This window comes from Equus przewalskii, chromosome 2, assembly GCF_037783145.1.
Source record: "Equus przewalskii isolate Varuska chromosome 2, EquPr2, whole genome shotgun sequence".
NCBI lineage: Eukaryota > Metazoa > Chordata > Mammalia > Perissodactyla > Equidae > Equus > Equus przewalskii.
Window position 1 is genome coordinate 70,467,817 of NC_091832.1, and position 72,089 is coordinate 70,539,905.

The 72,089-nt window shown below is 35.7% G+C and overlaps 1 long non-coding RNA gene across 1 annotated transcript; it reads right to left on the reverse strand.

Moving 5' to 3' along the window:
• Positions 1 to 4,931: 4,931 nt before the first annotated feature.
• Positions 4,932 to 24,075, reverse strand: LOC139078828 (uncharacterized). Its single transcript, XR_011531964.1, has 4 exons — positions 23,938 to 24,075; positions 16,055 to 16,224; positions 14,952 to 15,077; positions 4,932 to 5,185 (listed from the first exon to the last, which is right to left on the reverse strand). It is a non-coding gene; the product is annotated as an uncharacterized lncRNA (long non-coding RNA).
• Between the last annotated feature and the right edge of the window lie 48,014 nt (positions 24,076 to 72,089).

Below are 72,089 nucleotides of genomic sequence, written 5' to 3' on the forward strand. Positions count from 1 at the left end.
CAGTGCATGGAATATTCTCAAAAACAGATCATAAGTTGGGAAACAAGGCAGGCCTCAGAAAATTTAAGAAGATTGAAATCACATCAAGCATATTTTCCAGTCACAATGCTATGAAACTAGAAATCAACTACAAGAAAAAAGCTGGGAAAGGCACAAATGTGTGGAGATTAAACAACATGCTACTGAATGACCATTGGATCAATGAATAAATCAAAGGAGCAACAAAAAAAAAGTCTAGAGACAAATGAAAATGAAAACGCAACATACCAACTCTTATGGGATGCAGCAAAAATGTGCTAAGAGAGAAATTTATAGCAATACAGGTCTACCTCAACAAACAAGAAAAATCTCAAATAATCTTAAACTGCACCTAACAGAACTAGAAAAAGAAGAACAAACAAGGCCCAAGGTCAGCAGAAGCAGGGAAATAAGAAAAATTAGAGCAGAAATAAATGAAATAGAGACTAAAAAAACACTAGAAAGGATCAAAGAAACTAAGAGCTGGTTCTTTGAAAAATAAACGAAATTGACACACCTTTAGTCAGACCCACTAAGAAAAGAAGAGAGAAGGTGCAAATAAAACTAAAATTGAAAGAGGAGGAATTACAAAGTGTACTGCAGAAATACAAAGGATTATAAGAGAACACTATGAAAACTTATATGACAACAAATTGAATAATCTAGAAGAAAAGGATAAATTTATTAGACCCATCCAACCTCCCAAGCCTGAATAAAGAAGAAATAGAGAATCTGAGTAGACCAATCCCAAGTAGAGAGATAGAAACAGCAATCAAAAACCTCCTCAAAGCCGAAAGTCCAGGACCAAATGGCTTCTCTGGAGAGTTCTACCAAACAGTCAGAGAAGAGTTAGTACTAATCCTTCTCAAACTCTTCTGAAAAATTGAAGAAGACAGAATATTTCCTAATTAATTCTTTGAGGCCAACATCACCCTGATACTAAGACCAGACAAGGACAAAACAAAGAAGGAAAATTACAGGCCAATTTGGCTGATGCATATCGATGCAAAAATCCTCAACAAAATATTGGCATATCAAATGCAACAATACATTAAAAGGATCATATTCCATGATCAAGGGGGATTTATGCCAGGAACTCAGGGATGGTTTGACATCCACAAATCAATCAATGTAATACACTGAATTAACAAAATGATGAACAAAAATCACATGATCATTTCAGTAGATGCAGAGAAAGCATTTGACAAGATACAGCATTCATTTATGATAAAAATCCTCAATAAAATGGGCATAGAAGGAAAGTACCTGAACATAATAAAGGCCATATATGAAAAACCCATAGCCAACATCATACTTAATGATGAGAAACTGAAAGCTATCCCTCTGAGAACATGAACAAGACAAAGTTTCCCACAACTCTTTCCACACCTATTCAACATAGTACTGGAGATTTTGGCCAGAGTAATCAGGCAAGAAAAAGAAATAAAATTACCCAAATTGGAAAGGAAAAAGTAGAATTCTTGCTGTTTGTGGATGATGTTATTATATATATAGGAAACCCTAAAGAATACACCAGAAAGCTATCAGAAATAATCAACAGCTACAGCAAAGTTGTGAGGTACAAAGTAAACCTACAAAAATCAGTTGCATTTCTATACACTAATAATGAACTAGCAGAAAGAGAAGTCAAGAATACAATCCTATTTACAATCTCAAAAAAAATAATAAAATATCTACGAATGAATTTAACCAAGGACCTAAAAGACCTATACACTGAAAACTATAAGATATTATTGAAAGAAATCAAAGAAGACACAAAGAAATGGAAAGCTGTTCCACGCTCATGGATTGGAAGAATAAACACAATGAAAATGTCCATATTACCTAAAGTAATTTACAGATTCAATGCAATCCCTATCAGAATCCCAATGACACTCTTCGCAGAAATAGAACAAAGAATTGTAAAATTTATATGGAACAACAAAAGATCCTGCATAGCCAAAGAAATCCTGAGAAAAAAGAACAAAGCAGGAGACATCACAATCCCTGACTTAAAAATATACTACAAAGCTATGATAATCAAAGCAGCATGATACTGGCATAAAAACAGACACACAGATTGATGGAACAGAATTGAAAGCCCAGAAATAAAACCACACATCTATGGACAGTTAATCTTTGGCAAATGAGCCAAAAACATACAATGGAGGAAGGAAAGTCTCTTTGATAGATGGTGTTGGGAAAACTGGACAGCTACATGCAAAAGAATGGAAGTAGACCATTATCTTATACCACACACAAAAATTAACTCAAAATGGATTAAAAACTTGAATGTAAGACTTGAAACCATAAAACTTTTGAGGGAAAATATAGGCAGTATGCTCTTTGACACTGGTCTTAGCAGCATCTTTTAGAATACATGTCTACTAAGGCAAAGGAAACAAACGAAAAAATAAACAAATGAGACTACATCAGACTAACATCTTCTGTAAGGCCAAGGAAATGATGAAAAAAATGAGAAGACAACAAACCAACTGGGAGAAAATATTTGCAAATCATGTATCTGACAAGGGGTTAATTTCCAAAATATACAAAGAACTCCTACAATTTAACAACAGAAAAGCGAACAACCTGATCAAAAAAATGGGAAGAACATATGAATAGATATTTTTCCAAAGAAGATACACAGAGGCATGTGAAAAGATGTTCAACATCGCTAATTATTAGGGAAATGCAAATCAAAACTACAATGAGATATCACCTTACACCTGTCAGAATGGCTATCATTAACAAGACAAAAATAACAAATGTTAGATAGGATGTGGAGAAAAGGGAGCCTTCATACACTGCTGGTAGGAATGCAAACTGGTGCAGCCACTATAGAAGACAATATGAAGATTTCTCAAAAAATTAAAAATAGGAGTACCGTATGTTCCAGCTATCCCACTACTGGGTATTTATCCAAATAACATGAAGTCAACAATGGAAAGAGATTTATGCACCGCTATGTTCATTGTTGCCTTAGTCACAATAGCCAAGATGTGGAAGCAACCTGAGTGCCCTTCAACTGATAAATGGATAAAGAAAATGTGGTGTGTGTATATATACATATATATATGTATATATACAATGTAATACTACTCAGACATAAAAAAAGACAAAATCATCCCATTTGCAACAACATGGATGGACCTTGAGAGTATTATGTTAAGCATAATAAGCTAGATAGAGAAAAACAAATACTGTATGATTTCACTTACATGTGGAAAACAAACAAACATGGGGATAAAGAGAATGGATTAGTTGTTACCAGAGGGGAAAGGAGTGGGGGGTGGGCAAAGGGGGTAAAGGGGCACATATGTATGCTGACAGATGAAAACTAGACCATTGGTGGTGAGCACAATGCAGTCTACAGAAACTGATATATAATAATGTACACCTGAAATTACACAATGTTATAAACCATTATGACCTCAATAAAATAATTTTTTTAAAACGAAAGTAATTTCAGACTTATAGGAAAGTTGCAAAAATGTCCAAAGAATTTCTGTGGTGGTTTATACAGATTCCCCAAATATTAATATTTTACCAATTTGCTTCATCATTCTTTTTCTCTCACTTTCTCTTTTTATATTATTTTTTTATTACTATTATTATTATTTTCTGAGACATTTGAGAATAACTTGCAGACAAAATATTTTACCCCAAGTGTTTTGGTGTAAATTTCCTAAGAACAAGACATTTTCTTACATAACCACAGTATTCAAAAACAGGAAAATAACGTTACAGTACAATAACAGAACAGTACTAAATTCTGCTTAGACCTTGTTGCTATTGACAACTATTCCGCAAATTATAACAAAGAAAAATAATTCAAAGTCCATCTAGGATCATGCATTACATTTATTCGTCATGTCTCTTTAGTGTCCCTTAATCTGGAATAGTTTCATAGTCTGTCTTTCACGATCTTGATATTTTTGAAGAGGACAAGTTATTTATTTTGTAGAATATCCCTCAACTTGAATTTGTCTGATGTTTTTTCATGATTAGATTCAGGTTATGCATTTTTGGCTAGAATACCACGGAAGTGATACTGTGTCTTTATCGGTGCCTCATATGGAGGCACATGATATTTATTGCTCTTTACTTGTAATGTTAACTTTGATCGCTTGGTTGAAGTGGCATCTGCTAAGTTTTTTTAGTGCATATTTACTATTTTTATCTTTGAAATTAGTAAGCATCTTGTGTAAGAGATACTTTAAGGTTATGTAAATGTCCTATGAGTAATAGAAAAACAGCTTCTGACCCAGGAGTTGGCCTGGTATTACCACATAGACCTTGATTTTGTTATGAACTGTCTGGGTTAGGGTTTGAACACAGATAAAACCATGGATATTGCCCAAACTGCAAAATGAGCAAACATCCCTATATCCTGACTATTATGAATGACTATTGCTTCTTTATCAATTACGGCTCTTCTTTTCTCCTTCTAGATAAGATTTATTAAGATAACCAATCATAGAATTACCCTAATCCAAAACTAATCCCCTTCTTTAAACTCTCTCTAAAATCACCTAAGTATAAATCCTATAATTTATTATATCTTATAATTTATTACATAATTTGTTATATCCTTTCTAACACCTTCTCACTGAGATGGCCCACGGTTCCTCATAGTGTGCATCCTCCTTTGTTGCAACAAGCAATAAATCTAACTTCTTCAGCTACTAATGTGTTCCTGGTGGTCTCTGGCTGGAGGATATTGTCAGATGCTTTAAAATTATGTAAATGTCCTTTTTCACATTAAAATTTTACCCATTGGTTTTAGCATCCATTGATGCTAATGGTCTGAAATGAGTATTACTATAATTGCCAAATGAATATTTTCTGATTCTATCAATGCTTATACATTATTAGTTCACATTCTAGTATAGGGAGAAGCTTTGCTTCTCCTTATTTATTTATTTATTTATTTATTTATTTACATTAGTATAGGTTGAGAGATTCTTATTTCATTCAACACTTTATAGTCTCTTAGCCTCAGTATTTATTTTGATGCTCAAATTATTGCAGGTTTGGTCAGTGGGATCTCCTTCAAGCTGGCTCTTGTGTCCTTTTGTGTGACCACATCATGTTTAAACTTCTTCTTACTTTCCACAATGGCAAAATGTTCTCAGTCCATCTTCTATTCATTGTATTGGAGTTCCTAGTCAGGGTGCAAAAAAAGAAAAATAAATAAGTAAAATTAAATAAAGAAAAGAATTAGAAAGAAACAAAATGATCTGTATTTATAGATGATATAATTATACACATAGAAACTCAAAAGAAACTGAAGATAAATTTTGGAAATAGCAAGAGAGGTTAGAAAAAAATGTCTAGCTATAAAGTACCACAGAAAAACTAAATGTAATTCTTATTTCTGAAAAGCAATTTGAAAATGCCTTTTAAAAACATCGTTTTTAGGATTGCTGGGAAGATGGTGGTGTAGGAGGACTCTGAACTCACCTCCTCCATGGACACAACAAATTTACAACTACTCTTGGACCAATTACGTCTGAGAGAGAGAACTGAAAACTGGATAAAAAGAACCTCAACAAAGAGGGACAGTGCTGACTGAGGTGGAAGTAGCAGAAATTCCTTTTTGGAGAGGAAAAAGCCATATTCTATCCATGGCACTTCACAGCCACGAGTAATCTTGAGGTATGAAGCTTTTCCCAGAGGAGTGGGGGATCTGAGAAGGAGAGCTTTGCCACAATAAGCAGCTTTTGGACACAGCACAACCAAGATAAGTGTTATAATATCTGGCTGTGCTGTCTGTTGACAACAATGGGGACTATGCCTAGAAAAGCTATCCAACATAAGGGAAAGAACAGCTGGCTCTTAAAGGGACATGCACAAATTTACTTGTTTTGGAAAGCAACCAAAAATCACCAGAAAGAAATGTGCACAGTGCTTTGGTGAATAGAGACTCATTTGATAGGCTCTGGGCGTATCTTGGTGAGAGGAGAAACCTCCCCAGGCTGGGACCTTCTCCCCAAAGACTGAGACATTTGCAGCAGCCATAGCTGTGACCTAGTACAGGCATACTGACACAGACATTGGCAGACGCCATTGGAGTTCTTCCCCTGGACTGTTAGGGGAGGGATCTGTCCCACCCACTAGAGCACCAATTTAATCCAGCTGAGCTGGGGCAGGCAGTCCTAAGGAAGGCAGTCCTGGCGTAAGGAAGGAAACAGAGATCCAGGTACAGGAAGTACAGAGGCCAGCAAACAAGGTAAACTGAAAGAGGCCTACATGAAGACACATTACAATTAAAGGCTCAAGAATTAAAGAGAGAATCTCAAACGCTGCCAAGAGAAAGGCAACAAGTTACATACAAAGGAAACCCCATAAGCCTATCAGTTGATGTCTTAGTAGAAATATTACAAGCTAGAAGGAAGTGGCACAATATATTTAAAGTGCTGAAAGGAAAAAATCTACAGCCAAGAATACTCTATTTGGCAAGGTTATCATTCAGAATGGATGGAGAGATAAAGAGTTTTCTAGACAAACAAAAACTAAAGGAGTTTCTCACCAATAGCCAGCCTTATAACAAATGCTAAAGGGATTTGTTTAAGCAGAAAAGAAAAGACCACAAACAGGAATAAGAAAATTATCCAAAAAAAAAAAGCGACAAAATCACTGGTAAAGGCAAAAATATAGTAGAGGTAGCAGATCAATCACCTATTAAGATAATATGAAGGTCAAAAGACAATAGTATTGAAAGTACCTATTTCCATGATAAGAGGGTAATGGATACACACGCACAAAATAAGAGGTTAGACATGATATTAAAAACATAAAATTTGGGAAGAGAAGAGTAAAAGTAGAGCTTTTAGCAAGAGGTCAAACTAAAGCCATCATCAACTTAACATAGATTTCTATATACATAGGTTATTATATTTGAACCTCATGGTAATCACAAACCAGAAACCTATAATAAATGCACAAAAAATTAAGAGAAAGGAACTCAAACATAATACTAAAGAAAACCATCAAACCTCAAGGGAAAAGAGCGAGAGAAGAAGAAAAAACAGAGAACTATGAAACACTCAGAACAAAGGAACAAAATGGCAATAAGTACATATTTATCAATAGCTACTTTAAATGTCAATGGATTAAATGCTCCAATCAAAAGGCATAGGGTAGCTGATTGGATAAAAAATAGACCCAAATATATGCTGTATACAAGAGATACACTTGAGACCTAAAGACATGCACAAACTGAAAGTGAAGGGATGGATAAAGATACTCCATGCAAATGGCAAAGAAAAGAAAACAGGGGTAGCAATACTTACATCACACAAAATAGACTTTAAAACAAAAACTATGAAGAGACAAAGAAGGGCACTACATGATGATAAAGGGAACAATCAAACAAGAGAATATAACACTTCTAAATAGCTAAGCACCAAACATAGGAGCACCTAAATATATAAAGCAATTATTAACAGAGATAAAAGGAGAAATAGACACAGACACAATAACAGTAGGGGAATTTACCACTCCACTTACACCAAAGGATAGATCATCCAAACAGAAGATAAATAAGAAAACATTGGCCCTAAAGGACACATTAGACCTGATGGACTTGGCAGATACATACAGAACATTCCATCCAAAAACTACAGAATACACATTCTTTTCAAATGCACATGGAACATTCTCCAGGATAGATCATATATTAGGTCACAAAACTACTCTCAATAAATTTAAGAAGATTGAAATAATACCAAGCATTTTTTCTGACCACAGTGGTATAAAACTAGAAATCAACTACAGGAAGAAAATTGGAAAAGGCAAAAATATGTGGGGGTTAAACAAAATGTTATTGAATAACAATTGATCAATGAAGAAACCAAAGGAGAAATAAAAAATATTGGGAGACAAATGAAAATGAAAATATGACATGCCAAAATCTATGGGATACAGCAATAGCAGTTATAAGAGGGAAGTTTATAACAATACAGGTCTATTTCAACAAACAAGAAAAGTCTCAAATAAACAATCTAACAGTGCACTTGAAGGAACTAGAAAAAGAAGAAGAAACAAAGACCAAATTCAGTAGAAGGAAGGAAGTAATAAAAATAACAGCAGAAATAAATGAAATAGAGACTCAAAAACAATAGAAAAAAATCAATGAAACCAAGAGCTGGTTCTTTGAAAAAATAAAATTGACACTCCTTTAGCTAGACTCACCAAGAAAAACAGAGAGAAAGCTCAAATAAATAAAATCAGAAATAAAAGAGGACAAATTATAACAGACAGCTCAGAAAGACAACAGATTATGAGAGAATACAAATTGGATAATCTAGAAGAAATGGAAAAATTCTTAGAATCACATAACCTTCCAAAACTGAATCAAGAAGAAATAGAGAATTTGAATAGACCAATCACCAGTAAGGAGATCTAAACAGTAATAAAAAATCTTCCCAAAAATAATAGTCCAGGACCAGATGTCTTCCCTGGTGAGTTCTACCAAACATTCTAAGAACACCTAATACCTGTCCTTCTCAAACTCTTCCAAAACATTGAAGAGGAGGGGAAGCTTCCTAACTCATTCTAAGAAGCCAACATTACCCTGATACCAAAACCAGGCAAGGATAACACAAACAAAGAAAATTACAGGCCAATATCACAGATGAACATCGATGCAAAAATCCTCAACAAAATACTAGCAAATAGAACACAACAATACATTAAAAAGATCATATATCATGATCAAGAGGGATTTCTTCCAGGGATGCAGGGATGGTTCAACATCCACAAATCAATCAATGTGATACACCACATTAACAAAATGAAGAATAAAAATCACATGATCATCTCAATAGATGCAGAGGGAGCATTTGATAAGATACAGCATCCATTTATGATAAAAACTCTGAATAAAATAAGTATAGAAGGAAAGTACTTCATCATAATAAAGGCCATATATGACAAACCCATAGCCAATATCATACACAGTGGAGAAAAACTGAAAGCTATCCCTCTAAGAACATAAAGCAGACAAGGATGCCCACTTTTGCCACTCTTATTTAATATAGTTTTGGAAGTTCTAGCCAGAAAAATCAGGCAAGAAAAAGAAATAAAAGGGATCCAAATTGGAAAAGAAGAAGTGAAACTATCACTATTTGCAGACGACATGAGGTTATGTATACAAAACCCTAAAGAACCCGAGAAAAATCTTTTAGAAATAATAAATGACCCTGGTAAAGGTGAAGGATACAAAATCAAAATACGAAAATCAGTTGTATTGCTATACACTAATAACGAGGTAGCAGAAAGAGAAATTAAGAATATAATCCTATTTACAATTGCAACAAAAAGAATAAAATACCTAGGAATAAACTTAACCAAAGAGGTGAAAGACCTGTACACTGAAAACTATAAAATATTGTTGAAAGAAAGAAATTGAAGACATGAAAGAATGGAAAGATATTCCGTGTTCTTGGATTGGAAGAATTAACATCGTTAAAATGTCCATACTTCCTAAAGCGATCTACAGTCAATGCAAACCCTATCAAAGGTCCAATGACATTTTAGACAGAAATAGGACAAAAAGTCCTAAAATTTATATGGAACAACAAAAGACCCTGAATAACCAAAGGATTCCTGAGAAAAAGCAACAAATTTGGAGGTATCACACTCCTTGATTTCAAAATATACTACAAAGCTATAATAATCAAAATAGCATGGTACTGGCACAAAAACAGACAAACAGACCAATGGAACAGAATCAAGAGCCCAGAAAAAAACCCACTCATCTATGGACAGCTAATTTTCAACAAGGGAGCCCAGAACATACAATAGAGAAAGCAAATTCTCTTCAATAAATAGTGTTGGTAAAACTGGACAGCCACACGCAAAAGAATGAAACTATACCCCAAAATTAACTCAAAATGGATTAAAGACTTGAACGTAAGACCTGAAACCATAAAACTTCTAGAAGAAAACATAAGCAGTACACTCTTCGACATCAGTCTTAGCAACATATTTTCAAGTACCGTGTCTGATTGGGCAAGAGAAACAATAGAAAAAACAAACAAATGGGACTACATCAAACTAAAAATCCTGTGCACAGCAAAGGAAACCATCAACAAAATGAAAAAACAACATAACAACTTGGAAAAGATATTTGCGAACCATGTATCTGACAAAGGGTTAATGTCCAAAATACATTCAAAATACATCCAAAATACATATCCAAAATTAATAAAGAATTCATACACCTCAACACCAAAAATCCCTAGCAACTCAATTAAAAAATGGGCAAAAGAGCTGAACAGACATTTCTGCAAAGAAGATATACAGATGGCTATAGACACATGAAAATATGTTCAACATCACTAATTATTAAGGAAATACTAATCAAATCTACAATGAGATATCACCTCACACCCATCAGAATGGCTATAATTAACAAGACAGAAATAACAAGTGTTGGAGATGATGTGGAGAAAAGGGAACTCTCATACATTGCTGGTGGGAGTGCAAACTGGTGCAGCCACTATGGAAAACAGCATGGAGATTCCTCAGAAAGTTAAGAATAGAAGTGCTGTACGATCCAGCTGTTCCACTGCTGGGTATTTATCCAAAGAACATGATAACATGAATGACTAAAGGTACATGAACCCCTATGTTCATTGTATATTATTTACAATAGCCAAGACTTGGAAGCAACCTAGGTGCCCATCAAGGGACAAATGGGTAAAGAAGATGTGGTATATATACACAATGGAATACTACTCAGCCATAAAAAGATGAAATCTTGCCATTTGCAACAACATGGATGGACCTTGAGGGTATTATGCTAAGTGAAATAAGTCAGATAGAGAAAGTCAAGTACTGTATGATCTCACCATAAATAGAAAATAACAACAACAACAAACAAACACATAGAGACAGAGATTGGATTGGTGGTACCAGAGAGAAACGGGGGAGGGAATAGTGTGAAAGGGGTGATTAGCCACATGTGTATGGTGATGGATGGTAATGAGTCCTTGTGTGGTGAACATGAAGTAATCTACATAGAAATCAAAATATAATGATGTACTCCTGAACTCTGTATAATGTTATAAACCAATGTTACCTCAATAAAAAAATCATTTTAATAGCAACAAACACTATAAGATATCAGCAATAAAATATAAAAAAAGTTGTACAAAAAATCTAATTTTAACAACTTCATTGATAAAGCATAAAGAAAGACTTAAGTAGATGGGAAGATAAACCATATCCATGAACAGGAAAACTTAGTATCATAGAGATGTAAGTTCTCTTCATAGCGATCTATAGATTCAATTCAATTCAAAACAGTATTTCAACATGGTTTGGGAGTAACTTGACGAACAGATTCTAAAATTTATGTGAAAAGCAAAGAGACAATGATAGACAATCTTGGTGAAGAAAAATAGAGTGAGCTACTTAGTAATAAGACAGTGTGGTGCTGGTGTGAAGATAAATAAAAATAAAACAAAATAGGGAACTTAGAAACGGACCTAAATGTTATATGTGATAGGGATAGCATTTGCAGATCATTGGAAGAAAGAAGGGACTATTCAGTAAAATACCTGGCATTATCACATACCCTATGTCACACATTCCTTCCTGGGTATACTTTATAGATAAATTCCTGCACAAGAGATGTACAAAATATTCATATTAGCACTATGATAGAAGAAGATAGAAGATATTTATGATACATACAACTGCCAAAGAATTCCAATAAATCCATAAGAAAATAGATACAAAATCAAATGGAATAATGGACAAAATATGTGAACAAGCCTTTCACAGGAAAATATGAATGACAAATACTATTTGAAAATGAATTCAATCTTATTAATAGAGAAATGAAATGTAACATCATTTACAGCTACAAGATTTACAAAACTTGAACTCTGTTAATACCAAGTGTTGCGGAGAATGTGACTCAATGGGACATCTTATATACTGTTGCTGAGAGGATAAATTAGTGCTACCAAATTGGAAAAATATTTGGCATTATCATATACTCTATGCCACAGACATTCCTGTTTTAAGTGAATTTTCTGGATAAACTTCTATGCAAGAAATTTAAAAAATGTCCCTACCAGCACTATTCATCATCATCATCATCATAATTGAGAACAACTCAAATGTCAATCAAAAGCAGATGTGGAAAAACACACATACAGATTGATGGGGGTATGTCAAAGGGACACAGAAGCCAACCGAAAGAGCTCCCAGTGGCCAAAGTTGGAACAGTTAGAGCAACAAAATAATAAAGTATTATTCAGTTATAACCCAAAGTTAGAATTAGATAGAGATAAAGGTTGCACAAGGTTGTGAATGCACTAAATGCTAGTTAATAGTTCACTTTAAAGTGGTTAATTTTATGTTTATGTGAATATCGCCACACACACAAAAAGAGGCAATTATCAGCAGGGTTAGCAGCAATCTCCGAGAGCAAAATAATAGTACAGTCAACAGAGTAGCAGTAGAAAGCAACATTCTTCCCTAACAGTCTGTATTTTCTTGGATTTCTAAAAAAAAAAAATTTTATGGTGGAAAATATTGGATTTCCATGGTAAAGAAACAAGAGCACAGAGCATGGTATTTAGAGATGTGCTCTATATGGTGTATACTCACCAGAAAGTGTAGCCTGGGTCACATCAGTTCAAAGTATTAACCATTGCTGTTAATGAATAAAAGGATCCCATGTTTATTGAATTCTTTTTAAAAAGTGGGACTCAGCTAATTGGAAGCTCTTTGCATGTAGATGGAGCTTTTTAAATGTAGGCTGTTGAGGGGGACACCAAATGTCAGTATGTTTAGCTCTTTTCTCATGGGTTGGTCAGATTCTTCAAATAAGTAGATTGCCAGATTTAGAAAAAAAATACAGCTGCTCAATTAAATTTTACTTTATTTAAGCAAAGAGTAATTTTTTAGTATAAATACGACCTAATTATGATGTGGGGATATGGTTACTTTGCAAAATTATTCATTCTTTATTTGAAATTCAAATCTAACTGAGCATCCTGTATTTAATCTGGCAACCCTATGGACAAGCCTCTTATAATCTCCTGCCTGGGGTGTAGAATCCTTGCTGCCAGCGTTCTTAGACCTAGGTGCAAGCAGAAGACTGGGGCTACCATGTTTCCTGTATAAATTTTCAATTAAATGCCTCAGTTTTTAGTACAGTTCCCCACCATCTGTTTTACTACCTCCAAAGAAGAAACTTCCAGTCTTCTGCTGAGATGGAGGTGGCCTTTTGACAATTTCAATTTTCTTAATCAACTTTTAAATTTTACATCTATTTTTAGTTCCATGTTTACACCTACCTTCATTTCTATCTTCATCCTTACTTCTAGATGTACTTGTTACCACGAGTTCCTGACAGTTTTGCCATCTGTGGTGGCAATTGTCTTTCTTCTTGGCTTTCTTTGCAGCCAGTTAAGGAATACGTTTACTCCATCTTCTAAGACAGTTATCATTTATCCATCTATTTTTCAGCTTTATAAGTCCCTCCATTTGGGGAGGGAGCAGAGGCAAATATACATCTTCACATCTTCTTTAACCAGAAGTCAAACTGTCCTAGTCTGTTCAGGCTGCTAGAATACCATAGGCTGTTACCCAATATTGGTTATAACAACAGAGACTTATTTCTCACAGTTCTGCAGGCAGGGAATTTCAAGATCAAGGTGCCAGTAGATTTGGTGTTGCGAAGTTCTGCTTCCTGGTTCATATACTTGTCCTCACTGGGTGGAAGGGGCAAGGGAACTCTCCAGGATCTCTTTTATAAGGATACTAATCCCATTTGTGAGGGCCTCACTCCCATTACTTACTCACCTCCCCAAGATCTCACCTTCAAATACCACCATGTTGGGGATTAGGTTTCAACATATGAATTTTGGGGGCACATAAACATTCAGTCTATAACACAGATCTAGATGTTTTAGTAGATGATAGTCAAAAAACAGATAATCTTAAGTAGACTTTTCCTGGGAATAAAAAGTGAGAGAATAATTCCCAACTAATTTTATGAGGGAATATAATTTTGATACAAAAAAAAATCAGAAAAATATTTATAAGAAAATACATTTCATTTTTCTCACAGATATTAAGACACCGTATCAAGAAATTTGTTACATTTGAGTATTTCTTTTAAATTATCTATATTAAAATAATTGGAAATAAACATTGTAAGCAAGTTGAATTATACCAGGAGTGTAAGGATTTTTAACATTAGAAAAACCTGTTAATGTAATCAACCAAAAGATACAAAGAAAAATATATAATTGTATCAAATAGAAGAGGCATCTGATAAAATTCCCCACCCCAATTCAAGAGAAAAACTCATGGCACACTAGAAATAGAAAAATAGAGATAACCTATATTCCTACCAAATATCAAGACTAAATACCATAATTATCTACAAAATATCAAGATTAAACTTCATATGTATCATTAGGAGCATTCCAGTTCATGTCAAGAACAATGAAAGCATGCTCACTATCTATGCTCCTAATCAGATTGGACTGGAAACTTTAAATCAGCTCAGTTGATTGGGAATAGGAAATAAAAGATATGATGATATTAAGAAAAATAAATACAACTCTCACTCTACAGATAAAAGGATGGCCTACATAGACAATCCAAGACAATCTATAGGGAAATTATTAAAACTAAGAGCAGCCAGCACAACTACTGATTGCACAGTAAGTTACCAAAGCTAATTGCAATTTTATACATCAGCAAAAATTTTTAAAAAATTAAAAATGTAGTTTTTAAGAGCCAGAAAATATAAGTACCCAGATAAAATCTAACAAATGATGTTTTAGACTTTTATAAAGAAAACTATAAAACTCTATCAAAAGATATATTTAAATCCCTAAGTAAAAGGAAGTTTTACAGTTTGGAAAATTCAAGAGAACAAATATATCACTTACCTCCTAATTCACTTTAATTTTTATTACAATTCCACTTAAAGTTCCAGTAGAGTTTTTGCGATTTTGTATGGAAATATAAAAGCTGATTCAAAACTTCTCACGCATCAGTAGAGGGTCAAGAATAATCTTAAAAATTTAAGGAATACAGAGTATAGATTCACTTTAGCAGATATGAAGATTTGTGATGAAAGCTATACAAATATAAAAAACAGGGCTGGCCCAGTGGTACAGCAGTTAAGTTCGTACATTCCACTTTGGTAGCTTGGGGTTAACTGGTTCGGATCCCGGGTGCGGACCTAAGCACTGCTTGTCAAGCCATGCTGTGGCAGGCATCCCGCGTATAAAGTAGAGGAAGATGGGCACGGATGTGAGCTCAGGGCCAGTCTTCCTCAGCAAAAAGAGGAGGATTGGCAGCAGATGTTTGCTCAGGGCTAATGTTCCTCAAAAAAAAAAGTCTTTTAAAAAAATAAAAAATAAAAATATACATGAAAATGATAAATACTAAATTCAGGATAGAGGTTATATCTGGGGAAAAAAAGAAAAATGGAAACCAGAAGAGGTACGTGAGGCTTTAACTGTATCTGAAATGTCTAATTTCCAAAAAAAACTCTAAGGCAAATATGGTAAAATATTAAGGTTGACAAAACTGGTGTTAAGTATATTATTCTACAGTTTTCCCATATGAAATATTTCATAATACAAAGTCAAGATAAAAGATTTATGCATAAAAATAAGAAACTTTGGGGATAAATTAAAATATCTGACGTACCATGCCACGAGTCACTCCAAAAATGTTTAAGCTGCTTTCTTCACTTTTTTCAGTGAGTGATTATTTTCTGGCCCACATCCTAATGAAGAAAATCTGGTAGCAGAAGTTCCCATTGTATTTTATAAATATAGACCTAAGTCCAGTTACAACAAGTCAATGGGCCCATCTAAATATTTTTATTGGCAGTTTACTTGGCAACCCTCTCTCTCATCTCCAATTGTGGTCATTGCATATCTTCACCACCTTTTTCCTGGATTTCCCCCAGCCCCACTCTTTCTCATTCTTGTCCAATGACCTGCCCCTGAGAGGACACCAGATGGGAGTTAAAACCTACATTTGCTCCCGTCCTTTCCTTTTCCTCCTTAGGCTCAGAGGATGACAAGTCTCTCCTTTTATGAACTTGAAGCTGCACCATTAGGCATCTCTCTGGCAGTTTTCCTCTTTGACTGTATCCTCAACCTCTTTTCTCTGTCTTATTTACCTTCCCAGGATCTGCTCTCTTATCTGTAAAATGGGGACAATAAATACTAATTTCCAACAGTGTTACAAGCATCAAATGAGATCAAACAGAGAATCTATGTAAATGTTAATTTTTACTGTAAAAACCATATGTCTTCAAGAAATTATCATTTGCAATCTAGGTTTTTAAGTGTAGAAAGATTTTATTGACTTCCTTAGAAGGTTCTATTTATATCATATTGGTCTCTAAAACACCTTCAGAACTCACCTGCAAAAGTAAATTCATAAACAGAAACCAGAGAAGAAAAAGAAAATGAAATGTGTGCCAAGTGTTAAAAGTGAACCACAGGGAAGATACTTAAGTTAGTAGAGAAGTATTTATTTGATAGTCATCCTGGATTCTCTTCATTCTGCTTTTTTTCCCATAAGGTGATATTTTCTTCTCCAGAACTAATCAGAAGAAGGTTTGGGTATTGAAAGTGCATGTTTTAAAATTGTTAAAAACTGATGTATTTTCTTATGTTCAAATTGGTAATTGATAGAGAACTCTGAATGAACAGCAGGACATAAAAATACTTTTGAACAGTATTATGAACCATTACAGATGCTTTTTTTGGACTAGCTAATCACTTCCTAAATAGATGTATTTGATAGCTTTTCTCATCTAATAAAAGGATGAATTGGAAAAATATGAACAGATTGTAATAACCAAAAATAAATGAACTTGACAAGCTGGAAGAGCAGCAATTGCCAATGGACTGAATAATAATGTAGGAGCACTTTGGCACGCGCGATTTATGTATGAATAAGAAAAACTTTTGACATTTTAGTTTAGAACAGACTGCCTAGAAGTGGATTTTGGAAAACATAACATTTTTAATATTCTAAAAAAATATTTTTCTGAAATGCACAGTCAACTATATTTTACCTAATAATTTTAAATATCCTGTTTTTCTCCCTCTGTCTTTCTTTCTTTCTTCATTTCAAAAAGGTAAAAATAAAATTCTAGGAATGACTACAACGAAGACTAAGTTCTTCCTGTTTTAATTCCATATTACCCATAAAAAGTGAAAAATTTAACCTTTTGCTTAAATATCTTGATTACAGTTGATATCTCTGAAAATAGGATAATCATCTTCTTAGAAAACTGGCATTTTCATTCCAGTGGTTTCTTGCTACCTACGTAATCTTGAGCAAGTCACTTAACATCTCTAAGCCTCGGATTCGTCATATGTAAGAAAATAGCAATTCAAGAATGTCGTGATAATCAAACTGCAGTAATGCATCTGATAGCATGTTAAAAACTATAAAGTTTTTAAACTATGCCAAAAGAAGACATTTTACACATACATTTCACACATTATCATTTCCCCATTGGCATTGTCTGGTACCATGTATTAGAGCATCCAGATGATTGAGCTTTTATTTTTCAATCATATATTTGGCATTGTGTAGAAACATCCAAGCAGCCATAAACCAATTAAGCATGAATGTATTTAAGCATTTAAGAAAGGAACCTGGCAGAGGTGGTCTACTCTCTTTGTGTTATAGCTAAAGAAACAAAGCCACAGAGAAGTAAAGGGAGAACCCAGGGGCAAACCAATAGCTCGATAATAATAAGGGCAGGACTTGGGGCTCAGGGGTTCTGGATCCCTCCTAGTGGTATACTCTTTACTATCCCATACTACCTTCCTTTTCATAAGATAGGGAAATAAACCATTGCTTATTGTCTTTGCGAGTCCTGTTTAGGTATTTTTATGAATTCTTCCAAACAAGAAACATTTTTTGAACACTTCATGTGATGGGCAATGGGAATTTAAAGATAAAGCACAACTGTTGCCCGCAAGCAATCACAATGTAATAGAGGAACAAGTGTGTGTGAAAAGAGCAGCAATAAACCAGGATATGTACTTTAATAGGAATACATAAAAAAATGTTCAGAGATGGTACTAAATAAGGGAACAGAGAGGTTATGGTCAGGGTAGATTTCTGAAAAAAGAGGCACCTGATTGATTTGAATGAGAAAGAATTTGCCAATTGTGTGTGTGTAGATGTAGGGGTGGAGGGACCTGATGGATATGGCTGAAAAAGAACATTCCATATGAAAAAGGACAACATGTGCAAAAGTACAGAAGAATCAAGAAAACTTGTGTTTGTAAAACAGCAGGCTGTGTTGGGATGTAGACTGTGAGGGAGGGAGAAGCAGAGGAAGGGTTTAGAGAGAGAGAAGAGGGAGAGAGAGGCCAAGGCAGGTGAGCAGACCTGAGTTGAGATGTGAGAATCAAAGAAAGCAAATACTATAGTGTAGAGTTCTTACAATCAAAACCAGTGGAAAGCTATTAACGGGTTTAATGTAGGCAGACTAGTCTCCCTTAAGTTAGTTTTTTTGTTGCTGTTTTCAATTAGAAAAATTATCTCCCTGGAGCAAAATGGAGGAAGAATTATAGTGGTAAAAAGTGGAGAGGGAAGGCAAGTTAGGAGACTATTGAGAGAAATGATGGGGTTTGATCTGAAGCAGTGGCAGAAGAGATAGGAGAATGGATAACAAAGACGATGAGGCAGGTATTGATATCCCCATGCTGCAGGTGAACAAATCGAAGCTCAGACAAGCTAAGTAATCAGCTCAAGCTCCCATGAGCCAGGAAGGAGAAGAATCCAGATTGAAACACTGGTCTCTGTTAACTCTAATGCCAGGGCCATCTTCCAAGCTGCATTCCCCTCCGTAAGTCACATCTACCTAAGGAGGCCACTGTCTTAATCATCCAAAGCCACTTAATGAGCCCAAAAGGCATGCTCAAACACAATGCTCTTTCTACTGTGGCACCATATGTCCTGGATCAGACATTTTACTTTAACAGTTTCATTTTTTCTTTAGACAAAACTGCTGTAAGAGTACAGTTTACCTTCCTTTTGGAAATGCTATTATTAATGATCAAATAATACCTCTGAGCCAATCTGAGTCTCTACAGGTGGAAAAGAAACTGTACTTAAAAAAAAATTGTTAATACAACCTGTCTTTTTTTTTTTTTAACAGGCTCATGGATCCCAAGTATTTAATTTGTCTAGGCTTCCTTCTTTCCTTCCCTCCTTCTTTCTTTCTTTCTTTCTTTCTCTCTTTCTTTCCTTCCCTCTCCCCCCAACCTCTGTTTTACTTATAGAATGGTGGGGAATAATCTGTAAAAATTATGCAGGTAGAAAAAAGTTAGTAGAAATTTTAATAAAAGCAAAGACTTTGTTAGTACTTGGACTCATTTAAAAATTTTTCATGTGTATCAAACTTAATATACTGTTTAATATAACTATTCCCCAATAAAAAGTAAGATGAAGATTATTGAGTTTTTCTGCCTTTTACCTGGAGACTAATCTATAAATAAGAAGATCACACTTAGATTTCTCATAGAAGTCTTTCACTTAACTAAAGGAAGCTTTGTTAGGGAACAATAAAGTAAAAAGAAAAACCCAGCTATTTATTTTCAAAATTATTTAATTTGGAATTGTATAATTCAAATACTTAGTGGGAGGTTTTAATCTTGGAAGACTTGAGAGGGGACCATTTTAGGGAATACAACTTTGGCAAAAGAAGTGAAAGGAATTGCAGAATCTAGGTTTTCATGAGGACACACAATCAAACTGACATCTCCTTTAGTGTACAATTGCTTTTAGTAAATTTTAGACTAAACATACAACTCTGGAATAAACAAACTTCTCATGGAGTAAACCAGGTCTTAGTAAATTTCTTGTCCATGGAATAAAACTCACGTTTTATGAGGGCTCTTGTTACCGAGCAAAAGTTGGCTTGCCTCCTGGAGAGCTAAAATCAGCCTCTCCACTAGAAGTAGTTATCGCACCAAGTAGAGCTTACCTGCAGCAACTAGGAGGACAGGTGGAATCATTTACAAAGTCGTGGCTGTCCCAGAGCACAAGGAGAGCAGGGGCCTTTTATTTCAGATCGGGAATGAATATTCAAAAGGGAGAGGTGGCATTTACTTGGGCAGGCTCAGTTGGCATCTCTCAGTTCATCTGCACAGGTGCTGCTCCTGTGGTGGGGCTCAGTCTGGTTCAGGGGGTTGGTGATTGCATCTCTTAACATGACAACAAAAAAACCCAATTTGGAGAAACAGTTAAATACTTCCAAAACCTCCCTTGAGTTTCTCAGGGTAATTAGTCAGTGACACTCTCAACTCTCTGATGTGTCCGATTTTTTAAGTGCCTTGTGATTCAATCGCTTTGAACAGTAGAATTAAAAATGAGCTTAAGAAATTGTGAAAACTGAGTCAGGAGTTTCAAGTTGATTCAAGACAAATTTGAATAAAAATTCTGTTTCTCATTTAAGAATAAATAATAATAGCACCCATTGGTATTAGTCAGTGTTCTCCAGAGAAACAGACCTAACAGGATGTGTTGAAGGCAGAGTTGCAGTTTGAGTCCAAAGGCAGCCTGCTGACAGAAGCCGTCTTGCAAGAGGAGGTCAGTCTTGGTTTTATTAAGGCCTTCAACTGATTGGAAGAGGCCCACCCATTTTATGGAGACCAATCTGCTTTACTCAAAGTCTACTGACTTAAACATTAATCTCATCCAGAAAACCCCCTTCACAGAAGCATCCAGAATAATGTTTGACCAAATATCTGAGCATGATGCTTAAAATTAATTAACTACATTAACCTTATGTGGTTAACTTTGTCATCATATCATCTCAAAAGAACATTCTGAGTATTAAATGATTTAACAAATTTAAAACACTTAGGACATTTTCTGGCACACAACATTAATTGAATGTTAACTCTTATTGTTATTGTTATTGATAATCAAGCAGTTACTTTGTTAAGACATATTGAAAAAAAATGACTACTGTTTTATAGCTTGTATAAGAAATACTTCTGTTTGAATGATGAGACATTTTAAGTGATCATGAAAAACATCCAACATGATGTAGATAAGAGCTTCCCAGTAAGTTGCTGGATGTTCTCATTCAAACTGAACTTTTGCGAAGAGGCATACATTTATGTATCTATCCCAAGGTAAATACACCAGAAAAATTTCTTTTATATTGCTTGCCCTGGCAGTTTTAGAGATACAACTCTTTCCTTTCCAGGGGCTAGAAAAAGCTCAGTTCCTCAAATCTGATCAGGAAAAGTGGCTTGCTTCCTTTTAAATTTAAAGTTTGTTCTTTATCTTCCACTTTCCCTTTTGCTACTGCTGGGGCATCAGTATAAAATAAAGGCTCATAAAATCTTAGGCAGCAGCATAGTTACATTACTCACACTTAGTTCAAACGGAGAAGTTCGTTACAACCAGAAAAGTTACGAAAGATGTGCAGTTCCCAAGAGGATTGGCCTTCCACCCAATAAATCATTGATGAATGCACAAGGTTGTAGCCTGGGCTTCCCTCTTTGCACCTATTTCATTGTAGGATTCTCTTCTGCCCGGCGTCTGCTGCCCGCATGCTGATCTAACAACTGAAGCTCAAAGTTCAGAGATGAGCAATGTCTTGCTCTGACAGCAATGATCTTCTCCCTTTGTTCATTAATTGTGAATTCTGTCAAAGCATATTTTTTTAAAAACAATCATAATTTGTTAGGAACTCTATACTCAGATTCCTTAATAAATCGTCTCTTTTCTCAGACAATGTTCTGACTTCCCATTTATTTTGAGATGGTTTGAAATTACCATCTTTTATTACAAACGCCCTTGGCTCCTTTTCCTTTTTTTTCCACAGGCTTTGAATTGCTTTCCTTCTCCTCTTGTGTCATATGGGAGTTCGTTCCCTGGGCAGACAATTTTGCTGCTTCTGGTAGGAAAAAGTGTTATTCAGCTGCTTCTCTTTTGTCCCATGTTCTTTGTTTCTCAGCCTTATTAATAGTTAATTGTATAAAGGCCTCTGTTCGCTGCAATTGCAGGCATCCTGGATGGGCATTGGCGTAGTCAGCCTGCCAGGGTTGAGGGTGGGGCAGCCGGGGTAGCTGCTCAATTGGGCAAATTGGGAAAATGAGGTGAGGGTGTTTGGGGTGCCCTTTGTCCCTCCTCTTGGGTGCCCACCCCTCCGACTCTTGCAGCTGTGCCCCTCCCTTTCCATTTTCTCAGCCAATGCTCTTCCTCTGTCTTCAGAACCTTTTATCCCCGAGAAGTTAATTCAGGAGTTAAGGATCTCATGTTACCTCTTAATTTCCATTATACATGATGGCAACATGAAAACAGCAATATTCAACCCAAAGGAAATGAGTTGAATATCTAGGCTCCTGGGATGGATAGTGTGTCCCTTCAACCACATTATATAGGTGATTACATACTCTATTTGTCCGGGGTCATTAAAGAAGTTCTCACTGTGAAGTCGATCCTGCTGGTTTCCTGATAAGCACACAATGTATTCGAAGCTCCTGGTTTCCCACTCTGATCCCGAAACAGTGCTGGTGTCATCATCTCCCAGTTGTTGACAGCTCACAGCTGTAAACTTTCTTAGTAGACTTCCCATCCACCGGTTGAAGCCATCTAACTGGAAAACTTCTGGGCCATTATTCTTGCCCTGAGGGCAGCCCACAGACATGGCCAATGGCTGACTGATATGCAGGACAAAATCCCAGCCACCTCACCTAAAGCTGAAACTACTGTGGGTTACCATTCAGGCTCCTGAACTCATTGGCTCAGCCAGAAGCTGGTTTCAGTTGAACCCACATCTTTGCCTAGCTTCTACCTTATCCCTACTCTGCTCCCTTCACTTACTTTTAGGCTTCTCCTGAGAACACTATCTTAAAATCACTTGCACAAAAATGCACCCTGAGGCTCTGCTTCTAGAGGACATGACCGAAGGCCCTGAGCATAAGGTTAGGGAACCAGCAAAGCATGGAACCTAAAAGAGAGAAGGAACATTTTTTGCAGAAAGAATTTGGTATTTCAAATTTTAAAAAATAACATCGAAGCACTCAGCATGGAGTAAATCAGAATTTTGACTTCTTTTTTAGAGTTTCATATTGTTTTCATTTTGAGTTACATCAGACAGGTCACCTAATCTCTTGAGTGCTTAGTTACTCTACATGTCCTAATCAAGCATTGGTAGTAGGAAAGGGAATCTGTTGCACGCTCCTGTTCGTTTTCCATTCATTGAAAACTGCTGCCTCTGTGGATTCATGAAAGGAGAAATGCACATAAATTGTAGAATTCACAAATTTAACCATGTGCAAATCTCATAACTACAAATGAATCTTCCAAAAGAAGTGCAGTGGTGAGTTGCTAGGTGGTAATGCCTGCTAGAGGAATTTGCACTTGGCCACTCTAGGAACAAATTCTGGTCCAGGGAGGTGTGGGACGCTCTGGTATTTTCTGTATATTAAAGGCGGTCACATCACTTCCAGGATCCAGTTAAGAACTGTGAGCTTGTTTTGCTGGGCATCCTGTCTAGAAAACGACCTCAAAGACGGAGAAAGTCCCGAAGAGTTTATCCTTCAATGGCAGCAGGCTTCTGCCTGATCATGGAACTGTTCAAATTTAGGCGATCCTCTTATTGGATGGGCCATATCTCTTCAATTTTCCACAACCCAGAGCCATGTCTGTTTATGTTCACATATCACATTTAAGGAAGCTAGATTTACCCATGTAAGGCACACTCTCTATTCACAAAATTAACGTCTTGTTCTCATACTGCATCTACGGTTCTTCACTGATTGAAGGGTTTTACATCCCATCTCTGATCTGCCTCTGGACCTTCTCATTTGACCTTGGTATTTGGATTCACTTGGTTTGGTTCCCTCCTCCTCCTTTACTTACCCTTCTTCCCTGTTTCCTCACAGGAGCTCCTGCAGATGGACAAACCATTTGAGCATCTTCCAGGATAAGTGCACCAGCACTGGCTCATTCTTCAGCCATATCACTGCCTCATCTTCTTAGACACCATCCTCAATGTAGCCCTCACAATAGAACAAGACAAATAGAACACAAGGGAAGCCACCAAACAAGTGGGAGGCTTCCAACTGCCAAGCTTCCTAATAGATTAAGTCTTTAAGTTCTACCACCTTTGCTCCAAGGACTGTGAGATCCCCATGGGATGAAAGGTAGGCTGATTTCTTGAATCTCTATGTTGACCTCATCCTGTCAACCAAGGTTTCTCACTAGGGGGAACACTAGCTTACAAAATGCCTCCTGTCCATGTTGCAATTACTAGAGCTCCAGGAACAGGGTCAAAATATTTTTTCTACTATGACTATATCTACTGCTGCCTATCTTTTATTGCATACCTACTATGTGACAGGCACTGTGCCAGATACTTTTAGAGTCGTTATTTTTAACATCTTATTGCTGCGTGCGGGGGTAGGTATTATCTCCATTCTGCAAATGAAATTGTGGTTAAGAGAGGGCTAAGCTCAGACATTAAGTGACAGGAAGGTCTGACTTCCAAGCCTATATCTTATTACCTCCCTTTTTATTGTTCTCCAACCACTCATCTCAACCTAGCAACTATCCATTTGCAGAGTCCCCTGTATTAGTTACGTATTGCTGCAATACAAGCTTAGTGGCTTAAAACAACACACATTTGTTATCTCACAGTTTATGGGTCAGGAGTCTGGCCATGACTTAGTTGGCTTCTTTGCTCAAGGTCTGGAAAACACAATCAAGGTGTCAGCTAGGCTTCCTTCCTTTCTGGAGCTTGACATACTCTTCCAAACTGTTAGCAAAATTCATTTCCTTACAGCTGTATGGCCAAGAGCCCTGGCTTCTTACTGGCTGTTGGCTGGGGGTCACTTTCATTGCCTAAAGGACCCCCACTTTCCATTGGCAGTTCACAATATGGTTGGTTGCTTCTTGAAAGGCAGCAAGAAAGTCTCCCTCTCCAGCGTGCTATGATGTAGTAATATATGCTTAACCTAATCAAAGGAGTGATATCGCCAAACCTTAACCATATTCTATTGATTAGAAGCAAGTCGCAACTCCTGCCCACACTCAAGGGGAGGGATCCTACAGGGAGTAGATTATTGGGGGTCACATCAGAGTGTTTCTACCACAATTCCTTACCAAATTCTCACAGGGCTGCCGATGAAGGTTAGAAAAGAATAGCTCAGAGCATGAGGGATGAAGTTCCTGCTGCTTCTGCTGGTTCCAGCTGCCATTTTCCTCCCCAATTTAAGTGGAGGGAATATTATTTGTCTACTTTGCTGGGGCAGGGTGACAATTTGGCCATAGAATGCTTTGATATCCATGATGAAAGACTCTTTATAAAGCCAAAATACATTTTTTTCCCCAAAAAAGAAAAATAGAAAGAAGTCATCTGTTGCTAAGGAAACCACAACCTTTCACTGTGCTTATTTACAAAAGAGACATATTCAAGAGTCTTCACTGTAGGAATAGAGATTGTGCTGTATGTTGGTGAGAATAAACAAAAAATATCATTCCTCTCAAATAGAAAAAAAATCCATTATTTTGCGTCGCTGAAAATATTTTATTCTCGGAAGTTCAATTCAAAATTCATCCCTTTTCCCCCCTGCTATTTTTGCCTTGTTCACATATGAAACTTCTTTGAAATTGGCAAAATCTTTGAGGCTGGGCAAAACATAAGAAGCTGGATGGAGATTGGGCAAGCTATCAAAAACCAATTCAAGAATGGCCTGGCTAAAAGGTTATGGGCTCTCCCACTCCCGTCCAGATTGCGCCTGCGCGCTGTCAACAAAGAGTCAGCATTTTTTAATACTTACTCTTGGCATATCATCAGACTCCTTGTGTGATTGCTGAAAGGATCACATTCTCAAAAAGATACTGTGGTTCAAGTCATGCTTTTTAAAAAGGCAGTTCTATTTTCAGGTGTCTGGAATGTTAGCTAAAATGATTTAATGCAGTTTGACTCTATGCACCGCCTTCACAGACACTTCAAATCCAAGTCTTCTCCTTTGTGTCTTTGTAGGTGGCCTCCTCTTCCAGGGTCGTGGTGAACAGGCTTGCTGAGCACAGGCCTCCAATCTGAGGTCCGATGGGACTGCTAGTTAGAATCTCTTCAGGGATTTTCCAGGGATATTTTACTTGTGAAAGTGTGGAGGAGAGACAGGATGGGGCAAGGAGGAGATAACTAGTGTTCTGATCTACAGAAATGTCGTCACATAACAATGGTGTGTGTCTGGTAACATGATCCTGGTTAGCCTCACTTTAAATCTAAAAGAAGAGAAAAGACATCTGGAAATTGAGGAGAATATTATTTTGGATTGGCCTTGTGTGCAGTCTGTATGCCACTAATTCTTCTGCTGTTTGTTACTGGAGGAAAAATATTTCCAAGTGGATTTTATGTCTTGTCTTCCTTGGTAGGGAGCTGTGTGCTCTTGAAGATTGTTCTCACCTACTCCTGCCCTTGATCATTAACGGGATGAGGAGAGGGGTGCGGACTTAAGAACCCTAGTTATCCGAAACCCATATGCTAGGCAAGAAGAGCATTGCAGGGGTTTAGCTGCACTTTGGACTGTAGATGGTTGACTAATAAAGGGAATAATTATTTTATATCTTCTATTTGTCTCAGATGTCCCTTTCATAACTCTCATTGCTCTATGAGTCCAGGCCTGTGCTGATGGAACAATATCTTATTCATTATTGTAATGACTACATTCAAGTTTGTTAATTCAAGCTGTTAAGTTCTCTCTAGGAAAAATTCTCAAATGGTTGCAGCCATCGTTTAAACAGATCTTATACTGACGATCATAAATACAATACAAATAAATATGGAATAAAGTTCATTCTTTAGTTCAACACAAAAGGGTTAAAACGTAATATTTAAAACAATGCTTTGAATCACTATTTTGCCATTGTCATTTGTATCATACTAAGAAAGAACAATGTGAAATAGATTTCTAATTATCATTCAGTCTCAACAGGGTATAAATTTATAACTTTCTACAGGAAAATATAGCCATTTTAAACTCCGCATCTGCCCACAAAAGAAACTTTACGTGAGGCCAGATGTGTGAATTACCGGAAATTATACGGAAAATTTTATCTAGGGAATATAAGATGGATCTGGGTTTCAAAGAGAGAATGTGTCATTGTATTCCACAATTTTCAATATTATTATACTAATAATTGAGGAATCAAATATCTGGTTAGAAGCTAGGAGTAAAATGCTAACACTCTTCTAATTTTAAGTTATGAGTAGCACCATATGTTTCTAATAGCACCAAACACAATGTTCGTATTTGGTAGTAAAAGAAAAAAAAAATAAAACCACTCAGTTTGTATGGTTGCATAGCAATAAGGCACAGCTGATTTTTTTCTTTGTGAGGAAGATTGGCCCTGAGCTAACATCTGTTGCCAATCTTCCTCTCTTTGCTTGAGGAAGATTGTTGCTGCTCTGGCATCTGTGCCAATCTTCCTCTATTTTATGTGGGGTGCTGCCACAGTGTGACTTGATGAGCCATCCTAGGTTTGTGCCCAGGATCCAAACCTGTGAAACACGGGCCGTTAAAGTGGAGCAGTGCGTAAACTTAACCACTAAGCCACCAGGCTGGCTCCAAGGCACAGCCATTTTGAACCTGACAGGCTATTCAAAAATATCTACCCACATTGGGGCTGGCCCCGTGGCTGAGTGGTTAAGGTCGCGCGCTCCGCTGCAGGCGGCCCAGTGTTTCGTTGGTTCGAATCCTGGGCGTGGACATGGCACTGCTCATCAAACCACGCTGAGGCAGCGTCCCACATACCACAACTAGAAGGACCCACAACGAAGAATACACAACTATGTACCGGGGGGGCTTTGGGGAGAAAAAGGAAAAAAATAAAATCTTTAAAAAAAAAAAAATATCTACCCACATTGTCTGCCTCATATATTTCTTTGTTGCTGGGAGATTAAAAGCATCAAGAAGGTAAATGAAATGGGCAGGAAGACTAAGTGGAAACACTTACCTTTGGTCAGCCTGTTCTGCCTGAAAATAGCAGAACATAATGACTTACAGTGGTAAACTGACTCACCGAGTTTATTTACTCATAGTCTGCTTGCTATTTTAGATCAATTCACAGCCTATGTAACACTCACAGAGAAGCAATTTTGTAAATTGGAAAAAAGAATTAAAGATTAGATATAATTCTAGAAAACTATTTGAGAAAAAATTTGCTGACTTTGAGAAAAACCTATCTTTCAACATCAAATTAAGCTTAATTCTAGCCCGCACACAAATATTTTTCTTCCTTTTAAAAACTTTTGGAAATTGAAAAATCAACAGATTATTTGGAAATCATTTCATTACCTTGGATCAGGTATGAAGCCATGGACGTGATCTACATATTTAGTAGTTATAGGACTTAGAAATAAGATTTGTCAATGAAGGTTCTTAGCCAGCCTATTTTAAAAGTTAGTAATTACGTCCTTTTCCAACTTTCTCCACATACTCTGCAGCCTGTGAAGTAAAATATTTTCAATAGAAATTGACGATTAAAAGGTGGAGAAGTTTCCAATATGTGATTAGAGAATCTCCTAATCTTTTTTCATTGGTCAGACAATTTCATGCAACTTGTCACTAACAGTGGAGAGATATAACTACAGATTCGCTGTCTCTACCTTGTTTTGCTCTGTGGAAGATGAGCAGAGATGACCCTAGATTTGTATTTTTCAAATCCCACACTTACCTCATATAAATACAAGTGCAGATATAACATTTTATATTTAAAAGGCATCTTAGCAATCAATAAATGATGGATCAGAGAGCCAGAAAGGTACAGTGATTTGCCTGGAGTCATGAAGACTGATAATGTCAGAGCTGAGACAAAAGAGAAGGTTTCCTGGTTCTTAGCCCACTACATTCACAGCACCCCATTGAGGCCTCAGAATTTGTTTTAATTGTGTAAAGTAAATACAAAAGTGTTACATTGTGATTTTCAGAACTCCTTGTGGACTTCCATAGGACATGTTTTCTAAATGATTATGGAAGCTTAAGTTAACACATGCTGCTTTTGAATAAAGAAGACATTTTTTTCCTTTATAAATTTCTCCTTGCTTTTACTGTAAGTGCCAACAACAGAACCCAAGCTGTCAGTATCTTCATTTTTAAAAAGCATACAACAGAAAGTGGTTTAAAAGGTCTTATGAGGGGACTGGCCCCGTGAGATAGTGGTTAAGTCTGATGCACTCTGCTTTGGTGACCTGGATTTGTGGGCTCGGATCCCAGCTGTGGACCTACGCCACTCGTCAATTATGCTGTGGCAGTGACTCCCATACTAAATAGAGGAAAGATTGTCACAGATGTTAGCTCAGGGCAAATCTTCCTCACCAAAAAAAAAAAAAAGTCTTATTAGGGAAGTGATGAGCTACACTACAGCCCAGATTGTGCCTCTTTCTCTACTTAGATGTGATTGATAAGTAATTTCCGTAGTCTGACCATCTTTTACATTCCTACAGATGCTACACTACACAGAAACATCAAGCAGATTAAGCAGAGATTTAGACATTTTTTTATTAAAGTTAACATATTTAAAATGAAACAAGAAATGTGTTTGGTTAGAATTCAGTGTCTCCTCGGTGAATTGTTCTAATAACAATGCTGATGCCAGTGGGTTTTAAATGTAGTTAAAAGAGTTTACAAATACACACTAAAATTATATAATAGCCCGTGGTCACTTGGAGCTACGTGGACGAGTGCTAATGGCAGGGGTTCCAGCCTGTATTTTCCCTGAAATCACAAGCTTATTTGATAGGAATTGAGTTCAAGTTTGCCTTGTCAGGTGGACTAAGACAAATTTGGCACATGAAAGTTGGCTAGCAAGAAGCGATACTGAGTAGAATCACTAGGTGCCGCAGAAGAGTGGTTAGGCTAACTTAGACTTTGCCTTCTGAGGAAAGAGCAGTTCTCATGGGAACTACTGGTTGGGAACAGAGTTTGACCTAGACATCCTGTCAAGTCAAGCTGCAAATCTCAGCTGCTTTCTGACTAAAACTTTCCATTTTCAGTGGCTTACATGCCCAGTAACTATGAATCTATACTTACTATTTAATGTGATTCTGATTGCAGTTGGGTGCATGTTGACTGAAGAAATATATTATCAAGGAAGTTGACTTGCAAAGTCAGTGGTTTGGAAATCTTTAAAGCTCCAAATAATCTGTTCAAATGTCAATTTAAAATTCTTTGTCCTGTCACCTTCTGATCATTTCTACGATGCAATATTTATGTGGGTTTTAAATCTGGAAAAATTTTTTTAACGAGTGAGCTTTGGTGGGACATTTTACTCTTAATTCTGCCACCTTGATGTTGTCACTTGGTTCAATACAATGAGAATACATCCAGATCTTAAAATCGGGTATCTGTCTCTTACCTCAGCTGAATAACAATTCTCTCTATTTACTCTTGTGATGTGTAGGGGTTGGCAAACTTTTTCTATAAATGGCTAAATAGTAACTATTTTAGCCTTTGCAGGCCATGTGGTCTCTGTCACAACTATTCAACCCTGATCTTATAGCACAAAAGTAGGGACAGGCTGTAGGTAAATTAATGAGAAGGGCTGTATTCCAGTACAAATCTATTTACAAAATCAAGTGGTGAGCTGGATTTGGCCTGCAAGCTGTTGTTAGCCAAACTGGGTTTTAGTAAACTGTCTGAAGTGAGAAAAACTCTTAAAAAAGTCCCTGAGCTTTAAAAGTCTCTTTACTAAACTGCTAGGAGGAGTGTTCCATAGAGTGAGTCTTACAAAAACAGCTACTTATAAATTTATTTCAATTCATGAGATATGTGAAGATATATTAAAGTTAGTTGATGGGAAGTAAAATTAAGAAATCTACTATTCTCGTTATTTAACAAATTATGAGGGAGTATAAAACTAAGTCTTGCAGAGATTACAGAATAAATGTAGCTGATTCGTCAATGCCAAAAGCTAGAAGTGATCAATTTAGATCACTACAGTCTGGAAGTCTACTCAAGAGAATGAATTATCCAGCCCATTAATTTAAGAATTGGCTAGTGTTGTGAGAACTTCTCTAGTTATTGATACTCTCATTTGCATCTTGGCCAATAGAAGGATAACTTGCCATTAGAATTGACGTATTAGATTGTGGAAAAAAAACTAATTCCTATTTTTGAGACATACAGTTTGTCATCTGAATTTACTGCTAAGAATATATAATACTACTGGGTAAATAAATAAGTATTGGCCAAGAAAGTTGCTTGAGGAAAACCAGGCAGTCTGCCAAATAAAACTAAGATCAAATATAGGAAAAGTTTGACAGATTCTACATGCTATTTTTATGAATATTTCGTTTAGTTTTTAGTCTCTGTTTAGGAAACAGAAGCTATGAAATTATTGTTTCTAGATACACTATATTTGTGTTTTTATGACTTACATGACAAGTAGACTGATCAGGGCTAGGAACGTGTTAGGATTAAGAATGGAGTTGTAGGATATGATGAAAACAACAGGACCAATATTCTTGATGGTTTAAACAAGATTATTGTATAGGTTCAATGATGAGTGGGAAATTAATAGAAAATGTGTGTTAAAATATGAAGAGGATAAGCAAGCACATAAAACTTGATTTAAGTTTTATGTAGGCATGCAAGCAGGCATGTAAAACACTGATTCTAGAAAGGGCAAAGTGTGGTGGCCTGCCTACAAGATGACCTTAATGTTCCTGCCTTCTGCTATTCACTCTCTTTGTTTAATTCCCTACCACAGTGAATGAGTGTGTGAGCAATAGAATGTGTCAGAAATAATGATATGTAACTTTTTTTTAAAAAGATTTTATTTTTCCTTTTTCTCCCCAAAGCCCCCAGGTACATAGTTGTGTATTCTTAGTTGTGGGTCCTTCTAGTTGTGGTATGTGGGACGCCCTCTCAGCATGGCTTGATGAGCGGTGCCGTGTCTGTGCCCAGGATTTGAACTGGTAAAACCCTGGGCCGCTGCAGCAGAGCACAGAACTTGACCTCTCGGCCACAGGGTAGCCCCAGATATGTAACTTTTGAGGCTAGATGATAAAAGGCATTTTGGCATTTGATGTACATTCTTTTGGATTGCTCATTTATTGTTATTGTATATATTTAGGTGTACAACATAATTTGATACATATATACATAGTGAAATGATTACTATGGTCAAACCAATTAATATGTCATTAATATATACCATTTTTGTGTGTGGTGAGAGCACCTGAAATCTACTCACTTAGAATATTTTTAGTGTTTAATACACCATTATTAACTATAGTCATCATGCTGTATGTTAAATCTCTCGACTTATTCATCCTACATAACTGCAACATTGTACCCTTTGACAAACATCTCCCCATCTCCCCACCCCCAACTCCCCAACAGCTCCTGGTAACCACTGTTTAACTCTCTGCTTCTATGAGTTTGATAGCTTTTCTTTTTAGATTCCTCATATCAGTGAGATCATACAATATTTGTCTTTCTCTGTCTGGCTTATTTTACTTAGCATAATGTTCTCCAGGTTCATCCATGATGTCACAAATGGCAGAATTTCCTTCTTTTTCCTGGCTGAATAATATTCCAGTGTGTGTGTGTGTGTGTGTGTGTGTGTGTGTGTGTGTGTGTGGGGGTGTAGCACATTTTCTTTATCCATTCATCTGTTGACGGACACTTGGGTTGTTTCCCTATCTTGGCTATTGTAAATAATGCTACAATGAAAGTGGGAGTGCAGCTATGTCTTCAAGATATTGATTTCATTTCCTTTAGATATATACCCAGAAGTAGGATTCCCAGATCATACAGTAGTTCTGCTTTTAATTTTTTGAAGAACTTTTAAACTATGTTCCATAATGACTGTATCAATTTACATTTCTACCAACAGTGTACAAAGGTTCCCTTTTCTTAACACCCTTGCTGAATACTTGTTATCTTTTGTCTTTTGGATGATAGCCGTTCATTTAGATGATTTTGATTTACATTTCCTTGATGATTAGTGTTATTGAGCATGTTGTCATGTATCTGTTGGCCATTTGTATGTTCTCTTTTGAGAAATGTCTTTTCAGGTCCTTTGCCCATTTTTCAATTGGATTATTTGTCTTCTTGTTATTGAGTTGTTTGAGTTCCTTATATATTATGGATATTAAATCCTTATCAGATGTATGGCTTACAAATATTTTCTCGCATTCCATAGGTTGTCTCTTCACTCTGTTGATTGTTTCCTTTGCTGTACAGAGACTTTTTAATTTGATGCAATCCTATTTGTCTATTTTGCTTTTGTTGCCTATACTTTGGGTATCATATCCAAAAAAATCATTCACCAGATCAATGTCAAGAAACTTTTTTCCTGTGTTTTCTTCTAATAGTTTTACGGTTTCAGGTCTTATATTTAGTCTTTAATCCACTTTGAGTTGATTTTTCTATGTGAAGTGAGATAAGGGTCTAATTTCATTCTTCTTCATTTGGAAAACCAGTTTTCCCAACCTTGTTATTGAAGAGACTGCCTTTTACCCATTGTGCATTTTTGGCAACTTTGTTGAAAATCAACTGACCATAAAAGTGTGGATTTATTTGTGGGCTGTCTATTCTATTCCATTAGACCATGCGTCTGTTTTTATGCTGGTACCACGCTGTTTGATTACTACAGCTTTGTAGTATATTTTGAAATCAGATACTGTGATGTCTCCAAATTTGTTCTTTTTGTTCAAGATTGCTTTGGCTATTTTTTGTGGTTCCATCTGAATTTTAGGATTGTTTTTTATATTTCTGTGAGAAATGCCATTGGAATTTTGATAGGGATTGCACTGAATCTGCTTGTGTGTAGTATTGACATTTTAACAATACTAAGTCTTCCACTCTATTAACATGGGATATTTTTGCATTTATTTGTATCTTTTTCAATTACTTTCATTAATGTTTTATAGTTTTCAGTGTACAGAGCCTTCACCTCCTTGGATAAATTAAATTTATTCCTCAGTATTGTATTTTATACTGTTATCAATAGGATTGTTTTCTTAATTTATTTTTTGGATTGTTCATTTTTAGTGAATAGAAATGCAACTGATTTTTGTATGATGATTTTGTACCCTACAACTTTACTAAGTTTGTTTATTAGTTGTAACAGTTTTTTGATGGAGTCTTTAGAATTTTCTATATATAAGATCATGCAAACTGAGACAATTTTACTACTTCCATTCGGATCTGAATGTCTTTTATTTCTTTTTCTTAACGTATTGCTCTAAGACTTCTAGCTCTCCATTGAATAGAAGTGACAAGAGTGGGCATCCTTGTCTAGCTTCTGATCCTAGAGGAAAAGCATTTCGTTTTTCACTGTTGAGTACAATGCTAGCAGTGGGCTTGTCAAATATGGCCTTGGTAAATTGAAGTGTGATCTTTCTATACCCAGTTTCTTGAGATTTTTTTTATCATGAAAGGGTGTTGAATTTTGTCTAATGCTTTTTCTACACCTATTGAGATGATCATAGTTTCTTCCCTTCATTTTGTTAAGGTGCTTTATCACACTCATTGATGTGCATATGTTAAACCATTCTTGCTTCCCAGGGATAAATTCCACTTGTTCATAGTGTGTAATCCTTTTAATGTGCTGCTGAATTCAGGTTGTTAGTGTTTTGTTGAGAATTTAGTTAGTTAGTACTTTGTTGAGAATTTTGCACAATCATTTTCTGGCTTTGCTCTCAGGGTAATGCTGGCCTTGTAAAATGAGTTTGGGAGTGTTCTCTTCAATTTTTTGGAAGGGTTTGAGGAGGATTGTCATTAATTCTTCTTTAAATGTTTGGTAGAATTTACCAGGGAAACCGTCTACTCCTGGGCTTTTCTTAGTTGGGAGGTTTTTGATTACTTATCCAATCTCCTTACTCATTATTGGTCTGTTCAAATTTCTGTTTCTTCATGATTCAGTCTTGGTGGGTTGTAAGGTTCTAGGAATTTATCCATTTCTTCCAGTTTATTCAAATTGTTGATGTATAATTGTTCTTTCCACTTGCCCTTGCTTCTTCTCCTGGATTGAACCTCCTGAATATAGACTCTCTGTATTTCTGTCTCTTGGTTTAATCCCTCTTTGGGGGAAAACATACTCTCCAGTGTCATCCTGGAAAAGGTAAAGATGAGGTATAACTTTTCATACCTTGGATGTCTGAAAATGTCTTTACTTTTAGATTGACTTCTTGGTGTGGTATAGAACTCAAGGTTGAAAATAATTTCCCCTCTGAATTTAGAATAATTTTTCCATTGTATTTTAGCTTCTGGTACTGCTGTCCAGAAGTCTGGTTCATTCATTCACCAAATAATTATTGATGCTTACTGTTTTACAGATACTGTTCTAGTGTATTTCTAGGGCTCTTCGCTCCTTTTTGTGGATCCAAATTTCTGTCTGGTATCATTTTCCTTCTAATAGAAGGATTTCCTTTTATATTTCTTGTAGTGTTGGTGTGCTGATGATGAATTTTCTCAGCTTTTGCTTGTCTGGAAAAGTTTTTATTTCCTCTTCTCTTAAAAGATATATTACCTGTGCATAGAATTCTAGGTTGATTTTTTTTTTCTTTCAATACTTTAAAGATGGCGCTATACTGTTTTGGCTGTCATTGTTTCTGACAAAAATTTGGCTGTCATATTTAGCTGTCATACTTCATTTCTCTCTATGTAATGTGTCTTTTTGGGGCAGAGATACTTTAAGATTACTTTGTCACTTTTTAAAAGAAATTTGTTTATGATGTGTCTTGATGTAACTTTTTTCATATAACTTATACTTGGAGTTTATTGAGCTTCTTGGATCTGAGAGCTTAAAATTTTCATCAAGCTTGGGAAGATTTCAGCCATTATTTCTTCAATTTTTTTTCTGTCTCCCCCTCCCAACTTTCACAGCTCATTTTTTTTCTCATTCCATAGCTCATGCCACAGTTCACTTTTCTCTTAGTCTTATTTCTTTTCATATTTCATTTTGGATAATTTCTACTGCAACATCTTCATAATCATTAATATTTTCTTATGCAGTGTTTAACCTACTATTAATCTCATCCAGGGTATTTTTCCTCCCATACATTTTCTTTCATTTCCAGACTTTTGGTCTGGGTTTTACTGTCTTCTATGTCTCTTATTATGCTCATGCTTTCCTCCACCTTCTTGAACATATAGAGTATATTTATAATAGCTATTTCAATGTTCTTGTCTACTAATTCTATCTGTATCATTTTTAACCTCCTTCTATATTTTATTTACTCATTGCATATTATATTCTCCTGCTTCTTTGCATATCCATTACTTTCTGATTGGATGTTAAACCAGACGTGGCAAATTTTACCTTCTTGGGTGCCAGAGTTTTTATTTTGTATTTGTAATCTTGTATTTATTTTTTATTGAGGTAACACTGATTTGTAACATTATATAAATTTCAAGTGTACATCATATTTCCACTTCTGTATAGACTACATCCTGTTCATCATCAAAAGTTTAGTTGCCATCCAACACTGAGCACACGTGCCCCTTTACTCTTTTCGCCCTCCTCCCACCTCCCTTCCCATCTTGTAACCACTAACCTGTTCTCTGTATCTGTGTGTTTGTTTATCATTGTTCTCATTTTATCTTCCACATATGAGCAAAATCATATGGTATTTGGCTTTTTTTTTCATATTTCTTCAAATATTTTTTGGCCTTGTTCCTGAGTAAAATTAAGTTACTTGGAGATAATTTGATCCTTTCAAGTCTAGCTCGTAAGCTATGTTAGTCTAGAATAGCCTTTAATCTTGGGTTAATTTGATATCACTATTGTGGCACAATATCCTTCTGAAGACTCTACTTGATGCTTCATGTGTTAGAAAGTCTGTCCCCTCTGGCTGGGGTTAGAACATGAACTATTCCTGGTTATTTTTAAGCTCTGGGGCTCTTTTTTCAAGTGGTTCTTTCCCCAAACTTAGTGGTTTTCTCTCGGCATGTACTGATCAGTAATGTGGGTGAAGACTCAAAGAGGACTCTATGCGTATCTCCACAGGTCTCTTTCTGTACAGCTCTCTCCTCTTTAATTCTCTACCTCAACACCTCTGGCCACGTTGGCCTTCCTGAACTCTATCTTCTCAACTCAAGCAAATCACTGGACTCTGTTGGGTTCCCCTTCCCTACAGCTTGAAAACTCTCTCCAGGCAATAAGATGGGGCATTTTTAGGTCTCATCTTGTTCCTTTCCTTTCTTTCAACACTGCCTATTGTCCAGTGTTGGACAACTGTTGTTTCATATATTTTGTCTAGTCTTTTAGTTATTTTAGGTGGCTGGAGGCAAATCCAGTTCCTGCTACTCTTTAATAGATGAAAGTAGAAATTCTGGGGCAGAGGTTTTGATGGGATGTGGGAGGAGTTTTCTCGTGATATAATTTTATACCTAGGATATGAGGTAAGATTGTACTATAATGCAATTTCTTTTAAAAGTAAAATCAATTTTAATGTTTTTCAAATACATTGATTCTCGACTCTCATATCTTATGCGAATTGTTAGGAAGATTATAATTGGCAATTATTTGCCTTATGAAATAACTTTAATTTTCTGTTTTAGCATTTCCTTGTAGTATTTGTTATTAATTGAAGAACCGAAAACAATGTATTTTCTTCTGTTTCATATTTTTCAATCCTATATTTTAAAAATTCCATAAGTTAAAAATTTTATAATTAATTATATTGTCTATTAGTCACTTTTCCTTTAATTATATTTTTTCTATTAGTCTTTTTTACTAATCATATTCCCTATATTCTAAACCACACTGAACTGTTGATTTATGATTTAGTTGACAGTGGATAGTTATATTCTCTAAACAAGATGCCTGGATCAATTGTGTGTAACCATATGTAATCCTAAAGTTCTCCAGGAAATACTAGCTTTGAGGCACAAGTGAAATCATATTTATTTTTATTCCTCAGTTCTGATGATTCTCAACAATACCCTTCATGTTTAAGCAGTGTCTCAAAGCATTTCTCAGCTGTTTCTGGGAACCCCCAAAGGCATACCTCATATACGCCTATAAACCAGCGTTATGCCAGTGAATCACCCGCAGTTCGTCACATAGCATCCACCATTTTTGACATCCACTGTGTATAAAGTCACTCCATAAAGCCGCTCTGCTGACATGGTTGATGGCACTCATGGCGAAAATATCACAGTCCTTGACAAGGGCATTGCCCCGTGATTCTTAGAATGATAGCATGGTGTTGGTTTCTGTGCAGAAACAGGGAGAATGTGCTGGGAGTTTCTCCCAAAGTCTCTCTTAAAATAGGTCAATTTCTGGCATTCATTCTTCACAGAGAATCTCATCAAGTCCTTTATGAAAATAGTTCCATCAGCTTCTAGCCTTTACTTCTCCAATCAATGTGATTCAATGTGCTTTAAAGGAGCCTGATGGGTAATAGATACAATAAATTCTCTTAATCATTTTTTTCCCTTTCTCCCTAGGGAAACTTGACCTAACCAAACTACTAGCTCCTTCTGTAGTTACAAAATAATCTCCTCCACGTGTATTAAAGCATAAAAATTGTGTACAGAAAGAGGATGGATGCTGTTCCCATCAACAAGTCAAATTACTCAGGTACTTTTAAGAAAATTGATCCCAGATAAGCTTTAAACAAATACATCATAAAATTTGCAGTCTCTAATAAACCATGATAATTAACTCTATTTTTAAAAAGCTAACATATATCAATAAGTGGGCCATTTCCTACATCTAGATTGTGTAGTTTGCTTATTTTCCTGGATAAATAATGATCCATTGTTCTAAGAGCTTTACATGTATTAACCTATCTAATCCTGACAACAACCTTATGCATTAGGCATTCATATTTCCATCCCACAACTTGCCTAAATTTCCACAGCTCAGAAGTAAAGGAGCCAGGATCAGAACCATGTTAGTCTTGCTATGATATTTTGCCACTCTAAAGAGGAAGTAAACTCTAGGAAGAGTTCAGTTGACCGTAATTTTGACCCCTCTTTGAACACTTGTATATAAATTTTTTATGTACCTTTATTTTCTTATTGCCCTTTAAAAAATTATACTTTTCAGAATTTTCAGATTGTGGGTAGAGTTTTGTAAGCTAAATATCTAGATGAAAACTGAAGATTCAGTAAAACAATTGGAGATTTCTAATTATCTTAAACTGATTGGACAAGTGATCACGTTATTCTTTCATTTTTAGGCCTTTCATATATATACAAATATATATATATATATATATATACACATACATACATTTCGTGATAATTCTGGATATTTAGATATTAATCTATTATACTTGACGATTATAAAAATAATATTTTTGTGTGTGGGTGTAGTGTATTGGTATCTTTTTTGCTTCAAAGTGACATAAACATACATCTGCTTAAATTAAGCTCATTCCAGTGAGCCTAACTCTGGAATAGAATAATGAACTGGGAAAATGTCTTTTTTTTTCAAATACATTACTAAGCCTATTTCAACTGATCCGCTTGATTAAAACAACTGATCCATCTAATACATTCTAATGTCAATATATTAGAACTAAAAGTCTGGAGCAGGAAGAGACTTGTAAGCATTTTGCACTTTATTAAGATATGGGTAGCACTGGCACCCTGATGTCGGGGCCAGCCGTGAAAAGATGATTTCAGATACTATTCTATAAACTTACCTAAGGAGCATACTCTTTGCTCCAGAATATTGCCTGCAACTATCACATGATATCCTCAATCTAGGTACCTCTCTGTAATTATAACTGAAGGGGCCGTTTTAACTCAGTTTTTTCTGCTATCCAGCATCTAGTTGTTTCCTTGTGTTAATACGTTGGTATGCAGTTAGAGCGTCAAGTCATGGAGGCAATGGGAGAGGATTATGGTAAGGGAGAGGTACACTATTCAGATTTGAGTGAATAGAGTGTTGCAGTGTGTAACTTGGAGACACCAACTGTCTGGGGTTGTGGAATAATCAGAAGAAGTGATGAAGATGAAGGACGAAAAAGAGAAGTGTGGATGCTGCTTGTTTCAGTATTTTACTGCACTTAAACTCTGTTCTCAGTTGAATTCTGGTGGTCTATGCTATAAGCCACATCTTGAATTCCCGTTAGATATCTCCACACATCCTAAACCCAAACAAGGTTTCTCTTTCCTCTGAATTTCTTTGAAAGTCATTTATGTTTCTGCTACCCTCTTTAATTCTCTGTTGATTTAGGCTTAGATTTAAACATTTTTTTCAGCTTCCCAGTAAAAAAACCTATTAGGAAAACCCTATTTCATCTTGAAATATCACTTATACTAAAATTTCTTTTCAAGTGTATTCATTATATAACCATCAAGTGTTAATGATTAAGTTATTTTACATGTAAAAACTTGAGTATTGTATAAACAAACTACACTGAAGCAGCAGAGAAATGACTTCTATAAAGTCCTTTGCAATTGACAATGACACTAGAAAAATCATTGTGTCAGAAGATAGTTTGAGGAAATTGCTTTGTCCTGTTCTGTGCATGGAACAGGGTCATCCACAAAGTGTGTGGACAGAAGGCATGCCACCTACTGTAGTGTGGCTTTCAGAAGGGTCAGCCTTCCTGCCTGGCAAGGCTTTCAACCATGCGATTCTTTATAAAGACTTAATTCTAACTTTGTTTATAATTTATTGAGTATATTTAGGCAAAGTACTGAATACATACATTCTAGTCCACTTTCTCTGTGATGTTTGCATTCTTAAGCAGTATGACATATTCAGGGTAAGTTCCATGTTACTGTATATTTACAATCTTTTATGATTATAAGAAAATGAAGTAAGTGATTTCTTATGATGAACTGAATGAACACTTGTCTTTCTTCAGTTCATGGGGGTTTTTGTCCTTGTATTTCATACATAATAAATATATACCCAATATTAAGCATAACAAGCTCGTACCCATATATGCAACAAACAGATGTATACCATGTGTGGCAAACATGGAGATGTGCCCACAGATCGTCCTTCAAAAAAGGAGAGTGGCCAACTTATAGCCTCCTGTTGTTAACCCCTTCAGGTCCACCTCAGTTTTTGAGTCAAGGTCATACTATTCTTGAGGTAAACAAGTCAATGACAGAGCAAGAAAGTGGAACAAGGGCCTAGCCATTTCCACTCAAATGTGATTCCTTTAATGGATAATCTTTGCTCTTGTGGTCCTTCTTGGGCAAACAGGGACTTTGTTAGATCTGCATTGCTGTCTCAAGGCTCCCCATGCCTGATCCTGCTTCCTCTCTTTTGCTTTCACAGATGTTACACCCCAATAAACTTCGGTACTCTTGACTCTGTCTCAATGTCTGCTCCCTGAAGTCAGCACCCAACTGCTGTGGTAGAGTTGTAAAGTTCACTTTAAGCTTTTGTTCTTCATGCTGACTTCCAATTTCTCACTAGAAATTAAAGAGAAAATGTAGTATAATTTAGTCTTCTTTGGAAAATTGCCATTCTTGTTCATCCTCTCTGGGCCTTCCAGTTGTATGAAGAGAGTAAAACTAGTTTTTATAAACACACCTATCCTTTCCTGGGCGAAATTTCAGTGCTGCAAAATGATGGTGGGGATTTCAGACCATTAAACTCAAATTTCATCACCATCTTGGCCTTTTCATTAAAAAAGAAAAATCCAGCCTACGTTCCCAGCTTGATAAAATAGACTACTGCACTCTAATTGGTCATTTTAATAAAAGAAAGTGGCTTGTAATCATATAAGCCTCAGCTATTAAACAATGTTGCTTCAGTAACCGACATATGTGCCTGCTCTAATGAAGTCGCCTAGATCTCTAGGTGCTAGGAGATTCATTTGAGTCATTTAAAGTCAATTCTACAAAACTTTAAACATGCAAAATGATGTTGGTACCCTATCCTATGGCTTCTAAACTTTAAAGTAAGGCTGAAATGGTTTTTATTAGGTTAATTGGCTCAAATACGAAGTTTCTGATTACCAAGTACATGCAATATAGATGGAAAAAAGATAAAATACTGCTTTTGTATAAGAAGATAAAGCTATTTACAGCTTCAGTTGGCTAACTGTTGAGAAATTAAATAATATAGTAGCAAAAGACCCAGGAAATATTCCTCTTCTTGGAATATTTTTAGTCTCTAGTTTTCTAAAAGCATTATGGAGTTCCCACTATAACAATTTAAAAAGACGATCTGCAGTCGACATATCTACATTTATATCACAGCCTTGCCACTCGCCTGCTGTGCAAAAATGGCATCATTTAACTTCCCTTAGATCTGGTTTTTTGGTCTATAAAAAATTTCTTCCAAAGATTGTTGTCATCTCCACATGGGAAGATGTGCATGATAACACTTTGTAAACTTAAGATTTATTCTGGTATTGAATATTATTTTTTTCTATATTATCAAATCTAAAAAGCAGAGGTGACTTATTCTGAGAAAAGTTATTAGGCATTTTGCAAGGAAAATGAGGCAAACATGTTACTATCAAGTCATCATCATTACTTCAACCACAAACAGCTTGGCAGCTTGGAAGGGTATAGAGTGACGATGACTCAAATCTATCAATTTCTGTACATTCGAGCTTTGTCTGTCATGGAGTGTGCGATCAGACACCAGTCTTTGTGACATATTCATTTGCTAAGTGACCAAGTATCTCTGAATTTGAAATATCTATATTTGCAAGCATTTGTTAAGAACTTTTGGTTTTGTATAATGTACTCTTGCTCACATATTCATATATATGCAAATTCTAGTCTTTCTTCTCCTTTTTTCTTCCTTTTTCTTCCTATTTTTTGTTAAGAAATACTACCTGTATTGCATCATGTGGCCATAAATGTAAGATTATACAGTGAAAAGACCTTTTTATGGCTTAACTTGAACCAACATTGTTCTCTTCCAACAGGGCTGCCTTTCCCCATAACTATCCTGCATCCTGGAGCTCATTTGTGTTACTGTAGTATTCTTCTGCAAAGCAAGTCTGATTTTACTAAGAAAGGGTGTGACAGGATGTTTTCCAAGATGTGTCTTTGCCAACAGGAATATAGCATACAATATATAGGATCTTATATAAAAAAATCTTCAGAAATGCTACATAGGTATAAGTCGCTGCATCAAAACATTTCTATTCAAAAGAACACATTTCTGCTCAGTCAACAAATATTTTTTGAATACCTACTATGTACCAAAAAGTTTTAAACTGTTAATATTCCACCATAGCTACTCAACAAAGGGAAATGAGATCGTCATTATTCCCTCATTAATACATGCATTGAATTTTCTCCAGGTTTTAAAATAAAAATTAATACACTCACTTCATTAAAATTGAGAACATTACAGAAGATTGACATAAAATGGAAAGTAAAGGTCTCCTTCCTCCCTCCAGAATTCCCATCAACAATCCTCAGAAGTAACCACTCATAACAGTTTGTTGTGAATCCTTTCAGAGTGCGTGCATGTGTGTGTGTGTGTGTGTGTGTGTATAATTAGTCTGCTCAGCCTGCTGTAACAAAATGCCACAGACTGAATGCTTTAAACAACAGACATTTAAGACATTTGTTTTTCATCGTTCTGGAGGCTGGGACGTGCCAGCTGATTTGGTTCCTGGTGAAGGCTTGCAGATGTCTGCCTTCTCACTGTGTCCTGAAATGGTGGAGAGAGAATCATCTCTCTTCCTCTTCTTATAAGGCCACTAATCTCATCATGAGGACCCACCCTCATGACTTCATCTTACCCTAATTACCTCCCAAAGTTCTTATCTCTAAATATCATCACATTGAGGGTTAGGACTTCAACACGTGAATTTTGGGGGAGGCACAATTCAGTCCATAGTGTGTCTGTGTGTATTTACACACACACATTTATGTAAATATATATAAAACAATTTGAATCATATGATAACAACTGTTAAGCATTATGATTTTTCACTGGAGTAATTTTTTTAAATAGACTTTATTATTTCGAGCAGTTTTAAGTTCACAGCAAAATTGAGTGGAAGATATAGAGATTTCCCATATATCCACTACCTCACACATGCATAGGCTCCTCCATTATCAACAGCCCCCACCAGAGTGCTATGTTTATTACAATTGATGAACTTACATTGACACATCATTATCACCAGAGTCCATAGTTTAAATGAGGATTACCCTTGGTCTTGTAGGTTTTATGTGTTTGGACAAATTTATAATGACATATATCCACCATTATACATGCATCATACAGAGTAGTTCAACTGCCTTGAAAACTCTCTGTGCTCTGTTTACTCATCTCTCTTGCTCCCCTAACCCCTGGGTCTCACTGATCTTTTGTCTGTCTCCATAGTTTTGCTTTTCCAGAATGCCATATAGGTGTAATCATACAGTATGTGGTCTTTTCAGATTGGTTTCTTTCACTTAGTAATATGCATTTAAGATTCCTCCATATCTTTTCATGTCTGGGTAGCTCATTCTTTTTAGCACTGAAGAAAATTTCATTGTCTGGATGCACCTCAATTTATTCATTCACCTACTGAGGAACATCTTGGTTGCTTCCAGTTTTAGCAATTGTGAATATAGCTGTTGTAAACACCCATGTGAAGGTTTTGTGTCAACATAAGTTTTCAGTTCCTTTGGGTAAATACAAAGGAGTGAAATTGCTGGATTGTGTGGTAAGAATGTGTTTAGTTTTATAAGAAACTGTCAAATTGTCTTCCAAATTGTCTGTACTCTTTTATCCTTTCACCAGCAATGAAAGAGATTTCTTGCTGTTCCACATCCTCACCAGCATTTGTTGTCAGTGTTCTCGATTTTGGCCATTCTCATGTTGTGTAGTGTTATCTTACTGTTTGTTTAATTTGATGACACGATGTGGAGCATCTCTTCATATACTTATTTGCCATCTGTATATCTTCTTTGCTGCAGTGTCTGTTCAGATATTTTGCCCATTATTTAATTGGATTGTTTGTATTATTGTTGAGTTTTAAGTGTTCTTTTTATATTTTGGATAACAATCCTTTATCAGATACATCTTTTGCAAATATTTTCTCCCACTGTGTTGCCTTAATCATCTTCTTGACAGTGTCTTTCACAGAACAGAAATTTTTAATTTTAATGAAGTCCAGCTCATCAATTCTTTCTCTCATGAATCATGCCTTTGGCATTGTATCTAAAAAGTCATGGCCATGCCCAGTGTCATTTAGATTTTTCTTCTATGCTATCTTCCAGGAATTTTATAGTTTTGTATTTCACATTTAGGTCTGTGATCCATTTTGAATCAATTTTTGTGAAGGGTATAAGGTTTGTGTCTAAATTTACTTATTTATTTTTGCATGTGCAGGTCCAGTTCCAGCACTATTTGTAGAAAAGACTATCTTTTATCCATTGTACTGCCTTATCAAAGATCAGTTGATATGTTTACGTAAGTTTGTTTCTGTGCTCTTTATTCTGTTCCATTGTATTTTTCTTTTTCTTTTTTTTTCCACTACTACACTCTCTTGATTACTGTAATTTTACAGTCAAATATAGTCAGTTCTCCAACTTTCTTCAATATTGTGTTGGCTATTCTGGGTCTTTTGCCGCTCCATATCATATTAGGATCAGTTTGTTGATATCCACAAAACAACTTTCTGGGATTTGGTTGGGATTGCATTGAATCTATAGATCAAGTTGGGAAGAACTGACATCTTGAAAACATTGAGTCTTCTTGTCAATGACTGTGGAATATCTCTCCATTTATTTAGTTTCTCTTTTTCTTTTATTTTTTTATCAGAGTGTTGTAATTTTCTTCGCATAGATCTTACACATATTTTGTTATATTTATGCCTAAGTATTTCATTTTTGGAGTTGCTATTGACTAATTTTAACTTGTGAAATTTTTGTTGTGTAAATAATGTAATAACAATATTAAGGGAGATTCAAAAAAACTAAAATCAACAAAATAATGCTACCCATATAGTTTGGCTTATTAACATTCTCTTCCGCTTCTTTTCCACATGAACACCTACTTTGCAGATATATGATTGTATTCCACATACTCTTTTAAATCCTATGCTTAAAAATTGACATTGATGTGGATATTTTACTTGTGACTATGTTGTTTTAATAATTAACCTTGGCAAAAATTGTATGTATATCATTATTCATTTCTGCTCATAGCTGATTTTTTTTCTTACTTATAACTGGGAAGTTGGTTTTAAAATTCACAACTTACTAGGAAAAGTAGTATGAAAATACTTTTACATGGCTACAAGTCTTCTGTACTTTCTAGCTATGTGACTTTGAGTATGTTCAGAACTTAACTATACCTTATTGTTCTTGTTTGTAAAGTGGATCTAAATAATACATCTATCTTTTTCCTAGAGTGCAATGAAAGCTAAACCCTATGATGTATTTTAAGCTCTTAGACTATTCTCCAGCATATAGTATGTGCTCAATAAATGATAAATGTATATGTTTATTAATTAAAATTATTAGTAAAAATGCTTATTTAAAATGTTTAGCATATTTAAAATGTTAGATATATGGTTAAATCAACATCAGATGATTTGAGGTCCACAAACTAAACTATCAACCAAAAGATACTGCAATAATGCTGCCAAAAAAAATATCCAATGATATTAAAGTTGTTTTTCTTTTCTATTAGCACTGTAGTACAAGATGGATAGACCAGTCATGGATGACTCAACTTTCTCCATTAATCAGAAACTTCCATTGACTTGGTTGATTGCTGACAACTATTTTCTGAATATATGCAGAAGGCAGTGAATGGATGACCTACAGAAAATATCATTGTGAGAAAGCTATGTGTAGAAATGCAGCAGACCATGAAGTGTTTACTGTACTTAGCAAAAAACATAACACTCTCAGGGCTGTATAAAAAAGTAAGTCTTTATGCCTAAAATGCTGACATTCCAGAGAGATGGATGTCTATTTCTAAGTTCTCCTGAAGAACAACATTAGCTGATCCTCAGGGTATGGCTGAATTTGCTACACAGAGCAGCTAGAGTGACCTCAATTCCATATCCATCAATGAGATTTATGATTTGATTGTAAAAGGCAAAAAGCAAAAAATGCATTAAATGCTAATAGGATCCACAACAAAAACCTTACAAGGAATATACATATGCATGCATGTATGCACAAATGCACATACATGGACACATTTTGATTGTTGCTTTGCCAGAAAGATATACAGAAGAGTCTTCATTGTATGATTCGTCTTGATCCAGAGATGACTAAAAATGATGAAGAAAATACATAATTTAAAGTAAATTGTGGCCTTTTCCCACTTCTTGATACTTCTAAAGATCCTGAAAATTTCCCTTAACGTTTTTTGGTTGAGGAGAAAGACTGAGCAGGTTGGATCCATGCATAAGTATTTTACAGTCGAGCAAAATTTTATGGTTCTTTACAACAATCCAAGAGAGACTGGGCTTTCTTCCAGGAGCTATCCCTTGCTTCATTAATTTTAAGGCCACCTTTAACTGCACAGATCATGATTACTTAAGAAGAATTCTTATACCATAAGGACAAATAAAATTTCAATTGGATATTTAGGCATTTGATTCTTTTCCAAAAAACATAGGGGCTGTTTTCTGAAATTCTGGGGACAGATGCAAAATTGAACACATTCAGGGATGGCATGATCTTGCTTAGCAATAGTTTACATAAAAAAAAAATTGAGTATATTATTTACCAGAAATTGTTTCCTGCTGGAGTTAAAATAATAAAATGAGATTTCAATAACACTATTTGCAACTTAGAGAAAATCAGAAGCAGCAATTTGAGTTACCACCAAATGTTTAATAGTCTAGCAAATCTAGTCTTGTACACGGAGCTTGGAAAAAAAAATAAGGAAAATTTACTTTGAAGATTTTCAGTTCATAGAGTCTCAGGCTTTAATGGAAACTGGAAATCACCAGCACCTCACCTCACCCCTTTAAAAGACCATCTCCCATATCTCCTATGGTGTTTTTCTCATGTGATCTTTCAATCTCTGCCTTGATGTCCCAGCACTTGCACTGTTGGACACATGTAGTTGCTAGAACCGCTTACATGGAGATGAAACTCATGCCTAAAATGCTCACTAGTTTTTCCTGGATCTGCCTCTGAATAGGAGAGAAGATTTGTTCCTTTTGTTTACTAATGAGCTTTCATTTGATAAAAAATCACAATTGCTTTAGGAAAACTATTACATTTTCCCCAATATTTTATTACTTATGCTAAGCAACTATATGCACAGACATTGAAGCTGAGCTGAGACAAAAATTCCTACTTGCCACTTCCTCGTTGTGTGACTTTATTGAACTTTTCAAAGTCTTAGTTTTCTTGTTTGTAAAGTGCTACAAAGCAACAGACCTTATAGTCTCTGAGCATTAAATAACAATGCAGGCTCTCAACAGATGTTAGCTACTGTTTTTATTCTTTTCAACTATTCCTTGAGTAACTTAAATCCTTAAGGGCTAGAATAGATCCAGATAAATTTGATTTGAATCTACTTCTTTGAAAAAAGTCAGTGTTTAATTTCTATAAGTTTCTGGGAGTGGAGGTAGAGAGAGAAAGAGAGAGAGAGAGAGAGTGTGTGTGTGTGAGCATGAGTGCATGTGTGTGGTGTTCATAATGGCCCTGATATCCATTCTCCTACATTAAACCTAGCGTATATGGGGTTAAAACCAAAGCACTCATTCCCTGCTTACTCCCTGGCTCCCTGGATCCAGAATCCACAATCTGCTGTGGAGACAAATGGCCAAGGACAGCCACCTGCACATTCTCTTATCAAATTCTTCAACATGTAAGCAGCTTCCCAAGGCCCAACGCAGGCTGGTGGGAAAGCTCCGACTAGCAAGGCCACTGACTCCCCCACCCCCTCTACAAATAGACACATTCCTTGCAACCTTTAAAAACCCCTTGCCTCCCATCTTTTGGGGAGATGAGATGAAACGAATTTGAGGGCTTACTCTCATCTCCTGGCTGACATCACCCGAAATAAAAACCCTTTCCTTGCCATAAGCCTGGCATTCTAGTTTTTATTTGGCCCCTCTTGTGTGGTAGGTAAGGAACCTATCTTTGCAGCCAATAATAGTGTTTGTGTGGTGTAGTTGCATTTCTCTGGCATCTCAAGCTCTGGCATTTTATCTCCATTGAAGTCTTACTTTCCATGATGTGGGTTATGGTTATTTTTCCTGGAGTCAATCTAAACACAAAATTTGGCCCCATTTTGATTACATACATTCATATATGCACATGTATATACACTCAGGTCAAGTCTCTGAATATGCAGAAACTTTAATAAAGGTTTGGGAAATTAAAAGGGCTTTACTTCATGGCATGTAAAAACTTAAAATTGAATATCTGACTTCTCTGTTCCAAAATGTTTTCTCTACATTCAGCTATGTGTCTTTGCCACCTCTGTTTTATGATCTCCTTCCTCTCTCTCAGGAGCAAAACCACGGAAATTCCTCTGAGGAGCATTTCCTTATGAAAATGATCAGATTCTTAAGATTCAACTGGTTTAGAATTTAAGGGTACTAGTGACAGGTATTACAAAAATTACTTGGCTTTAATTAATAAGTTCCTCTTTTTGGAAATCTTATCCCTTCATAAAATTCAATGACAAAATAATGTAATCCTACAGAGAACTTTTTTGCATTGCCAATTTGAGAAGGTAACGTAGCTATTTATGGAAGATCTTTAAACAAAAACAGTTTGATTACCTTGAAATCACTTGCAGATGTTATTCAATATCTTTGCAGTTGCTGTAAGATTACAACTGAAGATATGGCACTCGTTACAGCCATCTGTTTAATTCTTTGTTGAGAAACTTCATCCTTCTAGCTTTTTCAGGATGATTTTTGAGTCCAAATATGAGTAAGATAAGTGTTTAAAATCCTTGTCTGCATAAGAACCTAAGTAGTTACTTGTGGAATTTTAAGTCTGTCTTTATTAGATGAGATTGTAAACATTATGAGGGCAGACATCCTGGCTGTGCTGTTTTCTGCTGTTTGCTCATCATTCGGCACAATGTCTGGCACATGGTAGAGTTTCAATAAATATTGGTTGAATGAATGAATGAACGAACACAATTTTAAAGACATATAACAGAATAAAAATGTAAAAAAGTATCCATAATTCATTTTCAGATGACAAAGCCAGGTCCTTAATATCTGTCGAATTGCCCAGCCTTTCAAAAATTAAAACCACAGTTTTAATAATCACAAGCATTGTGATTAGGATTTGGCATTAAACCATGACCACATAATCATGATGTCGAATTATGATTTGACAGTAAAATAAAAGTTATGGAGAAAAGCAAAGGAATAGAGTGGTGAGGCCCAATTTGAATTATTTTGGTAATGGTTGAGATTTCTTAGTACTACTCACATCAGAATAATAATTATTGGTGAAGAACAGTGTAGGAGCAACCTGTTATCATTTGGAAAAATATAGATAGAATTTTTACAGGACCCTTTTGTTAGATATCAATACACAACTGTGTCTCTCCTCTCCCCTCCCCCAGTACAATGTAGATTAACACAGAGAGCCAAGAGTATGAACTCTGAAGCCAGGCTGCCTGGCCTGGCTTTGTTCTGTACCTCTCAAGTCATTAACTTCTGGGCAAGCTTCATAGCTCTCATTGCTTCAGTTCCTCCCATGGAAAGTGGAGATTATAATGTACCTATCCCCTAGGCTTATTTAATATCTCTAAACTTCTTGAAAACTACACTTTCTTCTCCCCCTTCTTCACTCCCTCCATCCTTTTTTCTTCCTTCCTTTTTCTTCCCTCCCTCCTGTTAGCACCTATAAACATATGTTCCCTACCCACCACATAAGAAGGGCCAAATAAAAACTGGCACTCCAGACTTATGGCAAGGAAAGGATTTTTATTTTGGATCATATCAGCCAGGAGACAAGAGTGAGCCCTCAAATTTGTCTTGTTTTTCTAGTCTCCCCGAAAGATGACGGGTAAGGGATTTTAAACGTTTGTGAGGAATGTGGCTATTTGTAGAGAGGCAATGTGAGCAGTCGGTGGCCTTGCTGGTTGGAACTTTCTCACTAGTCTGCATTCAGCCTTGGGATGCTGCTTTCAGGAAGGAGGAGGAAATGATAAGGAATCCAGGTGACTGTCCGTGGCCATCTGTCTTCATGGCAGATAGTGGATTCTGGAGCCAGGGAGCCAGGGAATAAGCAGGCAAAGAGTGCTTTGGTTTTAAGCCCATGTATGCTGGGTTTAATGGAGAGGAACTGATATCAGGGCCAGCATCTCTCCCTCCTTTCTTTCTTTCTTTCTTTCTTTCTTTCTGTCCTTCTTTCTTTCTTCCTTCCTTCCTTCCTTTCTTTCTCTCTTTCTCTTTCGAAACAGTGTTTCCCTTAATTGCTGTTTGTTTCTAGAATAATTTCATAACATACTTTACATTAAGTTGAAACATATGAAATTGGTTCAATGTTTTTTGGGGGACTACAAAATGGGAATTTATAGCTTGCAGAAAGAAGATGTGATAAACTTAAATAAGCAGGTAAAAGTAATTAAAGTCATGCCTAGATGATGTTTAAATTAAGATTTGGGTTATCCTCCGTTTTCCATCTAGAACTCTCTTTTATTTCCTCCATGCTGAGCAGAATTATGTCAGCTATCACATTATTATTTCTACTACTTTATTTTATTTACTTTAAGACATGTTTTTTCTTTCACGCTTCAACATCTCTGAAAGGGGGATGCATTTTACAAACTATAAAGTCTGGTAGCCACTGTCAGCCGTACATCACAAAGTAGCTCTCACTGTTTGTGCATACGTGAATTTAGCCATAGCTGTACATATTGTCATGCCTGCACTCGAGTTATATGCATTGCTGATGCTACACATTTTGAGTTTGGTTGTGATTTGAAATGTCTAAGATATGTTAATCCATGATTTGGTGTTTAAAAAAATGCTGTGGAGAAAACAAAGGAAACAGAGCAGTGAGGTTTAATTTTGACATTAATGAAACAAATATTTGTCATTGCAGTTATAACCATGATTGCATTATTTTCTTTGAAAGCAAATCCAAGTGATTTGTGGAAACTAAGAAGTGTAGAGACTCACAAGAAGAAGTTGTGTTACGTTCTATTACTGAAGTATTTTCAGAATGATTGCATCTGTCACTGTGATGCAATTGAAAGTGAGACAAATTGTTAATATCTTCAGATTAGATTTTTTTAAACTTCAAGGCAAAGAGACACTAGTGGGATGAAAGAAGTATTTCAAAAAGTATGAAGTGAAAAAAATTCTAAGTGATAAGAAAAAATTATATCATGGTGTAATTAGTATTATTTATTTTAGTAAATGATAGACACGTGAAGGATGACATGAGTGGAGCCATATTAAAATAGGGCTGGAACAGCTATTTCAGAGGAATTGCCTAGTACGTCTTGTTTTCGTTATCTTTCAAACTGGACCAAACCTCCAACATTCCAAGAAGCCTGTAAAACAAGAATATCCTGTTTGTAAGGACTGATAAAACTGGAGTTGCTGATGAATGAATCGCTAACCAGTCAATGAAGAATAAGTCTAGCCTTTCCTCATAGACTAGCCACCAATAGACTCTTCTTTAACACAACTTACCTCATCTTCCTCCTTTTTTCCCATAAAAACCCTGAGCCCCTCTGCTGTAATCAGGACACTATTTGGGTTTCCACCTGAATCTGTGCTCCCCAAACTGTAATTCTTTGATCCCAAACAAACGCTTTGCCTCTTAAACTAGTTTTTGGTTTTATAGGTTGACACATAAACTAATGATGTATCATACAACCAGTGTCATCTTAGATTCATTGAAATAAGGTAAAATATTTTGTGTTTGGCCAATAACCACAACAGATTTTAATTTCTTCAACATATATTACTTCAGCGCTTCCCATGTGTAAGACAATAAATACATTAAATGCTGAATTAGTTTCCAAAGGCTGCCACAAATAGAACCACAAAGTGGGTAACTTAAAGCAACAGAAATGTGTTTTCTTATAGTTCTGGGGGCTGGATGCCCCAATTCAGGGTATTGGCAGAGCCATACTCCCACTGAAACCTGTAGTGGAGAATCCTTCTTTGTCTCTTCCTAGCTCCTTGTGGTGGCTGTCAATTCTTGGCATTCATTGGCTTACCAGCTGCCTCACTCCATTTTTTCCTCTCTTGTCACAAGGCATTCTGCCTGTGCATCTGCATCTTCACATGGCCTTTACCTCTTCTTATGAGGACACCAGTCATATTGGATTAGACCCTAACCCTAATGACCTCATCTTAATGTCATTACTTCTGCAAAGACCCTAATTCCACATAAGGTCACATTCACAAGTGTCAATACACCACTGTTCTCTCCTCTCTGTTATATAATAACAGAGGTTAGGGCTTCAACATATCTTTTTGACAGATACATTCAACCCATTACAGGTGCTATTTGTGAAACAGAAAAGATGAGATACATACATGTTTGGCATACAAGTTGTTTACATTGTGGTAGAGAAAGATATATTATATATAGTTTATATATACAAATGATAATACAAGTTGTAAAGAAATAGCAATTATAAAAAAATTCAGTTAAATGTCAGAAGAGTTGAAATGAAGAAAATCTTACTCTCATAGTACCTATCCTCCAGCAACTTCCATTCCAAGAAACACATAAAACCATAAACATGTCAATGCTTAGGCTACTATCCCAGCAGTGTCCATTAAATAATTAACTAGCTACATTCATTAATGTTTCATATATAATAGTATTCTGTTTTCCTCTATAGTTAACCTTGAGACAAACATATCTATATTGATTTATAATAATGATCTCCACTTCCTATTTGATTTGTAAGGTTAATTGTAAAAAAAGATTATTTTTGTTACTTAAATACAGAAATCTCAAATATAAAATACATAAAAATAAAACAATGTGCAGAAACTTCTTAATTTTACCCCAAAGGCATGAAAGAAATTTTATATTTTTCGACAGTTGACTTTTTCCTAAATCAGAAATTTGCTTAGACATTGAAGTTGCCAGTTCAACAAAGAAAATGAAGTTGACTTTTTTTTTAAAGTTTTGTTTCTATGTTTTGCTTTTGTTTTCTTTTATATTAAAATTTTTTTCTGGCTTTATTGATTTATTTTATTTATTATATCAATTATATAGATATAATTGACATATAACTGTGGAAGTTTAAAGTGTAGAATGTGTTGATTTAGTACACTTATATATTGCAAAATAATTACTACTATAGCATTAGCTAACACTTCATCACATCATATAATTACCATCTCTTTTTTGTGGTAAGAACATTTAAGATCTACTCTCTCAGAAACTTTTGAGTATATAATACAGCATTATTAACTATAATCACTATGCTGTACATTAGATCCCCGGAACTTATTTTCTTTCAATTTGATGCTGTGCATTAAACACCTCTTTTCCTGCAGAAGGGCTATATTTACGTGTGTTTTGTGTTGATATTCTTTGGGCAGATCAATGAATCACCCTGAGGCTCAGTTTACTCATATATAGAAAGTAAGTGTTGGGCAGATTTAAAGTGGCCCCCATCATTGCTACTTACTGGTACCCATGCACTTGTATAATCCCCTGCTTGGAGTGCGGATGGGACCTGTTACTTGCTTCTAACAATAGAATATAACAAAGGTGATGGGATGTCATTGCTTTGATTACATTGTGATATATACAAGACTTTGTCTTGCTAGCAGACATATTAGAGAGGTTGCTCTTCACTGGCTTTGTGGAAACAAGCTGCCATGAATAAGTCACCATACTGGAGAAGTCCAGGTGGCAAGGAAATATGGGTGTCCTCTAAGAGTTAAGGCTGCTTCCAGCAATAAACTGAAGCGCTCAGTCCTGAAGCTACAAGGAAATGAATCTTCCAAAAATGCAAGGGAGTTTGGAAGCAGATCTTTCTCCAGTCAAGCCTCTACTGGGATCACACTCATGGCCAGAATCTAAACATGCGGCTGGGTAAGATCTTGAAAGAGAACAGTTAAGCTGTGCCCAGACTTCTGACCCACAGAAATTATAAAATAATAAATGTATGTTGCTTTAAGTGGCTAGATTTGTGGTCACTTATTATGCAACACTATAAAACTAATACAATGTAGATGATATTATGAACTTCTCACAATGGTTGTAAACAGTAAATAAGGAATGCATGTGAAAGACTCAGGAGCAGGCATAGCATATTGTAGGCACTATTCACATGTTAGCTCCTATCCTTCCTCAGAATCCAGAGTATGCACTTCTAGTCACCACGATTTAAAACTAAGGCAATATATGAATGGTGCAGAAACCCGACAATAAATTTACCTATAAAAATATTAATTATGTGTATTAAAACTTGGCTGATTTTCATAGCAGCAATAAAAAAATTCAAAACAAAATTGGGTGAGGAATGAGGAGATGATCAGTGAGATGACGCTTTATTGCCAGGAAAATTTTTCTGGGTTAAACTTCTTAAATTGCTATAGCAAAACTTTCAAACTTAGGAAGCGCCAAAACACTATTATTGAATGAACTCAACGGTTCCCAGTATGAGACATAGATGATGTCTGAGGCTTCACTGAAATTTGTCCAGGGTACTGTTCTTTTGATTTTTTCCTTATATGTGTGCTTCAAGATAGAAATCATTAATGTAAAATAGTTCTCAGAAGACTTTTGCAAGGATTCACTTTAACATTTACCTTTTAACTGAATCCAAATTCTTATACCAATTTTGAGTCTCCTATTTACCTTCTAAGTATATTTGTGTATATAGATTGGACTTAGTATGTGCCTTTTTTTCATTCTGTTGTTGATGATATCAAGATCTGAAGACATTTAAATAATAAACTTAGACACTATGTCTTCATTTGTGGAGCTTTGTCTTCCTCCGTATTCATCATTATTCAAAATCAGACTCACTATTGCCACCAAACTAATTTGCAAAATGTTAAAATACAACGTTAAGTAGTATTTTTTCTCTTCTTTTCGATCTGCTCTTCTGCAAATAGTAATTCCACTGTGCTACTGTGTTGATTGTGTAACAAAGCAACAATGTTTTTTACTAGATTTGAAAATAATTTATACATTAGCATGATGAAATCAATTTTATTGCAAGTCTAAAACCATAAATGATGCCATCACTACTATCCCAGAAAGCCTATAATGCAGTCTTTGCCAAATTGTATTTCATGGAATATTTCGCCACAGAGTTCCATATACAAATTAAATGAGGGAAATTTTGAGTGCAACACTGAGAATTTTGATATGTTAATGTGCATTCCAAGTAAGGTACATATAATGTAGATTTTCAAGACATTCATTTGATCCTAGTTCCCTTAAAAGAATCACCTGTTATCATATCCTAGAACTAGAATCTACTGAAATCCATTTTGGGAAATTCTTCTTTAACTTTTGATGTTATAAAGTGTGGGACACTTGTTAAGGGGGAGAAAACTCTGATTTATTTGTTTCTATTGGAAGAGGATCCAACCGTACTCGCTGCTGAGGACTGAAGCCTCACCTTATGTATTTTATGCCTGCCTAATCCGAAAAGTATGATTCATTGATTCAGGAATAAGAAAGAATACTTGAATATGAGAAACATCATAGCATATTCCAAAACTAAGAGTTTACTCTCAAAACTTAAAAAAAAAAGAAATAGCAAATGTGCCTATGGTTAAAAATCAAATAGAGGGAAAGAGGTAATAACGAAAAGCCACATTGACCTGCACCATCCTTCCAACCCTGCCAGTTCTGCTTCTAGGAATCAGCCACTGTTTTCATTTTTGTCACGGTTACCACGTGGCTCTAAATAACATATGCTTATACTTCATTTAATTTAGATACTATTTATTGACTTTCGGTAATGATATATGAGAATTTGCTCATATATACAGCCCTTCATATCACTTCCCTCTCTCCAATAGCTAGATTAACATCATCCTTGGAATTCTGCTGGCCACCTCTACAAACTCAAACTACCTAAGCTCTGCTCCTTGTTCCATCACTTAGAAGAAGCTTTTCTCTTCCCTTTGCACTTATCAACCCCTGTCAGCTATGCCTTTACTCTTATACTAAGAACATAGATCATTTTATTCCATCCTGTAAAAATAGTCTTCTGTGATTTGATTATAAAAGTATAAACCAGTTGATGAGTACATAGTCAAATACAAAATACTATAATAATGTAATGACAGTATGTAAATCACTTTTGCTGTAGTATGAAAGTTAAAAGAGAAAAGTATTAAAAATAACTATAAATACAAAAAATTGCTAATGAGTACACAGTACAAAAAGATCTAAAGTATGACATCATTAAGAAAAGGGGGAGTGGAAGAGGTAAAAATGTAGAGTTCTTGTACATGATTGAAGTTATTAACAGCTTAAAATAGACTGTTATAATTATAAGATGTGTTATGTAAGCTTCATGGCAAAAACAAAGAAAATACTTATAATAGACACATAAAAGAAAAAAGAGAAAGGAATCAAAGCATATCACTCCAAAAAATCAACAAATCACAAAAGAAGACAGCAAGAGAGGAAAAGAGGAATAAAAGAACTACAAAACAGACAGAAAACAATGACAATAGTAAGTCCTTACCTATCAGTGATTAAACATAAATGGATTAAACTTTCCAACCAAACGACATAAGGTAGCTAAATGAATTTTTAAACCCCCCAAATCCAACTATATTTTGCCTACAAGAGACTCATCTCAGCTTTAAGGACACAGATTGGTTCAAAGTGAAGAGTTGGAAAAAATTATTTTAGGCAAATTGTAACCAGAAGACAGAATAGTGGTTATACTTGTAACAGACAAAATAGACGTTAAAAAACTGTCACAAAAGACAAAGAAAGTCATTATATAGTGATAAAAGGGACAATTCATCAGGAAGATATAACAATTATCAACATGTATGCATCCAACTTCAGAGCACCTAAACAAGGCAAATATTGACAGGTTTGAGAGGAAATACATAGGAATATAATAATAATAGGCGACTTCAATACTCACTTTCAACATGGATAGAAGAGCCAGACAGAAAATCAATAAGGAAACAGTGAACTTGAACAACACTGTAGAACAAACAGACATAGCAGATACATACAGAACATTCCATCCAACAGCAGCAGAATACACATTCTTCTCAAGTACACATGGAACATTTTCTAGGATAAATCATATGTTAAGCCAAAAAACAAATCTCAACAAATTCAAGAGGACAGAAATTATATCAAGTATCTTTTATGACCAGAAAGGTATGAAAAGAGAAATTAATATCAAGAAGAAAGCTGGAAAAGTCACAAATATTGGAAATCAAACAACACATTCTTAACCTTTGAGATAAGGGAGAAATCAAATTGCAAATTAGAAAACATCTCAAGACAAACAAAAATGAAAACACAACATACCAAAACTTATGGGATACAGCAAAAGTAGTACTAAGAGGGAAGTTTATAGTGACAAACACCTAAAATTAAAAAAAATCTCAAACAAAAGGCATGACTTTACACCTCAAGAAACCAGAAAAAGAAGAATAAACTAAGCCCAAAGTTAGCAGAAGAAGGGAAATAAAGACAAGAGTGAAAATCAATGAAATAGAGAATGGGAAAACAGTAGAAAAAATCAACAAAACTAAGAATTGGTTTGAAAAGATGAACAAAATTGACCAGCCTTCAGCTAAGAGAAAAAGAGAAAAGACTCAAATAAATTACTGTACATTATTATATATAAACAACTATACACCAAAAAATTGGATAACCTAGAAGAAACAGACAAATTCTAAGAAACACACAAAGTACAAAGACTAAATCATGAAGAAAGAAGAAATTTGAACAGATTAATAATGAGGAGGGAGATTGAATCAGTAATTGAAAATCTTCCAACAATGAAAAGCCCAGGACCAGATAGCTTCATGAATAAAATCCACCATATACATAAGAAAGAAATAATGCCAATCCTTCTCAAACACTTCCAGGAAATTGAAGAAGACTGAACACTCCCAATCTCACTTTATAAGGCTGCTATCAACCTGATATCAAAGTCAGACAAAGACATTGCAAAATAAAACAAAACATAGGCCAATATCCCTGATGAACATAAATGCAAAAGATCCTTAAAAAACCCAACCCACTAGCAAACTAAATTTGATAGCATATTAAGAGGATCATACACCATGACCAAATGGGATTTATCCCAGAGATGAAATTATGGTTCAACAAATAACGTGATACACTACACTAACAGAATAAAGGATAAGATCTACATTCACATCTTCATAGATGCAGAAAAAAACACTTGACAAAACTCAACACATTTTCATGATAAAAATTCTCTACAATATAAGGATAGAAGGAATTTACCTTAATATGTTAAAGACTATATATGATAAACCCACAGCTAACATCAACAGTGAAAGCTTTTCCTCTAAGATCAGGAACAAGGTAAGGATGCCCACTCTTCCCACTTTTATTCAACGTAATACCAGAAGTCTAGAGCAATTAGGCAAGAAAAAGAAATAAGAGGCATCCAAAATGGAAAAGAAGAAAAATTATCTCTGGTTGCAGAAGACATGATCTTATATACAGAAGATCCTAAACTCCACACAAAAAATTGTAAGAGCTAATAAGTGAATTCAATCAAATTGCAGGGTACAAAATCAACATGCAAAAAATCAGTTGCTGCACACTAATAATGAACTATCTGAAAAGATAAAATACTTGGGAATAAAATTAACCAACGAACTGAAAGACTTGTACACTGAAAACTCTAAAACATTGAGGGAAGAGATTGAAGAAGACACAAATAAATGAAAAGACATTCCATTCTCATGCATTGGAAGAAATAATATAGTTAAAATATCCATACTACCCAAAGCAATCTTCAGATTCAATGCAATCCCTATTCAAATCCCAAAGGCATTCTTTACAGGAATAGAAAAGAGTATCCTAAAATTCATATGGAACTACAAAAGACACCAAATATTCAAAGCAATCTTAAGTAGAAAGAAAAAAGCCAGAAGCATCATGCTTCCTTCTTTTCAAAATATGTTACATAGCTACAATAATCAAAACAGTATGGTACTTGCATAAAAACTGACATATAGCCCAGTGGAACATAATGGAGAATCCAGAGATAAACTCATGGTTGTATGGTCAATTGATCTTGGGCAAGGTTGCCAAGAATGCACAATGGGGAATGGACAGTCTCTTCAACAAATGGTGCTGGGAAAAACAGATATCCACATTCAAAAGAAAGAAATTGGACCCTTGTCTTACACCATTCACAAAAATAAACTCGAAATGGATAAAGATTTAAACATAAGACTTGGAACTGTAAACTCCTAGCAGAAAACATGGGGAAAAACTCATGGTATTGGTCTTGGAAATGACTTCTTGGTTATGACATCAAAAGCACAAGCAACAAAAGCAAAAATACAAATGACATGTGGGACTAAATCAAACTGAAAACCTTCTGTAGAGCAAAGGAAACAATCAAATAGTGAAAGGGTAACGTACAGAATAGGAGAAAGTAGTTGCAAACCATCTATCTGATAAGGGATTAATGTCCACAATATATAAGGAACAAATACAACTCAGTACGAAAAAAAATTGAGTAGACATTTCTCCAAAGAAAGATATATGGTATAGGTCAAGAGGTATATGAAAAAATGCTTGATGGGGAATCAACACTGGAAATGTAAATCAAAATCACAATGATATATCACACATGTTAGGATGGCTATTACCAAAACAACAAAAGATAACAACTGTTGGCAAGGATGTGGAGGGATTGCACCCTTGTACACTGTTGATGGGAATGTAAAATAGTGCAGCTACTATGGAAAAAAGTATGGTAGTTCCTCAAAAAATTAAAAATTGAATTAACATGATCTAGCAACCCCACAGAAGTATATTTCCAAGATAATTGAAATCAGGACCACAAAGAGATATCCGTACTCACATATTCATTGCAGCATTAATCATAATAGCCACAATATGGAAACAATCAAAATGTCCATCAACAGATGAATGGATAAGGAAAATGTGGTTGATACAAACAATATTATTCAGCCTTAAAAATAGTAAGTCCTGCCATACATGTCAACAGGATGAACCTGGAGAACATTATGCCAAGTGAAATAAGTTGGTCACAGAAGGACAAATACTGCATAATTCCACTTATATAAATTATCTAAAACAGTAAAACCCATAGAAACAGAGAACAGAATGATAGTTGCCAGGAGTTGTGGGGAGAGGGAAATGGGAGTTGCCATTCAATAAGTATAGTTTCAGTCATGCAAAATGAATATGTTGCAGAGATCTTCTGTACAACACTATACCTATAGTTAACAGTACTCTATTGTGTACTTAAAAATTTGTTACAAGGGTAGATACAATGTCAAGTATTGTCACCATAATTTTTTTTAACGTATGGGGAAAAAGTGTAGAAACCAGTAAACATCATTGCACATTCATTATCTTGAGAGTCAAATCACACACAAACATGTTTCTTTTACTCTGGGTCCAATGCCCTGTTCCTCTCAAATAATCCTTCTAGTATCTTCTTCAAACGGATTTTCCCTTCCCACATTCCAGTTAGATTTATAATACATTCAAGTTTTTCAAAATTCTCAATTACATTATCAGTTTTAACTATTCCTGACCTGTGTTTTTGGAGAATTCTCTGTCTACTTCCTCACTCTTGGTAAGGACACCATTCTGGACTTTGGTTTTGCAGGCCTTCTGCACAGGTATATGGGGCAGAAGCGAGTACCCTTCGTGGCTAATCTGGATTAGATCCATTGTATTTCAGATTACGGGCCTGTCTTTTTCTTGGTTAACTTTCTTATATCCAGAAGTAACTTACTAAGAAATGGTTCATGGGAAATAAGCTTAAGTCTTGGCATGCTTAAAAGGATCTTCTTTCCTGCTTTTACATTAATTTATAATTTTGAAATCATAAAAATTTAAAATCACCTTCTCTCAGAATATCGTCTTCATTGTCTCTTAACAGTCATTGTTGTTGATAAGAAGTCTTACATCAGTCTAATTCTTGTTCCTTTGTAAATAAACTCTTTCATTTCCTCTTTGAAAGAATTTCAAATCTCTTTATTATTGGTGTTCTGAAATTTCACAATCATATACGTTCTACTTTGTTATTTGTTTGTATGTTTGGCTATTCTACTGGGCGGTTGGTAAACTTGTAAATATGAAGACTTGAACCTTTCAGTTCTAGGAAATACTCTTATATTATCTCTTTTATAGTTTCCTTATGTACATTTTCTTTAGTCTTTCTCTCTAGAATTCCTAGAATTAGAGGGTGGAACTATTTCATTCATGTGTGTATTTTATCTTTCCTCATATCATTTTTTAAAATTAATCAAGCAAGAAATATACAGGCATAATTATTTTGGCCACTTATACCCTGCACTTCTTCTTTATCTTCAGTCTTACTATTTAATTTATTTTAATTTCTGCAATCATTTTAATTTCAGAATTTTTTTCTTATTCACTGAACAAACATGCTGTTCTTGTTCTACAAACGAACTATGTTATTAAGTGACTCTGAGGTACCATATTTTTAAGTTTTTTTCTGTCTTTTGAATTACCCCTGTCTGTTGAATCTTTTTTTTTTAGGTTTGAACTTTCTCTTTATTTTTTTTTTTTTTTGAGGAAGATTACCCCTGAGCTAACATCTGCTGCCAATCCTCCTCTTTTTGCTGAGGAAGACTGGCCCTGGACTAACATCTGTGCCTGTCTTTCTCTGTTTTATATGTGGGACCCCTGCCACAGCATGGCTTGATAAGCAGTGTGTAGGTCCACACCTGGGATCAGAACCGGGAACCCTGTGCTGCTGAAATCAAGTGTGCGAACTTAACCACTATGCCACCCGGCCTGCCCCTGAACTTTCTCTTTTATATTCAAGGTATTTTTTAAAAATTTGATATTTCTTGATTGTCCAATGAAGGATTGAAACAAAATTAAAAGTTGATTTGGGGCTGGTGTATTGAGCTTGTTTTTGATGGTTAAGCATCACTTTAAGATGCTTGGCTGGTAAACTATGATGGGACACCTCCTTCTAACGGACAATATTGGAGCCATGTTGCCCAGGGGGAGCCCAGAAGCCAAAATATCCATTCAATTTCTGTTCATTTAGGGAAAAACTCCTAGGTTTTTTTTAAACTCTAATTCTTGTGTGTGTGTGTGTGTGAGGAAGATTGGCCTGAGCTAACATCTGTTGCCAATCTGTCCTCTTTTTCTTCTCTCTCCAAAGCCCCAGTACAGCTAGTATATCCTAGCTGTAAGTCATTCTAGTTCTTCTATGTGGGATGCCACCACAGTATGGCCTGGTGAGCGATGTGTAAGTCCGCACCCAGGATCTGAAACAGCAAACACCAGATTGCTGAAGCGGGGCCTGTGAACCTAACGAATTGGCCACAGGAGCAGCTTTGACTCTTAGGTTTCTGTGCTTTGGTTTCTGCTGGGAGCCGTGGCTACATCATTTGATCGGCTGTTTGACAGGGTCCAGCAGATTAACGCCGAGGGGTGCAGGGCCACCCCTTGGTGAAGAATAACCGGCCAGCCCCTCACACAGTTCTGAAACCTGTGCTGCTTCTAATTGCCCTTCATTCCTTTTCCTTTCTTAACCTCCAGTTTTCACTCCTTTGGGTGGCTGCTTGGGAGGCACTACCTCCCAGGAAAATTAGATATAGTAAGAGAATGTGACCACCTGCAGGTAACTTTCAAGATATTTTTCAGTTAATTAATGGAGGAGCACACAGTCCCATGTGAGACAATCAGAAAGGAATCCTGCCCAGATAAGATGTCGAATTAGGTTTATGGCCTCCATCTGGTTAATGTTTCCTTCTCCCTCCTGTTCTTTGTCTAAATATACATATGCATCGTCCTTCTAAGTTTGTTGGTTAATTGGATGATCAAGAAGTATCTATATATTATTCTTGACCTTCTGCTTTCTGTTAAAATGTTATAGAGGTTTTCTCCTAAAAGCAATAAATAATAAATAATTGGTGAGTAGAAGGGTCGAGGGGTGCAAGAATGCCCCTCGGTGAAGGATGGCCGGCCAACACCCCCGATATTTTCTGAATTATATGCATGCTTTCTATCAAGGTTATGTGTATACTTATTTCTCTTTTTTATTCTTGAAGATATATAGTTTAGTTTAGCTTTTCAGCCCTTTACTTTACTAACAATATGATACTTTCTCCGGCAGTGTACTTAAGGGACCGTTAGCTCTACAATCTAAAAGACAAAGGAATGCTTCCACCCCCTAAAGGGCGCGAAAAAGTAAAGATGTTTAACTGCCTGCTGAGAATGCAGATAGCCCTGGGGATAAGACACCCTGGAGTCGCCTTTTGTTCCCATTAACCATCTACACTAATGACGTAAATGACTGAGGGAGGCAGGGATGGCTCCACCAGGATGTAACCAGACGGGCTGCTGCCCTGTCCGGAGGCCTGGACCTTCTCTCTTTGATTTAACTTTACCGTGAATTACAACAGATGTCTAGGTACCTATCTCCTTTAGCTTAGAGACAACAAACGCTAGTTAATTGCGGAGAAGACGATCATTAACCTTATGCTCTATAGAATGGAATGCTAATAAATATTCTTGTGCTCGTTTCTTACTTCCTTATCTCTCTGAGAATATTTGTAAAACTATTTCTGTACTAATCCTGAAAAATATATAAACGACACTTGTGCACAGTAAAGTCGGACTTGCTAACACCAACCCAAGTCTCACATCCCCTTTATTTTCCCCCTCCCTCATCGCGCCGACGCCGTCCATCCCTCAGGAACCTGGACTCCGCCGGGGCGGGACCCCGGCAGGTTTCTCTATTTAGAACAGGGAATTAAACAACTTTGGAGGTCATTGGGAAAGAAATATTTGTGCCTGTGTGTTATAAATATATATATATTTGTATATGTTCAAAATATTTATGTTGATAAGGATGCATGATCAAAAAGGATTTTGAAGCCCATATTGATAACAATATATCTAGTTCAAGTGAAAATGATCAAATCATTAGGGTTTGGCATATATGATATCAAATTAAATGGCCATGTACATTACCTGAAATGGACAGTTAGATTAACTTAAGTATGTTATCTTTGTAATCAAAATTTGGATGTGGGATTGAGACTTGTGAGAACACAAAACTCATTTCTATACTAAGACAGGGAAACTTACGTGTGCTAGTTCATTAATATAAAATGCTGTTGTTACATAAAATCACTCTAAAAAGATTGTTATCCTACTTAATATATTTACATGTTGAGCTCCTTTTTTATGAGAATAATTTGAGCATCTGAAGTATAACAGAGCTAGAACCATAGCACTCTGTCAAAAATGCAAGTGTGTGGAATTCTGCAGAAGTTCTAGCCATGATAGAGCACCAGGACACAAATGAGTAAACTGGCTAATTCCTCAGGGAATTGTAAGAAAGATCTTTTCTTATGGATATTATCTAGTTTCTGCCTTCTCGTTAATTTGTAAAAACTTACTTTGTGCAGATACTCTACAAGGCAGTCTGAAAATAATAATAAAAATACACACAGATGACATCTTCCTTATGTGTAACAATGCTTTAATATAATTTCCATTTTTCAGAAAGTTTTTTTCCCTGGATGTAAGCATATTTTATTTTATTGTGGTAAGAACACATTATGAGATCTACTTTCTTAAAATTTTAAGTGTGCAGTACATTATTGTAGACCATAGGTACAGTGTTGTATATCAGGTCTCTAGAGCTTATTCATTTTACTTAACTGAAACTTTATGATTGTTGATTAGTAACTCCCCATTCCTCCTTCCCTCTAGGTCCTGGTAACCACCATTTCACTTTCTGAGTCTGTGAATTTTACTATTTTAGATACCTCATATAAGTGGAATCATGCAGTATTTGTCTTTGTATGATTGGTTTATTTCATTTAGCATAATATCCTCAAAGTTCATCCATGTCCTCACGTATTTCAGAATTTCCTTATTTTTTAAGGCTAAATAATACTCTATTACATGTATATACCACACTTTCTTTATCCATTCATCTGTTAATGGACAGTTAGGTTATTTTCACAACTTCTTTGTTGTGAATAGCAATGACTTAGAAGTGCTAACATCTCTTTGAGAGCTTGATTTCAATTCTTTTAGATAAATACCCAGAAGTGGGATTACTGGATCATATGGTAACTCTATCTTTAATTTTTTGAGGAAACTTCATAATGTTTTCCATAGCAGCTGCACTACTTTTCATCTCACCAACAGTGTGCAAGTGTTCCTATTTCTCCACATCCTCTCCAGCACTTTTATCTTTTGGGCTTTTCTTTTTGATAAGTCATCCTAAGGTATGATATTGCATTGTGGCTTTGATTTGCATTTCCCTGATAATTAGTGATATTGAACATTTTTCATATATCTGTTGGCCATTTTATGTCTTCTTTGGAGAAATGTTTATTCAAGTCTTTAGCTCATTCTTAAATCTAGTTATTAGTTTTTGTAAATTCATTTTAATGAAACCTAATTTTCTGTGCAAAGGATTTTTCCAACTTATTTTATTAGGCAAAATAGCTAAAATATACAGAAAAATTGCCTTTACCCTTGTCATCTGCCTTCTTCCTCAACTCCTCCCCTTTCTTTATTCATGCTTTTTGAGAGAATCATCTGAAGTAAAAAGGAATCAAGGCTCTGCTATCAGAAAGTCTCTCTACCACTTCCTGATTGAGGTCCTGAGCAAGTTGGTTGCTTTCTCAATTTGTAATCTGCATAAGGATGACCACAACAGTGAACTCATTGGATTGTTCGAAGGATTAAATTAGATAACATGTGACAATGACCAACATTGGCTAAGAATATAATATGAAAATAAAATCCTTTTTCCAGTCTGATTTTTACTCTTCCTGTCCAGGATTTCTATATTCCAGTTGACATTTAGTTAAGCACTTTGCAGTGTTTTTGTCTCCAGCCTATTATACAATTTCCTTCACATCTTAACCCTTAGGTGATTCAGGTCCTTCAGAAAATATAGCCCACTGATGCAAGATCCTTTAGCCAGGCTAGATTCAGCCTTTCTTCCATGGACAATTTTCCTTTTGTACAAGAAACCAAAATCACAGTTACATCAAACATGAGTGTTTTCTGTGGCAAAGATCTTAAGGAATTCTTTATATTCTCCAGTATGTTAAAAAACAACAACAACAGTAGTTTTGGAGATAATTTCATCATTTCATGGTGTCACTAACCAACTCTTCATTTTTATGAGAGTAATTTTTCAGTTTTTAGATTATCCTTGCCCTTTATTTCTCCACCCTTTTTTTGTGTGTCTGTCTCTTGGCTATTTTTGTTGCTCATTAGTTCTTCCATCAGAGGACGGGAAACGGAAATAAAAGAGGATGAAACTCATACTCAGGCAGTACCTATGCAATATAAACGGCCCTTCAGGGGTGAAAGAAAACCCACCTGATTGGCTGTGGGGATCTTAATGACTGAATTATACTCACTATTCAATTTCAGACTGTTATGCACACAGTTCTGGCCAGCTACTTAAACTCATTTTTCTTCTTCAAATGGTTGATTGGTACTCATTACTACAGTGATATCCATCAGCCACCAAGGCCATCAAGCATGCTGAGTGATGGTCTTGATCTTTGATTGGTGGGCAGCTGTCTCCGCATAGCTTTCAGCCTCATCCAGGTCTGTATGCTGATTCACTTACCTATTCTCATTCCACATCTGCCTGCTAGGGCTTGGCTTCTCACCACAACTTCCAATTCAATAGGACCTTTCAGATATACTAATATCCTGGGAGCCAATATAGGTAAGGACTTCAAGGACAGAGGGAGATCCAACTTTTTCACTCACTTTTCTGGCCAGAATGAAGGTAGGATTGCTTTACTTTCTTAAATGATCTATTCTAAGGTTTGGCCACTGATAGTTTTCCATTTTTTCCCTGAGATTTTGTTTTTCTATAAATGTCACAGTCCTTGCCAAAAATATAACCTTGATAAAAAACTGACTTGTTTTTCAAAACATCAAAATTCAGTTTATTATAACCAGTTATACTGTCCATAGTTAGCTTAGAGCTATATTTTGTTAACACTTTCTGGTCACAGATTTGGTTGTGGAACTATGGATGTCTGTGGGTTTCAAGTAAGTTTGCTTTAACTTCTCATTAGCATGAGAATTAAGAGTGGGGTACAGTCAGCTGAATTATGTATAAATAAGTTATTTTTTACAAGCAGCTTTAAACTCTAGGCTAGAGTGCTTCTCTATTGTTTAACAATATGAATTAATAAAACTTCTGAAACCACCTATATATTAAATGTTTCTTTTAAATTCAGTGTCTCTGAGTGAGTCTTTATTCCAATAGAAAAAGGATAGAAAGAAGCCCTGAGAAGCTCCTAGTCAGACACTCATTGGATACTTCAATTGCCTATTGTTGGCTTAAGATTGTTCATTCCAGTTTTCAAATCTTATTCAGCTTCCAAAAAAAGTGCACTCGAAAACTGTAATATTAAATATTGGAACCCCTCCCTCGCCACACACACACATTGGCTGAAATTACCACAACTGCCCTCTGAATGTTGAAATAACCCTAGTAAGAAAAGGTTGGAGTAACTGTGGCAGAAGTCTTTTCTAGCCAGGCTCATTTTTGCAATATTTGGACTGATAACATTATGACAGGACACCCTGAGGAGGCAAAGAAAAATGGGATTAGGAAGAAAAGGGAAGAACAGGAAATTAATGAGGAATTTGTATGAAGAGCAAGGAACAATAGAGCTGTGGTTTTCTAAATTTAGGGCTGTATGAATACACTCTGTGTCCTGCAGTATAAGAGAGAGGTAAGCCAGTTGCTGGAAGTCTGATCTTCTTTGAATATCTTCTTCTTGTTATTTTTAAAGGAATTAGGCTGAAGAGGAAATGTGCAAGGTAAGTTGACAAAGTGTAAAATTCATTTCACACCCATTCCTGAGTGTCTCAAGAAACTGGCTCAGAGATTTGAAAGGGCAAGCCACCGTATGTATGAGGAGTAAAGATCTGGTCTTCAGGCCCTGCGGTGGCAGACAATAATCCCATTGTGAAAACTTATGACAGGAGTGAAATTAATTAGCTCTCTCCTCCAACTGTGTGAGGCAACAGCGAGAGTTAGAACTCAGAGGAGCACCCCAGCGGGGGACATGGACTTCAGAGGAGAACAAGGAGAGAAAGTACTTTTCTCTCACCAAATTGTCACATTCATGTCACAAGGAAAATGGATGAAAACAACAAAAAAATGGCATTCTTTCCCATTTTGAGCATTTAATTGAGATCTTAGTTTGCTTTTAAAAATGAAAGTGGAGTAATTAACTCTGTTATCAGACAACAGCCAGACTGCAATGATTATTTAGAAGAGTTAGAAAGGGTGTCTGTTCTATAGTCAATATGACCTTTATCATTTATTAGGTTGTTTATCTGGCTGCTTTAAAAAGTTTTTCAGAAACTTTTCCTTTTAATTACATGGGTAAATATCTTTGTAGTCTTTATTAATTGATTTTTAAAGTCACATTCAGAATTCCGTGCCTTGCATTTGCAAAGGTCAGGAATGTTTTGCACATAAATGACATTGAGGGAGAAGTTCTATAAATAATATTTCTGATTTTAAAAGGTCACATGAGAAGAAAGAAAAAACTCAACTTTGTACTTCATGTGTCTCAGACATATTGTGTGCTTTTGTAAATGAGTCCTTTGCCAACATACCATATAACATGCTCTTCTTAACACTGACATTTGCCCCTCAATAATCTAGATTTTACTCTAACTAAGTTAGAAGAAAGAGTATGCCTCATATGACTCAGCAATAGGTACAAATCTGATTAGGGGAATTATTGGAGCCATGAGACTTTTAGAGTTTGGAGGAATGTTAAAGATGAGCTTAAATGCCTTCTTTTACCAAAGGAGACGTGAAGACCAGGCATGTTACATGGCTTGTTCTAATAAGAGAACTACTTATGTAGGAGTGGAGCTAGAACCCAGGTACCCTGATTCCCAGTTTTGTACTCTTGGTTAATGTAATCTCAAGGAGCTACTGGCAGCACTTCCTTTAGAAGGAAGGTGTTCACACAACTACTTCTCAAAAATAAAGTCCTAATTAGATTTTATTTTATACGTCTTTTTAAATAAATCTTTATTGAAGTATGATATAAATACAGAAACGTGTCAACTAATACATGTACAGTTTGATGAATTATTATGAAGTATGCACATTCATGGACCCAATAATCAAATAAAGAAATAGATTATTGCCTGCACCCCAAAAACTCCCCCTTGGGTCCTTTCTCTGTCACTACTTATTTCCTATCCAGCGACAATAACAATCCCAATTTCTGTCACCATATGTTAATTTTTGCCTGTTTTCAAACTTAATGTATAAACAAAGTCTTCTGGTCTGGCTTCTTTTCTCTCAAGATTTTGTTTGCAAAATGTATCAATGTTGTTTTGCATGGTTTGTTCCTTTACATTGATGTTTGGTCTTCCTTTCTGTGACTAAATCACCGTTTATCTGCTCCAATATTGATGAACAGTTGGGTTGTTTCCAGTTTTGGACACTTAGAAACAACACTTCTGTGGATGTTCTTGTTCATGTCATTGGATGTATATATATGCCATATCTTTTAGGTGTATTCCTAGAAGTGAAATAGGTAATGAAATATGCATATGTTTAACAGACACTGTCAACTTTCCAAAGTGGTTGTGCCAATTTACACTCCTAACAGCAGTATGTAACTTGTTCCACATTCAGACCAAAGCCGCATATTACCAGAATTTTTACTGTTATCTATTCCGGAACATATGTAGTGCAGTCTTATTGTGGTTTTGATTTGCTTTTTCCTGAGGGCTAATTACTTTGAACACTTTTCATATCATTTATTGGCATTTTGTATTGTCCCTTTTCGAAGTTCCTGTTCAAGTTTGCACTTTTTTTTTTTTGGCTTGTCTACTTTTTCCTCATTGATTCATGAGTTCTTTAGGCATTCTGGATGAGTTTTCAGTTAGAAACATTACAAGTATGTTCTAGTCTGTGGCTTGACTCTTTATTCTCTGAAGTGTGTTTTGATGGAAAGATGTTCCCAATTTTAGTGTAGTCCAATGTGTCACTCTTCCCCTCATGGTTAGTGTTTTTTTAATGCGTATGTGCTCTGTTTAAAGATACTTGTTTATCCTCAAGGTCTTGAAGTTATTCTCCCACGTTATCTTTTAGCTGATTTGTTGTTACACCTTTGATATTACGTCTCTAAGCCAACTGGAATTGGTTTTTTGTGTGTAATGTAAGGTAGAGAATTGGCATTCATTATTTTTTTCACATAAATATTTCCAGTGTGCTCAGCATAATTTCTTGAAAAGACTGGCCTTTCCCAACTGCTTTATAATCTACTGTTTTCATAAATCAGGTGTCCACATATGGGCGTATTTCAACACTTCCTATTCTGTTCCATTGGTCTGTTTGTCCTTGTGCCAATACCACACTAATTTAATTTCCCACGATTCTACTTTTTTGCAAATCCTATTAGTTTCACATTGGCCCTCTCATTCCAGATTCTCTCTCTATTTCTCCATGCAGCCTTCTGGGTAACTCTGCCAGATTTGTTTTCCAGTTTGTTATTGCCCTCTTCTGATATGTTTAATTCACTTTTAAATCATGCCATCGAATATCAAATTTGTTCTGAAGTTCCGCTGAAGTCCTACTCTATTCCTAAGATTGTGTCTACTTTCTTATGTCCTTAAACGTGCTTATGTTCTCTTTCAGATTAAGTTCCATTATCACAAAGTTTTTTATGACATTAAAGTGTGTTTGATGATTCTCATTTACAATTTTGTTTGTTTTGTAAATGTTGATTATGTGTTCATGTTTGGTGAAGATTTTTTTTCCTGTGATCATGCCTCAGGACAAGAAGACGTTCCTCCACAGAGGTTTAGAGTGTGCTTCTGCCAGGTACCTTACACATATCATTAGTCTGGGGCAAATTTTTATGTTAAACCCCAGCTTTCTGTGCCACATGCCGATGCAAACCCCAAATCTGTGTTAGGTCAGGCCCAAGATTTTTCAGTGGTTTCTTTTTTATCCCGAACCAT